The sequence below is a fragment of the Zea mays genome, chromosome 8 (assembly GCF_902167145.1).
Source record: "Zea mays cultivar B73 chromosome 8, Zm-B73-REFERENCE-NAM-5.0, whole genome shotgun sequence".
Classification (NCBI taxonomy): Eukaryota; Viridiplantae; Streptophyta; class Magnoliopsida; order Poales; family Poaceae; genus Zea; species Zea mays.
In genome coordinates this window covers 60164949-60237037 of record NC_050103.1, presented here as the reverse complement: position 1 = coordinate 60237037, position 72089 = coordinate 60164949, and the positions used below count along the sequence as shown (strand labels likewise).

Genomic DNA, 72089 nt, shown 5'->3' with positions numbered 1-72089 from the left:
ATATGTATCACTGGTTATGCATAAAACCGGGGCTTGCCTTCAATTGTTGGGGCTGCAGGGAGATCCTCGATGGCAGGCTCGGGAGCTGGCTCCTGGTCTTCCTCGTGGACAGCTCCTTGCTTAGGGACGAGCATGTACTCTCCGTCAGCGAGGTTGCAATCTAATGAATGCAATGAGTAAGATATATGTATGGCATGATATGCAATTTAGCAGTTATAATCGGATGGTGAATAATTAAATTACTAAGGTAGAGCTTAATCTTGCTACTAGAGATTTCTATGGTATAATTGGTAAATTAGGGTCAAGTTTGATTAAGCTGAATGGTCAGACTATTTTAGTGTTCCACTGATTTTCCTTTTTATGTTTTAGTGATATTTTAACACGATTCCTAGCTGAATTCATTGGGGTGAGATTCATTATTCTTTCTAATTTATCTCTTCTTTTCCTTTTCTTTTATGCCATTAAGGTGGGTTTGAACTACAAGCTAGTTTTATAATTTCCAAAAATTCTGCAAAAAGTTCAGTGGCTTCTCACTAGAGTATAACTCTCTGTCTCAAAAATTGGGGCTCAAAAAGTGAAGGGTTCTATCTGTACAAAGTTATCAAGTTTTAGGGTAGAGGGGGTGCTTTGAATTACAACTTTCCTTTAACAGCGAATTATTCCCTAAGGTTCATGTTTGCTGGTATTTAGGTGTAATATCATGACTTTGTACCAAATTTCAGACACTAATACTTATTGGTTATTTTACTATGATTTTCTAAAGTTTTTGGCCAATGGGGTGCTTTCTACTACCACTACACTTGAAAAATGTCAAACAACAGATTTCTAATTTTTTTATCTTCTTCTTTGTGCAAGAGCAGTCATTCTAGAATTTGGCAACTTTTTGCTTAAGGGAAGAGGGGGTAGAAATTCTTGGATTATATGGTCCTTTTCCTAGGGTAGGGGGTAATGGGTGTTACCTTACCTTTTTAACTAGGTTTCATATTTTTCTCTGGTGGTCTACTTCATTAATAATTTGGCAAAAATTCATTTGCCTACTGTTGCACAATTTTAGACTTTCTTATGATTTAATTAGAACATGGCTAAAAATCAAGGTTTAATTGTTCAACCCACTTGTCATGATGGGTTGGGGTGTTTATCATTTTTGTAGTGGTGTTCTAGTAGTTAGGAGTCTACTAAATTTTTCTTACCATTTTTGAAATGGTTCTTATATTTTTAATCATGGTTTTTCTTGGTTCCTTGTTGCCTAATAAATTATTTAACCCTAGATTAGTCTTGAGCTAGGGTTCCATGTATTTTTCCTAGGTTCCTCATTACTTAAGTAGACTAGGAAAAATATGTTCATCCTCTGTTCATTAATTTCTATTGCCTTTCTTAATTTCCTAAGTTTTGGGAAGATATAGTTTTTAATAGATAATCTTGAGTTAACCTTGTATACTAGGGTGCTCAGTATTTTTAAATAGTGCCTAAGTTGGGTATATATCTCCATAAATTTTCTTAAGCTTAGTACACAAGCATAACTATTTTTCGTTATTTTAATAAAGTTTGGGTAGTTTCCCTATTTAATTTCAAACTCTAAAAATCAATACAAGAACCATAGGGTTTAGTATTTTTTTCTCAATAGTTCCTATTATTTGGAATCCAGCAAAATTGGTTTGACTAAATTTGGTTAAAGATTTCTCAAGTTATGAATTTCCTAAGTTTTCTGTTCATTAAAAAGGATATTCAGAAAAGGGCTAAATGGTAACTAACTTTGCGTCAGGGTCCCTGGCGAAAGTTTCTAAGTTCCCTTACAGACTAGCCCTCGGATTACTATTCACATGAGCCACTGACAGTTCAGAAAACCCCCTGGGGTTTTGCTAAACCTAACCTGAGGTCCTTCTCCCAATTAAACAGTAACCGCAGCGGAGGAAAGGGCGGAGGGGCTTACCGGCGGCGAGATTGCTCCGGTGAAGTGGCCGAGGGTGTAGGGGAGGTCGTGACGGTCACGTCGATGTGTGGATTGTCTCCGGGGATGGTCGAAGTAGGTCGGTCCACGTGCGCAGAAGGGGGAGCTCGTCGGTGGCGAGGGCTCCGGCCTATCCAGGGTGGTAGAGTTCAATTAAACTGGTTAGTGAGCTTCACTAGGTGCTAGGGAAGGCGTAGGCACGAGGAATTGGACTACGGCTTACAGGTTAGTCGTGGCCACGCGAGCCGGCGGGGAGAACAACTCCGACGAGGGTGGAACGGCTTCTCCGGTGAAGCAGTGTCACGTTTCTTGCTTCGAGGAGCTCTACACAGGGCTCTGGGGAAGCTAGGCGAGGCACGGGATTGAGTGGAGATGGCCGGGAATGGTCTGGCCATGGTGGCCGAGTGCTCGAGCTGTTTGGCAGGCGGCGCAGAGCTCGCCGGAGCTAAGTGCTGGGCTTGGGGAGTCAGGTGAGGCGTGGAGAGAGTACGGCCGAGGCTTCCCTGTTCTTATAGACGCTGGCGCGGTGCACGGGCAAGCGTGGACCAGCGCGGGCGCGCACGATTTGGTGCGGGTGCGCGGACTGGCGTGAACCGGGCATGTCATCCGCGATCGAACATGTGGCGCCATTGTTTCTGCCCGTGTTCTAACGCCGATAGGGCGCCGATCTTTGCGAATTTGGGTAAGATCGTTGTGTAAGATTTGTTCCCCCGACTGAGCTCTATCATTTGCGTGTGGAGCCGACTGATTTCGGGTCAAGGGCAGAGAGTTGTCGCCTCGTCAATGTGCCAGTGTCATAAGGCCGAGTTCCGAGGTAAATCCCTGCCAAGATCATGTCAAACGGCGAAGTCTTGCTCCCAAATTTTTCCAGGGCATGCTCAAGGTAGTTTGGCGCCATCTTTATATTTGGACTTATTTGATTCAAGTTTTCAAAAACAAAGAACACAGTTGATCTTTGAAAAGGGGCTAAAATTCAGATTTCTGAATTTCTGAATTTTTCCATAGGGCATTACTTCATGGGCTGATTTGGGGATTTTGGAAAATTCAAATGACCAATCTTCCTTACTTCATTTTGTAGGTTATTTGGTGAACTAAAACTTTGTTAATTGGTTCATATCAAAATTTTGTATTTTTCCCAAGTCTTTTCTCCAATTCCCTTTATGTGCTTAAATGGCCCATTTGAAAGGTGTTAGGGTTTTAGATGTTTTTCTCACTTGAGGTATATGGTATGTTTAGAGTGTGGCTTTTGAGATGAAAGAGACTTAACTTAGGTTTTAGTTTCTTAAGTTTGATGTCTCTTGCTTAAATAAAGTCACATTTGATAATGGTCACAAGTTGGGGCACTGGGAAAACCCTAGGTAAGACTAGGGTGTTACAATTCTGCACTTATATATTTGCTTTGGTTTGTGTTGGCATCAATCACCAAAAAGGGGGAGATTGAAAGGGAAATAGGGTTAACCTTTTCCTTGTATCAATTTTGGTGGTTGAATGCCCAACACAAATATTGGACTAACTAGTTTGCTCTAGATTATATGTTCTACATGTGCATAAAGGTTCAACGCAAATCAATAAAAGATTGAAGTTAGTGTTCAAATACAAAGGAGCAAAGAAACCAAGTGTGCTCTAGTCTGGCGCACCGGACTGTGTCCGGTGCACCAGGTCTGTACAAAGTTCAACTAGCCACTCTCGGGTTTCTCCACGTGCGCTCCGCTATAATTCACTGGACTGTCCGGTGTGCCACCGGACTGTCCGGTGCACCAGCGGATCAACGGCTACTTCGCGCAATGGTCGACGGCAAAAGTAGAGGAATAGTGCGCAACAGGGCGCGGCAGAGTCAGAGCGCAGAGTCAGAGGCGCACCGGACAATGAACAATGCCTGTCTGGTGTGGCACCGGACTGTCCGGTGCCACATGAGGACAAAGCCTCCAACGGTCGACAGCTCCCGAACCATAATGGTTGGGTGACGTGGCTGGCGCACCGGACAGTGTCACCCCCAACGGCTTGTTGGTGGTTGAGGGCTATAAATACCCCCCAACCACCACCTCCTCAAGAATCCAAGATTTCTGAGTATCACATTCATTACAAGAGCTCTAGCATTCACTCCTAGACACAATTCAAAAGATCAAAGCCTCTCCAAGTCCCAAATTCAACTCAAGCACTTAGTGACTTGTGAGAGAGAGATTTTGTGTTCTTTTGAGCTCTAGCCTCTTGGATTGCCTTCTTCCTTTCTCATTTCTTTTCTCAAGTGATTTGTAATCGAAGCAAGAGACGCCTAAGTGTGTGGTGGTCCTTGCGGGGTCTAAGTGACCCGAGAGATTAAGGAAAAGGCTCACTCGGTCTAAGTGACCGTTTGAGAGAGGGAAAGGGTTGAAAGAGACCCGGCCTTTGTGACCACCTCAATGGGGACTAGGTTCTTTAGAACCGAACCTCGGTAAAACAAATCACCGTGTTCATCTGCTTTATTTCTTGGTTGATTTGTTTTCCCCTCTTTTTCGGACTCAGGTTCATTTCTAACGCTAACCCCGGCTTGTAGTGTGTGCTTATGTTTATAATTTTAGATTCCGCCTATTCACCCCCCCCCTCTAGGAGACTTTCAAAATGGCATAATTCTTTTTCCCATGCCACATGTTGGGGGTCTTCTTCTCTACCGAAGGTCCTCAAGACGAAGATATTGTCTGTAAGAAACAAGAACGAATGTCGAAGGTACAACGAACATGTGTAAAAGAGCCGAAGGATGACAGCTTCGGCTTAAGGTGGCGACGAAGGTCAAACATAATGCTGAGTCAAAGAGGAAAAGACTAGTTAATCCCTAATGTTTTGTATTAGGATTATGTATGTATGTCGAGGTCATAAATGTATTTTTACTTGGGCTGCGTCCCTTGCCTGTAAATAGGTGAACAGTACCCCCCATATTGTTCACGCTGGATTGTAATTATTCTCGTGTCATCACCTTCAAACAAGCCGAAGGTAACAATATAACACAAAATTTTATGATGTTTATACATTTATTATGAAATAAATATGGGATTGGGAATTACCTTTTGTATATATAAATTCTTAATTTTATGGATAATGAAGACTTGTTCTTCATGACCTTCGTCTGAAGACCATTATACCCGAAAGGAGATAATGCTTCGGAGGACAAAGGTCCTTAACGTTTAACAATTGTGTTGCCTTGTTTTTGGTTCATAACAATCAAAAACAAGTAAACAACATTGGCGCCCACCGTGGGTGAACTCACTTCCACGACCACGATAATGGCTTTGTAAGGTGATCAAGCTACGTCACCTTCGGCCACGAAGCTAGTGTTTCCAATCACAGGCAGTTCAAGCTCCGAACCAGCCAATAAGATGCAGAAGAAGGAAGCACAGAGAAGGGTGCAACATGTCGGAGTGCAAGGACCATTCATCAAGTCCAAATGGTCTCATGTACCAATCACATTTTCTCAAGAAGACCTTCACCTTAAGGATTACCCTCACAATGACGCCATGGTCATATCATGTGTTATCAAAGGGTTCTTGGTTCACAATGTCCTCGTAAATATGTGTAGTGCAGCAGACATTATCTTCGCAAAAGCCTTTAGACAAATTCAAGAGCAGGATGACAAAATACATGATGCAACACACCCCCTGTGTGGCTTTGGAGGAAAACAGATAGTGGCACTTGGAAAAATAACAATGCCAATCACCTTCGGTTATGTCCACAACACCAAAACAGAGCATGTTGTATTTGACATTGTAGACATAGATTATCCTTATAATGCAATCACTGAACGAGGGACATTGAACGCTTTCGAAGCAATACTTCATCCAGCATATCTATGTATGAAGATACCATCTGACCAAGGTTCTATTGTTGTGCATGGAAGGCAAGAGGCTGCTAGAAGGGCCAAAGGGAATTGGACAGATTCCAGGGCCATTCACAATATAGATGAAGTTAAAGCTCATCAGCAGCATAAGTACATAAGAGATAAAGCTGCTTGAGCGGATCAACCAAAGTTTACGCTTTTGTGCGAAGACATAGCTGAACAGAAGGTGTTGTTTGGGTCCCAATTATCTGAGGAATAAGAAAAAGCTCTATTAAAATTCTTGTTCAATAACAAGGATGTTTTTTCTTGGTCAGCTAATGATCTTTGTGGTGTCAATAGAGATGTTATCGAGCACTCTCTCAATGTAGACCCAACTGTTAGTCCGAGGAAGCAGAAGCTTCGAAAGATGTCAGATGGTAAAGCCAAAGGTGCAAGAAACGAAGTTAAAAGGCTCCTCAGTGCCGGAGTGATCAGAGAAGTGACATACCTAGAATGGCTAGCCAACATTATGATGGTAAAGAAGGCTAATGGAAAGTAGAGAATGTGTATTGATTTCACAGATCTCAACAAGGCATGCCCGAAGGATGAATTCCCCTGGCCAAGAATAGACTCCCTCATAGATGTGGTAGCCACTTCGGAGCTCATGAGCCTGCTGGACTGCTACTCTAGCTATCATCAGATCTGGATGAAGAAGGAAGATGAACCCAAAACAAGCTTCATAACCCCAAGTGGAACTTATTGCTATCTTCGGATGCCGAGGGGCTTAAGAATGCTGGAGGAAACTTCGGCAGGATGACTTCCAAAGTTCTCTACACTCAGATCGACAATAATGTTTTGACATGTCGATGATATCATAGTCAAGAGCATGAAGCAAGAAAACCACATTACTAATTTGCAAGAAACATTTGCCAACTTCAGAAAGGCTAGCCTCAAGTTAAATCCAAAAAAATGTGTCTTCAGAGTGAAGAAGGGAAAATTTCTTGGTTGTCTAGTATCAACAAAGGGGATTGAAGCTAACCCAAGCGAAATAGAAGCTATACTTCGGATGGAGCCACCAAAGTCAAAAAAAGGTGTTCAGAGATTAACAGGAAGGCTGGCATCATTGAATAGATTCATTTCAAGATCAACAGAAAGGAATTTACCGTTCTTCGAAGTACTAAAGTCAGTTGAAGTCTTTCAATGGGGACCAGATAAACAAAAGGCCTTTGAAGATTTGAAACAATATCTTATACAGCTAACAACCTTGACTCCACCTTCATCAGGAGCTCTGTTGCTATTGTATGTAGCTGCTTCCCACGCTACAGTCAGTGCAATGCTGGTCCAAGAAAAGCAAGATGATCAATCAAAGAAGCAAGTCCTAGTTTACTTTGTCTCTGAAGTATTAAGTCCATCGAAAAGAAATTACACAGAGTTGGAGAAGTTATTGTATGTTGTATTGATGGCTTCCAGGAAGCTTCGACATCATTTTCAGTCTTACCATATAGTAGTACCTTCGTCTCAACCCTTAAAGGACATCATAAGAAACAGAGAAGCTACAGGAAGGGTTAGCAAATTTGTTGCAGAGCTGAACGAATTCACCATTGATTTTGTTCATAGATCCTCGATCCAATCTCAAGCACCAGTAGACTTCATTGTCGATTGGACGCCAGGGGCTCATGAAGAAGGACAATATTTTGTGATGGATCATGTGGAACTTTCGGCGCAGGTGCAGCCGCTATTCTAATTTCACCATAAAAAATCAAAACCTGATATGCAACCAGATTGGAGTTCAATTGCACAAACAACATTGCAGAATACGAAGCTGTCCTTTTTGGGCTTCGAAAGCTTAGGGCCATGAGAATAAGAAGCGCAATCCTTAAATCTGATTCCCATGTCATCACAGGCCAGGTTGACAAAAGTAGCAAGGCAAGAGACCCAAAGATTGAACAATATCTTGACACAGTCCAAAGGATGGAGGCTTCCTTTGAAGGATTTTCAGTGAAAACATCCCAAGAGGGGACAATGAACATGCAGATTTATTAGCTAAGTCAGCGGCACAAGGGCTCCCGCTTCCTTCAGACGTATTCTTTGAAACTCCCAAAGCACCTTCGGTCGAGCTCATGGAAAGAGCGGTGCTCACAATTTCACCTGTGCATAGTGAGGATTGGAGAACAGAAATTGTATCTTTCCTCCAGGGAAATTATCCTTCAGATGACGAAGTTTACATAAAAAGGATGCATGATAGGACAAGGCCATATGTGGTTATAGAAGGGGAATTGTTCAAACAAGGAGTTTGCTCCCCACTATTAAAATGCCTATCTAGAGCCGAAGGCCAAGAGATGATGAAAGAAATACATTCATGAATATGCGGAGCCCACATCGGATCCAGACCACTCCTTGGAAAAGTTTTTAGGCAAGGATTCTACTGGTCAAAGGCAGCTTCGGACACAGCGGATCTGGTACAAAAATGTGAAAACTGTCATAAGTGAACCAGAGATCAGAAGCAACCTTCATCTTTAACACAACTGATTCAGCCCACTTGGCCACTACAAAGATGGGGCCTAGACTAACTGGCCCCATTTCCACCAGCACAATGGAATTTGAGATATGTCGTAGTAGCAGTGGAATATTTTTCAAAATGGATCGAAGCTAAACCTTTAGCCACGATAACTTCGGTCGTAGTTCAAAAGTTTTTCTGGCAGAATACCATTTGATGTTTCATTGTGCCGAAGGCTATGACAGTTGACAATGGAGCACAATTTGATTCCAAAACATTTAAAACCTTCTGTGATCAAATTGGTATGAAGATACACTTTGCATCAGTAAGACATCTAGAATTCAATGGGTTGGTAGAGCGGGCCAATGGAGTTATCATCACAGGAATAATGAAATCAATCTTTAATCTACCAAAGGGAAAGTGGCCACACGAAGTGGTAAAAGTAGTGTGGAATCATAACACTATTGTCTCGAGGTCAACAGGGTTCACTCCATTTAAGATTTTATTCGGAGACGAAGCAATAACACCGGAAGAAGTAAGAATAGGATCGATAAGGACTCTAGCTTCGACAGGGGACGAAGACACTTGTAAAATAATAAAAGACACCATAGAAGGAGTCAGACTTCAAGCAATAGATCACATCAATAAATACCAAGCTGAAACAGTCAAGTGGCGAGACAGGAAAGTGAGACTAAAGAATATTAAGCCAGGACATTTGGTGCTTTGAAGAATAGCTAACCCAGACACAATGGGGAAGCTGCAACTCAAGTGGGAAGTTCCCTTTTTGGTAGTATCTTCGTCAAGACCTGGATCGTACAAGTTGCAAGACATGGACGGGAATGATATTCCAAGATCCTGGAACGTAGACGAGCTTCGGAGATACTATGTGTAGCAACTATGTAATTTTCTTTCTTTTCCTACGGCACCCTTTTTCTTTCAAGAGGGGAGAAAGGTTTTTAATGGGGCCATAGGTTGTAATTTTCATTTTCCTTTCACAACCCTGATCAATACAAGGGCCAGTTTCTCCCATATTTAAACTGTAAAAATCTGATATTACACCATCGAGTGTAAAAATATGAAAAAGCTCCAAAGTCGTTCCTACGGGGATATAGAGCTAAAATGCCACCTAAATCAAAGGTGAAGAAGCTCCAAAGTCGTTCCTAAGGGGATGCAGAGCTAAAATACCACCTAAGTAAGAGGTGAAGGGACTCCAAAGTCGTTCCTAAGGGGATGCAGAGTCTGGGTGTGTATTTGTGTGGGTTTTTTTATCTTCGGCATACTCTTGCATACTTCATCACATCATCTTTTGCATTCTTACGAACATACATTAGACATCTGTAGCTTCATTGCATCATGACATATTGCACAAGACACTAACGAAAAAAGAAAGGAGGATTTTTTCCTTCAGCACGGAAATGTTTCGTTATGAATGAAAGGGCCCTTTTTGACTTTGGCTCCAAGATGCTTCGATGTGAACGAAAAGCAGGGAAGGTGTTTTTCACCTTCGGCTCAAAATAAACAAGGTGGTTTCGTCCACAATAAAGCAAACGACAGTAGACAAAGATAAGATTGCAAAGGTAATAGTATTTTACAAGCCAATCCTTCATTATTTCCATTACATTAATTTATCTACCTAAATACATTTTTTTGTACAAAAGTTACAAGAATTTTTCTAAGACTACATCAAAATTTCTCAGCTTCACTTCTTCACTCTTCGCCGACATCAGCCTGAAAAATTTATTATATAAAGTGTTTTAGCAGTTTGAAACAGAGAAAAACAGAGGTCGAAAGCTAAGGACGTTATCTCATACTTCGTTAAGAAGAGCTCGAGCTTCGTTTTCGGCCAGTTCTCGGACGCCCTTCGCCCAGATCTGGGTAATAAATCTATTCCCCATGCTTCGAGCTTCGCTTGGAATATTCTCAATGTCAGCTGGAGAGATAGCGAAGGTGGGCTTGTTAATATCTCTCAAATGTTTACACCCAGCTTTTGCAAATATGTTAGTTGTTCCTCGGGCGGCCACTAGGGCACAAAAATCTCCGTGTCCCTCCATCACTTCATCAAATTCATTGATTTCTTTTTCCACAAACTCGAGCGCCTTCAGAATATCATTGGCGGAATATTTCTCTTCTCCTGACATTGCTCCGACTGAACTAAAAATCTCGCACAGGCGAAGGGAGCATCGAGCCGCGAAGCCAAAACAGGTGTCCCGAAGCATTTTAAGGGCTTTAGATAATTTAGGGCTTTTCTCTGCTTCGGCTTTGTCTTTATCTTTTAAACCTTTAACTTCATGCTCATAACTGATTCCAGCCTCCTTTAAATTTAAATGTGCTTCTTCAAGCTGTTTGTTTTGATTAGAAATTCGAGCAGCTTGATCCTTAATCCGAAGATGAGCTTCGGCCAGGTCTACTTCGGAGTCTTAATCTTTGAATCTTTTTCTGCTAGAAGACTTTCAAGTTCTTTCACCCTCTCTTCCAAGTTACTGATAACAAGCTCATTTATCCTATCTTCATTTTCTTGTTGTAGCTTTAAAGCCTTACTCAACAGTAGGCTCTGTTAAAAAAACCGAAGTTAGCCCGAAACTCTCAAAATTTAAAAATTTATAAGTCGAAGAGGCAAACATCAAAGTTTATACCTTAAAATTCGAATAGAACAAGCTCTAGTAATATGTGTCCTCCTATAATTATTGAGATCTCGTTCGAGCTTCGGGAATCCGATGCTCCTTGATAAAGTATTGACAATTTTTGCTCCGACACAGTCAGGGATGCACCCTAGAATCTCTTCGTCGATGCCACCAAAGAGCACGGATACAGGCTTGTAGCCGCCATCAATAGAAAATTCTTTTAACTCAGATATATCTTCTTCGGAGAGTTCCTGCCCGCCCAAGTGTCGTAGGTCCAACTCTTTATCCTCCAAAGAATCCCTTCCAATTCTTTCATTTTTAACGGCGAAGCCCTATCAGTGGCCACTTCGGCCATTTCCCTCTCAGGAACCACATCAGCTATAATCCGGTCAATCTCCGACATTGTGGTTCCAAAAGGGCCTCTGCTATTTTCAGCTTCAGGGGCCGCCACTTCATCAGCTTCGGCATTAGCAGGGGTAACACTTTTTTCTGCCGAAACCGGGGGCGGGGTCTTGTGGATAGCCTTCATCATAGCCATCATGCGTCGTTTCTTCTTACCCCCCTCATTTGCCCCAGTTGCCGAAGTAGTCTTCTTCTCCCCCTCCGCGCCTTTTTCAACCCCCTTCTTCTTTGACTGCAATAAGCTAGTCAAATCCGACCCAAGGGGACTTAGCATAGCAAACGGGAAGGGTTCAGTCATTACCTTCACTATTTATATAACACCGGTAGAGGAGGAAGAAGAAGTGCCAGCAGTCTTCTCTGGTACATCTTGTACATTCGCTTCAGCAGGGGCCAAGATTGAGGACTTTCGTTTTTTGGGAGCCGAATCCTTCGGCTCCACTAAAATTTTTTGTTTTTTTAGTAGCCCTCTGATCTTTTTCAATGGACCGCATGGCTTGTCTTTTCAAAATACTTACAACCCTCGTTTTCTTTGCTCCTCTGGCTCCTTCGTCAAGCCTTTCGTAGTCTGGGTATTCGAAGTTAAGGGCGTCCATCACTCAGTTCAGTCTTCGTTTTTTTAGTGCCGAAGGCAGCTGTCATCAATTGATCTTCCTTATTTGTATAATTCACAAGGATCTCATTGCAAATTGTCTCTATCATTTCCAACCATTCGGCACAAGGGCCGCGGGAAGAATCCTGAAACTTAAACTAGTATGGCAACCGAACGAGCTCAAATTTTTTTCCTTCTTTTTTCTTCGGCATCCCCCATCCACCAGATGATGGAAAGGTTTTGTTGGCCAGGTATTATTGCACCAAATATCGAGTACTAATGTGCTCCGCCACAAGTCTGAATTCCACTTCGGCTAACTGGCAGGGGGTGCCGAGTTGCATGTTGCACAATGGTCGTGTCATGCCGAAGCTCGGTCTCAGCGGACTCATCACCATAGTCATAAGCTTCTCCCTTTTCTTCTCATCAGCTTTCACATAAAACCATTCACTTGTCCATCCAGTCGGCCACTTGTGCGATATCCAATCACAGGAACCTTAGTACCCTTTCGATATGCAAAATTGTAACACCCGAAGTTCTTATGCAGTCCATCAACCCTAGCCTTAGTCTGGTAATTGAGTTTGTGTACTCTGCAAAATCCTTCGCCATTTGTAGTTTTTCCTTGACTTTGTAAAGCCCATATATACACGTTGAGTCTGACTATAGCATTTGGGGTTAGTTGATGAAGGTAGATTTCAAACTTTTTTAAAACTTCACCGATCATCTCATATAGAGGGAACCAAAGCCCTGCTCTAAAGAAGCTCTTAAAAACTACGACTTCGTCATTTCTTAGTTCTAGAACCACTTCTTCCCTAGCAAACCGAACCAGTTCGTCATCATTCTCTCCAAAATATCTTAATTTCTTCATTAAAACCAATTCTTCCGCCTTAACTGTGGATTTTCCAAACTCAATGTGGCTAGGTTTGCTCGGACTTAAAATGTTGTCATCCTCTTCATCATCACTGTCAGCTTCGGCAACAACATCTTTTGTCAGAATAGATTCTTCTTCTCGTACAACTAACCCAGAATGTTTCATCATTTCTGAAATAGGGGCCATCTCAGTAGCTTCAGCTTCTTCTCCTTCGTTCGTTAAACTGGCAGTAGACCTGACTCTAGCCATTTTAGTTCTGTGAGACGAAGCTAGATTCAACTAATTGTACAATTGGTCAAAGCTTATGTAGCAAGTGCACGAAAAGCAGAGAGCTTCGGCTTCAGTAAAAAATTTCAGCAGCACAACAGCGCAGTAGCAATGAATGTTGTGGTAACTTCTCACCAACTGGTCTGTTTATATAGCCCCGCACGTGAAGGCGAACCGCCGAGACGCGCGTACTGACTGATCGGTGGACCGGTAAGCGTCGTAAATTTTATATTCGTTTTTTAATAACAAGCTTAGGGAAGGTGTTTTTCGGACCTGCGGCATCCAAAAGCCTTCGTGTTTTTCGCGGATGGAGCTCGTTATAAAAAACGACCTAGCACCACGAAGGGGCTACTGTTGAGGGTCTTCTTTTCTGCCGAAGGTCCTCAGGATGAAGATATTGTATGTAAGCGACAAGAACGAATGTTGAACGTACAACGAACATGTGTAAAAGAGCCGAAGGATGACAGCTTCAGCTTAAGGTGGCAATGAAGGTCAAACATAATGCTGAGTCGAAGAGGAAGTACCCCCGTATTGTTAAGCGACAAGAGGAAGTACCTTCAAACAAGCCAAAGGTAACAATATAACATAAACTTTGATGATGTTTATACATTTATTATGAAATAAATATGGGATTGGGCATCACCTTTCGTATATATAAATTCTTACTTTTATGGATGATGAAGACTTGTTCTTCATTACCTTTGTGTGAAGACCATTATACTCGAAAGTAGATAATGCTTCGAAGGACGAAGGTCCTTAACGTTTAACAATTGTTTTGCCTCGTTGGTTCATAGCAATCAAAAACAAGTGAACAACACCACCAATAATGGTAATGTTTCCCGTCGACACATACAATCGACCATAAATGAGGGCCGATAGAGTTTTTAGGAGATGCAAGTGGACACACAACCATTTCCTATCCATATAATAGAGTTAGCAAGCAAAAGGGTCTTGGTTCGACCGGAAGTGACCGATAAAGGCAAAGGAAAAAATATCATCATTGATGATCCTCGCACGTCGAATATATCACAAGGAGCGATTGCTTGAAAAGCTCCGGACAGAATACTAACAAGTTCAGAGGCGCCGGGGGCAGGCTCAGTCGAGCAGCCGAGCAAACTCTCTAACTCGAGCATCACAGACTGTCTAGCACCTGCGCGGACAGTCTACCCATACCCAGGGGTGTCAGCTTCCACACAAAGAAAAGAAAGGGGACACATGGGCAAAGCAAACATAACGCACATGGTCGGCTGGTCAAAGCTGGCCCTAATTTTGATCAATTGCTCTCCAAATATGTTAGCAAGAAGGCTGTTCTACGTGATCGGCCAACAAAGAAACCCCGGTCACCCGCTAAAACAAAACGGATGAATAAAACGGTCAGAAAGGCGATGCAGCAAGCATCACCTATTCATCCACTAATGCCAGGATACTTTGCATTCGCTTACTCATCGTCGATATATTATCCTGTTCAAATGGTGGAACGGTATGACAATGAACCCATGGTACTTGCATAGTCCCTTTGCCTATTCAGGTTGGGGGCACTTCCATTATATACCTTGTGATCTATTGATGGTCATGGCCGAGAAAGATGCAATCCAAAACAGCCTTTATGCATTGACGTTCAATTGAACGATCACCCTATTGGATTGAAAAGCCAGTGACTTGCATCGAGCTTAATTCTCACTTCGGGAACAAAGGTGACTTGTGAGAACTACTGTTTATTGAAAGGCGCTGGCAGTACATATGCTTTTGGTTCGTCAACCTCCACAAAAAGGCATGGGCATATGTTGAGCACAAAAAAATGACAGGGGCGGTCGGCCCTGAGGCCGAACGGTCCGCGCGTGTGCAAAATCAGTTAGGGATTCATATTTCTAGCGAGATTTATTAGCAAAACCTGCGGGATTAACTCAAGAACCAACTAGTAACGGGTCCAGACCTCCACCCTTTATATAGAGGAATAATTGGATCTATACCATTAAAAGATTGCAACTTTAGATATATACCATTGGCTCCACATGTCATTGACTCATGTGAACCCCACATGTAAGTGAGATAACAATGGTATACATCTAAAGTTATAATCTTTTAATGGTACAGATCCAAATTTTCCTTATATAAATAAAGAGATACAGCCAAGTGAACCCTCACAATCGATTCAAACAAATCTACTTATCAATTTTACCTTATTTATATCGTTCTTCCAATTGACAGGAACAGTAATCTAGCCTTTGATTTAGATCTAGTTTAGTCTCCAACAATAATCTCTCTTCGACTCTACGCGATTAGAGACACAACAGGCGGCCCGCCGATCAGGAGCAACGCCTTGAAACTCTCCCCCCCCCCCCCTCAATGAGATCTCTCTCAAGGGCGAGTTCTAGGATTCTTCACGAAGAAGACCTTATGCGCCACCGCGGACCATCGGGCCCCAGTCGCGGACCGTCCAAAAGCGTGTAGAGTGCGGACCATCCAAAAGAGTGTAGAGAATCCACTCCTACCCCTGTGCCGCGAACTATCCACGCCTCCGTGAAGAGCACCACCAGGTGATTCGTTCTAGGGATTGACGCTCAAATCGATGCCAACAATATCCATTCAGCTTGCATAGTTTACACACGAGAAATGTTTCAAAAGATTGAAAAAAAGAGCCGCCGCAGAGGCTGCTGTTTCTTCTATCTACAAATACAAGAATGGACGTATAGTATAGCTTCTTTTCTTCTTGAGAACCGATGTGGATCGAATACAAAAATTGCGACTTAACAGCGGAAGGCGTGCGGTATGGCCACCTGAAGTTAATGAGAATAGGTTTTGGGAGGTGACTCAGTAGATTCGCTCAGCTGTGGAGACGGGGCGAAGAAAGACAACAATGACAGTGATATTGTCTTTGCTGCCCCGCTCCGCAGCCTCCGTGGCCAACCTCTTCGAGCACATTCCAGGCTCTTTAACCGTGTCCTTGATTATTGACAGCACGTCCTGGTTGCTTACCACATCCCATAGGCCATCACTAGCCATCACCTACATGCAGGAAACTGAATGAAGTTATGTGAATCGCATAAACTTTATTTCAGTGAATTGATCCTATAATTGTTTAGCCACTCAACGTGATAAAATCAATTTTCAAAAGAGTGGTATCAAGCTGGACATCATCAGAAAGTAAGCTAGTTCCCCATATACTTCGACACTGAAGTATGTAAGGAATCAATCTGACCTTACCACTTTCATTATTGATAACATCTATTATGGAAAAATAACCTACCCATTATCTAAATACAGCATTGTGCACATCAGAAAAGAAAGGACATCTTTATTTTACAAGGGAATATCAAATCTAAAGAGGTAATTAGTCTCTCGAATCTCGATATACTATACTGTCAAGCACAAAAAATGAGTGGGTGGCAAAATACTTTCCACTCTGGAATAAGAAAAAGGTCCTGTTTCATTTCATTACAAGGTAAAAAAATAACAAAACTGCTCATTGTATCAGATTGATTAAATGATTAATATAAGAAACTGCAGAGAACAACATATATAAGAAGAAAATAGGACTTACCAGGAACTCATCATCAGCTGATAAAGCAGTTTCAATAACCTCAGGTTGTGCTGTGACAGCTGGCTTGAGGTCATCATCACCAATTGACCTTGTAACCTGTTAGAAAAGTCTCATTTCTAAACACAAATTTCAATCTTTTAAGCAAGCAGACTCCAGCACAGCCTCATTTATACCATTTACTGGCTACTGCCACAAGTCACAAAAGTGATATAAAGAAAAGGATGCAACATTTTTCTTATGACCTTAGTTCCTGTAACTAATCAATTCATCTCTAGTTTGGGGACACACAAAAAAATGAATGGAAGGACTTTATTCCAAATGATATAACATAACACAATATTAGAGTTAAGTCCAAGGCACCATTAAAATATGAGTTAAATGCATCAACGGACCATAAACTTATCAAGAGGTGCCACTTAGGTCCACGAACTTATTTATAGGTCTTTAAACTTGTTAAGTGTTACGCCACATGTCGGGGATGAATAACCCATGTACGGCACAAAACCTCAAGAACATGTCTAAATTTGTTTCCTGACCTTCGTGAATAGTCCTGCTTCGGCCGACCCCTGACCAAGGTCTTCAACTCGTTTGTCCCCTATCCGCCTAAGAGGTTGGGATACGAGGCCACCCTAGTGGGGACCGACTCGCCCAACCTGGAGGTCAGGAACTACGCTCAACCCCTCAAAGACCAAATGCTCTCGAAAGTCATACTAAAGGTCATCTCGAAGACGGTACGGAAGTACCAGACTAACACTCGAATGACAGGGCGAGAGTTAAAGACTGGGCACGCATGCTCTGACGACCGGACAACCTGAATAACTACTCCAGAGAGGGTACACATGTGCGTTGTCAGTATGAAAGCTGACCAACGCCCGATCACGCCACGACCCGTGGGACAGTCAGGTGTACGCGCCAGGATAAGATAATGTGACAACTCAGGTGTTAAGCTAAAGGGTTTAACCCAACACCACTCATAAACCCATTATCACATGTGAGTAAGTTAGAGCAAAAGTCACCACACTTAAGGATTAAGGCCCTGGTTAGATGTTAATCATTCTAGAAGGCTTACCTCAACCATCTCACACTAATCAAAGGATAAAAATTTATCAAACCCCAAGCACACCCACTTAAGAGCAAAAGGAGCATCAAAAAGGAATGAGTAAGAAAACAAATGGGATCACCTTATCATGACATGGACCATTATTAAAAGTTATGGCTCACTAAATAAATAACAAAAGTTATTAGAGGTTAGGCACTAAAAAGTTTAGCAAAACCCCTAATTATGTCAAAATGTGTGAGAAACAAAGGAAAAATCAGAAATTCCTTTAACTTGTTTTCAGCCCTCTAACTAAAGACCTCACATATTCATTAGTTTCTAAACCTCAAATCCAGAGAAAGGGCCTCTAGCTGAATTGGTTAGGTGGTCTGAGTAGCACTCCTCAGGTGTTGGGTTCGACACCCCGTGGGAGCGAATTTCAGGTTGTGGTTAAAAAATCCACTCGTCTGTCCCACGCCAAAGCACAGGTCTAAGGCTCGGCCCCAGTCGTGGCCGTTCTCACATGGGCTTTGATGCCGCTGTGTGGATGGGGCAGGGGTTCGAGGGTTTTCTCGACCTGTGTGAGAAGGCCTTCTTAATACAATACTCGGGGGGTTGTCTTACCGCCCGCAGGTCGAGTTTTTTTAAACCTAAAATCCATGAGCTCCAATTAACAAAAAGGCGCTGAATTATCCTGGGCACACCCTAGAAAAGTTTGAAAACAAAACCAAATCGTTTGACATGACAAGGCACAAGTTTTGCCTCAGGTTTGAGCTATAGGACAGACCGACTTTTCCCCTCCCATATCTCACAACCCAGTGGACCATATCTCTTAACACCCATACAAAAGAGCTAGCTTAGGGAGTGGAGAAAACGCCATGTACAGGAATCTCACCGAGATCTGGCTTGGAATTGTGACAGCATGAGCAAGAACTAAGGCACAAGTGATCGGGCCACGTGTTCGACACCGACTGGCAGGCCAGAGCGTGGCCCGCGCGCCCTCGAGTGACGGTCGACCACCGCCATGTCTGAGTCGTGCCTGCGCCTATAAGACCAGCCTCAATCCTCAGTCACACTCCCCACGTGTCCCAAAACCCTGCCCGAGCCTTGCCTCACTGGAATTTCGCCTGAGTCGTGAGCTCCGTCGTCCGCCACTCTCCCCGAAGCACGGCCACCGTGGCTAGAGCTCCATACACCACCCCAGCTCCGACCAAGGCCGCCATTACACTCCCAGCGCCTCAGTGAAACTCCCCGACTCATCCCCGAGCTCGCTACCGCACCAAAGCCATCGCCATAGCTCGCCGGAGTAGATAAGCTCCGCCGACAAACGTGGCCAGAGCCACCCGAAGTCCCACAGTCCGATTGCTCACACCCACAACCTCACCAACATCCAGTGAAGCTCCCCGAGCCATCGGATTGAGCTCTACCGTCATCAATTGGCCAGAATTAGAGCCGTCGTCGACCGCCGCCGCCTGCACACGTGGACCGGGTAGCTCCGGCCACCTCCGGCGATGAGTCGGCCATCGATGTGACCCTTGTGACGCCCTCAACCTCGCCGACCACTCCACCAGAAAGCTACCGCCGTCGGTAAGATGCTTTGCTCTATTCTTGCTCACATGCACTTTTCCGATGAACCAAGGGTTGTGGGTTAGATACCTGGATAATTCAGGGGGTTAAGTGAAGACACTGTGACTCTAGTGAATAGTGCACCGAGGACCCGTTTGTGACAGAGAGGGAAAGATTTAGCCAGGGGCCTAAGCGCAAGTTAGTTTTCCTTTCCTTTTTATTAAAAATGATTTATTGATCTTACAGAGAACTTTGGAAATTCAAAACAAATTAATTAGGAACCCAAAAACAGTGGAACCAATTTTGTAGAACTCTATAAATATATGACTTCAAACCAAAATTGGGAAACCACCCTATTTTAGTGATGATTTAAGGACTTCTGAATTAAATAATAATCTGCTCATTTTAACTTATTAAAGGGGAAAATAGTTAAACTATTTAACTAGGCCTAGGGATTTTTGGATAGATGTAACATATGTTCTGTCACTCTGTAAAAATATATAGCACCCTAGTCTAAGTTATTTAGAGGGAGTTATCCACTTAAAACCAATTGGAGCCTTATCGAAATGAAAGCAAGAAAAATAGTAAATAGGAGAAACCAGAAAGCCTATGATTTTTCCTATACTAAATGGAGAATGTAGAACCCATGAAAAATGTATGTGACCGGTCAAGTAAAAGGATATAGCATGCCATTTTAAATAAGCAAAACAAGGAAAACTTTAGAAAATCATAGAAAAAGAATTCAGAGAACCAACCCCAACTTTGAGAATGACTGCTTTTGTGCTAAAAGAAACTTAGGAAAATTCCTAAATTTGTTGTTTGACACTTTTAAGAGGGCGAATTAGTTATAAGTGTTTTCCTAGTCTTTAACTTTGAAAAGTCCCAAATAAAATACCATTAAGTGTTCCACTGTGAAAACTTGGGTAAGTCTAACACTTCACCTAGATACTAGGAAATAGGGGTGAAAACGGGCGGATACGGACGGATAGTAACTCATCCTGTATCCTACCCTAATGTATTTAAAACGGATTCGAGATCGGATACGGATAGTTAGAAACGGGACGGATACAGGGACCGGATATTTATTCGGGCGGATAAGTGACGGATACAGATATTATTTGATCGGATATCGGATACTTGTCGGATAATGCATTAATTGATTATCATAAAATATTCTTGTTCGACTACGAAATTGCAAGTAAATTAATACTAATAAACATTTAATAGAAGATAATCTCAAGTTCCCACATAAAAATGGTAAAGTGAAGTATTGATTATGTTGAAAATTGGATACTTAGAGTGATTTCACGTGTAACTCACGCAATAAGTAGAAATAAAATAGAAAAAACGTTGACATCTTGTGAATTTTATGGTCCCATTATTTTTTATGACTATATGTAGCCATATGTTGTACCTTCGTATAATTTCATAGATTTCTGAGGCTATTTGTACATTATTAATTTCTTTCTACATAAAATCATCAAAATATAATTAAAATTCATAAATACACTAGTTTTGACCCAAAATTGCAAAAAGCTTATCAAAACAAATAAACATTCTATTCAAATAAAACCTCAAGTCGCCACATGAAAATGATAAGTGAAATATTAATTATGTTGAAACGTCGATACATAAAATGATTTCACGTATAACTCACGCAATAAGTGGGAGTGGAATGGAAGAAACACCAACATCTTGTGGATTTTATAATCCAAATGTTTTTGAGAACTATATGTGAATATATGTTGTGTCCCCGTAAAAATTCATGAATTTTTAGGCTATTTGGTGTATTATTAATTTATTGTTGTAGAAAATCATCAAAATACAATTAAATTCATAAAAATATTGTAGTGTCGACCGAAAATTGCGAATAAGTTACCAATATTAATAAATAGTTTATAAAAAGATAATTCTAAGTTCCCACATGGAGATAATCTTAAGTCCCCACATGAAAATGTTAAAATCTATTATTTTGATATAAATTTAGACATTATTTCAATGATTTTGGCCTAAAGATATGTTTAAACAAAAATGTGTTGTACTACAAAGTTATAGATCTCTTCGAGCTCTACAATTTTCATATAAATTTTATCTTCATCCGATTTCATATGTAAAAGTTATGATTTTATAACTATATTATTATGCAGAAAAAGAAAAAACGGGTACCCGAATTCCGGGTACCCGTATCCGACCCGAATATCCAGGTATTTATCGGGTAGTACTCGTTCCGTATCCGACCCGAATCCGAAGTTGTACTATCCGGGTATTACCCGTATCCGTCTCGAATATAAAAATACCCGTATCCATATCCGAAAAATGGTCCCGAATCAGTACCCGTATCCGGTACCCGTTTCGGGTACCCTACCCGTTTTCACCCCTACTAGGAAAATACCCATTTAGACAGTAGCCACCATTAGAAAAGAGATGTAGTGTAATGTGCCCCCTCTGCCCTAGATTTTGTTATTTTTGTTCAGGACAGATCCTAATTGCTATTGACCCCAATTTCCTAGGACAACCTACAATAACCAGTAGGAAGCCACTATAATTTTTGCAGAATTTTTGGAATTTTCTAAATTATAGTTGTAGTCCAAATTACTCTTTTTAAACTTTAATACTAACTAATGTTTAATTAAGTGACTTAAGCACAACCTGCCTAAACTCTTAAGTAAAGAAGTTGAGTCTAAATCAAACCCCCAATAGTCAAGCCTTTACCTAGACCCCCTAAGTGCCCACTCCTGTAAGGACTTATTCTAATAAGTATAAACCCTTGTATTTTGCTAAGTAACCTAGTATTACTACACCATGCCATTTTAGCATATCATAACATACATCTCTCGTGCATTGCGTTCGTTAAACTACAACCTCGCTGACGGAGAATACGTGTTGATCCCGGAGCAAGGGGTTGATCAAGAAGAAGCCCAGGAGCCTGCTCCCGAACCTACCACCGAGGAACTCCTCGCAGCACCAACACCTGAAGGCAAGCCCAGATTTTATGCATAACCTGTTATATGCTATTTTACTACAATATTGGTTTTAGGCTTGTATTGTGCATTAACTGTAGGAGTTGTGTGAAAAAACCCTAGTTGCATGAACTTAGGTTCCTTTTTGGAATGAATACTAGAATGTTAGGTCGATTATATGCTTTGCTAAATAAGGATCTCGGTATAAGTCGAGTGATTTTTCTAGCACTCGCGCGAGGTTAGGAATTGACTGTACTTCTTAATAATGGGATTATGACTGTCTGTGGACACGGATCCCTGTAGGAATGCCCTGTCCACTGAAGGGAATTGGAATAAGGATTAATGTGTAGTACTGTGTGTCAAGCGTTTGAAAGTACTAAGCACATGCCGAGAAATATGGTAAATCGGTAAGCCTATTGCCTGATTGAACATGCCCGCGGACGACCCCTCTCAAGTGTCCTGAGAATTGGTCTCTCATTCCGATTATGGTGGGTCCAAGGGTAGTCACTGCATGGCTGGGTCCGGGGACAGTGTGGCATTGTATCCAAGGCAATGAGCGCCGATCTTTTGCTAGAGAATCGATGGGGACAGTTGATGAGCGCCGAACTGTTGCCAGAGAATCGATGGGGACGGTTGATGTGTGTGGGGACGGAGTGCCCCTGCACGTCGTGTGTTTAGGTTTAACTTGCAAGGTTAAAAACTCGATTCGAATCGTCTGCTTCTCATAGCTAATGAGACTCCTTGATCCATGTTGTTGCATCGAGTAAGAAGTGTAATGAGGTTTCATGATATAAAGTGGTGTTTGCTATAATTGTTTGAGACCATGTGTGATTAGAAGGATGCTAACCTAGTTGAAGGAATATTCTAGAACTTGAAAAGGTAAAACTTGACTTAGACTCAGCTAGTGCTTTTGGCAAACCAACCCCTCAGCCAAACAGCTTCATGGTCTAGAAGTAGATGTGTAGACTCCTCACACCCGGTAAGTCTAGTTGAATATTAGTATACTCAGCATTGCTTGTGGCACCAATTGACACAATTTTTCAGATACCTTGCAAGAGATGGTTGATTGTGTGACTTGGTCATCCACCATGCCACCGGGTTGGACTGTCGAGTGTGATGCTACCTCTGCAGGAGAGGACCAGGAGGAGTGACTTGGCCGGGCTTCGCCATGTTACTCATTTATCTTCATTAGTAACTTCTGCTGCAACAAAAACTATGCTTACTGCTTTTGAACTCCGATGTTGTAATAACACTTAAGTTCTCCTTTAAATTTGTGGTATTCTGCATTATTGTATTTCTGTGACTCACCTTCGTGTGAGCAAGTGGTATTCGATCTGGTTTGAGTGGTTTTATCGGACTAGATCCGACAGACTAACAGTTTATTTCAATTTAAGTGTGTTATTGCCTCTAAGACGAGACTTAGGCACTTAAGCTAGAATAATCTGGGTGGTACCGCCACAGACAAGACAAAGCACGCCTCGGGACAGTAACACGATAAGAAGGGACGATGCTGAGCATTGGACGATGGACACCCAAAGAGGCAATACGACAAGACCAAAGCCTCATCCGACTGGTCCGAACGACGCATCCATGTACATAGGTTCCCCCCTTTTCTTGGAGGAAGAAAGAAGCGGCGACCAAAGGGGGAGAGAAAAAGCATACACAAGAGCCGACATCTGAAGCACATCGAGCACTCCACTCTCCACATTAGAGGCCTAGACATCGAGTCCTCCCTCAACCAAGTTTGTAATCTGCCACCGTTGCAAATCTAGTGCAAGGTAGTGAGACACCCAACTGGACGTAGGGACTTTTCGCACGACCAGTATAAAATCTTGTGTAAGCTTTGCACTCCATCCGCGTTGAATGCGCAAAGCACTTGGGATTACTAGCCGGTGTTTTCAGAACACCGACACTATACATTCCTAAACTTATAAAAGCGGTGCACCGCAAATCCATTTCTGGACCATATCGACCACTGTGGTGTACCACAAGTTTAGGAACCTAAAAAATTATTTTCAAGTTTGTGAACCTAAGTTACACTCCTTGACAAGTTCATTAATGCATCTAACTCCTAAAAATGCATATAGTTGCAGAAAACATCCTCGAGTAAATCAAACTTTATAACTTTGCTAAGCATGTGATGGAATGATAGAGAAGTCTTCCTTGATCAATATAATCTTGTGTGGCCATTATTTTCCATGGCAGGTATTCCTTTTATGAGCTAAAGATTTACCATGCATGAAGTATAGTTCTATTGCTAAATGGCAAATACCAATGGCTCATGTGGCCACTAGGAGCACAGTGGCTCATTAGTTTTTTTAGCAAAAGTGTACATATAATTCAATACTTTGACCATATAATTCAATACTTTGACCAAACAAGTTGCAAGGTAATGACCAAGCCACCAAGCAGTCAAGCACCATCTCATAACTGAGAGGGACAATTAAATTTCCAAGAAAACTTAATAGAAAGCAATAATAGAAAAAGTGGTTGTTTGCGGCATGGTCAGTTGGGTCACAAATGGGCACTTGCTTCATGGATGAATTGGACAAAAAAATTATTTTGCCAGTTTGCCAACCATGGGGCAGCTGAAGTACATGCTAAAAAGGGTCAATTTGAGCACCTGAAGAGCAGCTGAACCCACTCGCCACGTATCTATTTGCCATTTTACTTCAGTCCCCGCCTTTGTTACTCGTTCTCTTTCATTTGGGCAACTAGCAACATGATCCTATAACAGCAAATGGAAAAAAAGTTATGCACGAGATGATATACTACCAAAAAAATGTAGTAACGATATAGAAAGGTTAATCACAACCTTGGTCAACAGAAATGGTTTGCCCTTACGGCTCAGGATTGCTCGGCAATCACCAGCATTTGCTACAAAAAGCTTGTTTCTCACTATCAGGGCGGTTATTGCCGTGCAACCAGGATGCCAATCTTTTTGAATTATCCTTTTTGACTTCCGGTGAAGAATTAGTTCTTCTCGAAATGCTATGTCAGTCCTTACAAACGCTTCTGAAAGAGCGTCAGTTGGGCTGCAAAATGCCAGAACTCAAATCGATACAACATGGCAAACATTTTAGATCATTTGCATTCAATACAAACGGACAAACCTTGCACCCTGACCAAATTGCTTGAGAAATCCAGGAACTGCTCGGACAGAAAATTCAGCGGCTGCTGAACCTGTGAAAAGTTTTTTTTGTTAAGAAATGCTAATGTAAAATCTAGCAAAGATCAACCAAACTATGTTTTTTGATTAGCGAACCTCTATGGCCATCAAAAATGCCAAAGGCAAAAACATCATTTTCTTCGCTCACATGGGGAAGTACAAAATGGGTGTCTTCCATGGTTTCCCTTCGACCACACGTTGCAAAAGAGCCCCAACTTAATGTTGGATGGTACTCTGAAGATTGATCAAAACAATCAGACCAAAGATTCTTAAGGTCTGATCTACTTGATCCTTTAACAAAAAGCTCCCCCTGGTTGAACCAGTTCAATGCTTCTTGATAATGGTGCACTTCTATGGTACCATTTTGAGTCTTGCTGACAGGAGATGATGGAACAGAAGCATTTGAAACTATATGCTTTTGAACTATATTTAGCTCATCAATTATATCTTCAAATGATGGTCTCTTTTCAGGATCAGGATCCCAGCAACGCTGGATAAGTGACAAAAGAGTTGGTGGGGCACCAGATTCAGGAAGGGCAAGTGCTGGACGCAATCCTTGAGAAACAATTGCTGCTGTAAGTTGTTGTTCAGTATATGTCATTTCAAGAACAGTGTGTGCCTAAACAAAATGTGGCCAATGGTCACTTCTAGAGAGAAAAAAATGGATCTGCAATGTTTGCCGCAGTGAACTCTATATGAACGTATGGATAGAACTAATAAATGAGAAAACCCAGTAAAACACACCTGAAACTAAATGTTACAAAAGTTTCATAGTAAATCAAATTTTAACATATTAGAATAGGAACTTAAAGATACCCAGCCTCTGCATATTATGCGGGTAAGGCTTGGCGCTTAAAGGTACCCTTCCCCAGACCCCGCACAGTGCGGGAAGCCTACGGCACTGGGTACGCCCCCTTAGAATAGGAACTATTCTCTGATTGTTATAACCTTAGTAACCGGGAACTAGGAACGTGGGAACAATCTCGTTCCCGTAGTGTTAAAACCTAGTTTTAATAGCGTACCGTGTACCACGTTCTAGTTCCTTGATCCCATTGATCCAGGAACCTGGTTACTAAGGTTATAACCACAATAAACAATTTCTAACTGCAGCTGAATGGCAAAGCAGTTTTTTCTCTCGAACACGCAAGATAACTGCGCATCATTCCATTAAAGAGAAAAGAGAAACAGAGATACAAGAACCAACACACACGCCCACAACACACTCACTGCCAGATCCAACCCCATCACCCACACTAGACACCAAAGGAAGCACCACAGTACCTCAACCTAGGTCATGAACAAAACCTGACATCATAGAAGGCCCTTTAGCCCCAACAATACACCACAGAGGCACAGACTATACCCATCCCCGGCTAAGGTCAAGCTCTTAGCGATACTAGGTTGCGACCCATTAAACACACACTCATTCCGGTGGCGCCAAACACTCCAAGCTCCTAAAATCACCACAGAGTTAAACCCCTTCCGGGCATCTTCGTGGATACGTTCAGCTGATCTGCTCCACCAACTGTCAAAATTAACCTCATCAAAACCCGGTGACAATCGAGTTATGGTAACCTTTTTTTGCTAGACACCACGGAATACAATATAGAATGATTGTCATGCATAATCAATCTGATGAACTTTTGCAACAATATTGCATTGAACAGGAGAACTATTATGGATCTAGGGTTACGGAGGTAGTACGAGATGTAGGTTTGGGGTCTAGGACCAGGACCTCGACGTTTGGGCGTCGTCGGGCTGTTGGCCGGGGAGGCGTGGTACAGTTCACGCGGATGAACAGTGCTACATTACCCGCGGTACCGTTCACTGGATAGTTGCGCGAGTTAGAGGGCGACGGCTAGGGTTAGGGGCGTTGGGGAGGCCGGCCGCAGGGATTTCCCCACGACCGGCAAGAGAGAAGGGATTTCCTTCTAATCTCTTGCTTACTTCAATTGGTACAATCCCTCTCCTTATATAGAGAGGGTTACTTGACTTCTAAGCACTAGATCTTATCTTATCTCTAATTCTAATCATATTCCAAACTAGCCTTATCTTTATCTAACCAACCTAAGGGTGTGCTACAGTACCGTCGTCACTGCAGCGGCACTTTAGCGGGCCCTCTTAAGCCCTGACACTACACCCCTCCTAGACAAGCAGGTCGTCCTCGAGCTGCAACCTAATGATGACGCTAACGATGACTCCGCCAGACACAAACCTAAAACCTAAAAAGAAGCCTTTTACATTTCGGCTTATTTTATTATTCTGAAGCTGAATTAGATCACGACTCTTTATTTTTTACCCTTTAAGATAAGACGGACACGCTCTGCTCATGGACCTGCACGTGTGCAGCCACCTAGATCCCATGGACGCCATCTGGATGAAAGGAGAGCACATGGATGTGTCCACCTGGAATAGGTTGCAACAATGACCAGCGGAGGCGCCCTCGTGGCGGCCGGTAGCGGAATGTGGTGGCGTTAAGCAGTGCGCCCTTGCTGATGACAAGGAGGGGAGTGCCTTCCCTACTGTCGATGTTGTAGAGTCGGAGTTCGTCGCTCGCGGGACACGCACCATGTTCGCGCTTAGAGACAGCGGGCCAGCGCGGTTGCTGATGGCCGTCCGACAGGGCAAGGTCGCACCCCCGTGTGTCGAGGTCGACCACCACCAAGGTTGCCTCGAGCATCTGCCGATGCACCTCCTGCAGCCGCCGGCGCACTAGGAGGCCACGCACCGCAGCCTACAGCCGCACCGCCGCTGACACCTTGCAGGCACTCGTCCGCGCAATCGCCTTCCGCTCCGCGAGCTGTTGCAAGGTTGCTGGATTACTGGGCGCCACCGCTTGAAGATGGGGCGCTGTCCTTGCCGGCGCGCTAGGAGGCAGTGTGTCGTCACCTGTAGCTACGTTGTCGATGCACGGATGTCAACCACACCCCCGTAGAAGACGTCATCATAGTGCTGTTGTGACAGCACAGGCATGGGGGCAGTGAACGACGGGGTCGGTGAAGGAGACGTTGCCATCGTGAATTCCGGCGCCATCATTGATGAGAGGGCGTACGATGGAATTGGCGATGGTGATGGTGGCATAGAGATGAGGTAAAGGGGCAGGCCTCCCTGAGGGGATGACTTCGCCTGATGTCACAATCTATGTTTGCAGCGAAGGCATGGTGTACTGGGGTCCCGCCATAGCCATGGCGTATGATGGAATAGGGGAAGGCGACGGCAGCATGGGCAACAAATGAATGGGCAGGCATGGTGCCGTCGGGGCACCGGGTGGGCAGATCGAGCCTGGAAGGGGGAGCGGGGCTGATGCCGGTGGCGTCGGCAATGCATGTAGCGGTGGCGGAAGGGTGGTATGGGACATGTGCCCTGGCGGTGGAAAATTGGAGGAGAGGAAGGCGGTGATGGCTGCCACGGAACGACCGAGATCGGCAACCGCCTGTGCTACGACTTCCAGGGTGAGGATCGGCGTTGTCGCCGGTGACGCGAGGGCAGGGGCTGAGGCGGCCGGTGGTGGCGCAGAGGACGCCGGAGGCGAGGTGGTGGTGGGTGGAGGGACTGACATCTCTGATACCAGATTGTTATGGATCTAGGTTATGGAGGTAGTACGAGTGGTAGGTTTGGGGTCTAGGACCAGGACCCCGACGCTTGGGCGTCGTCGAACTATTAGCCGTGGAGGCGCGGTACTGTTCATGCGGATGAACAATACCCGTAGATAAACAGTAACACGCGAATGAACAGTGTTACATTACCCCACGGTACTGTTCATTGGATGGTCACCTGGGTTAGAGGGCGACGGCTAGGGTTAGGGGCACTGGGGAGGCTGACCGCAAGGATTTCCCCACGGCCGGCGAGAGAGAAGGGATTTCCTTCTAATCTGTTGCTTACCTTCAATTGATACAATCCCTCTCCTTATATAGAGAGGGTTACTTGACCTTTAAGCACTAGATCTAATCTTATCTCTAATTCTAATCTTATCCCAAACAAGCCTTATCTTTATCTAACCAACATAAGGTCGTGCTACAGTACCGTTGTCACTGTAGCGGGCCCTCTTGGGCCCTGACAAGAACACTTTAACAAATGACAAAGAATAATTAAATACCTGTGCTTCTGCTCTCAGATCTGTATAGGGCACCACACCAGTAAGAAGCTCACTGTAAGTTATTGAAACAAAGAGGAAGTGAAAAATGTCATGACTAATGATGCTAGCAGAATACTTTGCTTTTTACTGAATAAAAATTGTCACATGTACAAAGACGCAACATAGTTGAATATTCTAGCAAAACCTCTTGCCCATGACATCATAACGAATGGCTAAAATGGATTGATTGTTTGAAGTACACAACTATGTTAGACTACCCAGAGCATAAAAAACCTCAGCCGGGGAGGGAAAGACCGCCCTCTCGGTATTATATTAAGAAGAGACCGAAACATGGTCCCGGCCAAGAAAATCCCCGAACCCTAGCTCCCCATCACTAGCGGGCTGTCACCGCCCACTCTGCAACGGCCCAGTCGGAGGGTGGCGCGCAGAACGTAACTAATAGGAAAGTAATCCTAGATTGGTGCTAGTTTACTTATTCTGTTTTAGGAAATAGCTAATATCGTAGTAGTTCAGTCCCATATGGACAGGTCTGGTCGACAGGATTAGGGCTGATAGCAGTCCGGTTTATTTCCTTGTAATGGTTAGTTTGTTTCCATGTAATGGTCTATAAATATATGGCCACGCCCGGGGACTCGCAGATTTCTCCGGTACCCTCCTCCGCCCGCACCGCCCTGCTGGACCCCCACTGGCGTGGGGCGATGGAGGAGTACGCGGCGCTCGTCGCCAACCAGACGTGGGATCTGGTGCCCCGTCTGCCCGGCGCCAACGTCGTCACCAGCAAGTGGATCTGGACGCACAAGCGGTGGGCCGATGGTACCCTGGAGTGGTACAAGGCTCGCTAGGTTCTTCGGGGCTTCACTCAGCGCCCCGGAGTCGACTACGATGAGACCTTCAGCCCGGTTGTGAAGTCGGCCACCGTCCGCACGGTGCTCTCGCTGGCCCTTGCTCGCTCCTGGCCAGTTCACCAGCTCGACGTCAAGAACGCCTTTCTGCACGGCGCCCTCACCGAGACCGTCTACTGCTGTCAGCCGGCGGGGTTCGTGGACTCCTCTCGCCCTGACATGGTCTGCCGGCTCAACAGGTCCTTCTACGGCCTCAAGCAGGCCCCCGGGCGTGGCACTCCAGACTGGCTACGTTCCTGGTGACACTGGGCTTCGTGGAGGCCAAGTCAGACACGTCTCTGTTCGTCCACCATCATGGAGCAGAGACTGTCTACTTGCTTCTCTACGTGGATGACATCGTCCTCACCGCTTCCAGTCAGTCACTTCTTCGCCGCCTCATCGACGCGCTTCAGCGGGAATTTCCGGTCAAGGATCTGGGCGTGCTTCACCATTTCCTGGGGTCACTGCTGAGCCTCGCCCCTCAGGACTCCTACTTCACCAGCGGCAGTACACTCTTGACATTCTGGAGCGAGCCAAGATGATTGACTGCAAGCCCTGCTCCACCCCAGTCGACAGCAGGCGAAGCTCTCTAAGGCCGAGGGTGACCCAGTCGAGGACCCCACCGGGTACAGGAGTCTTGCCGATGCCCTTCAGTACCTCACCTTCACCAGGCCGGACATCTCCTACGCCGTGCAGCAGGTCTGTCTCCATATGCACGAGCCCCACCTCGCGGCTCTCAAGCGCCTCCTCCGCTACCTCCGGGGCACCGTCGACTACGGGTTGCTTCTTCACCGGTCTACCTCCTCCGAGCTGGTTGTCTACACCGACGCTGACTAGGCCGGGTGCCCGGACACTCGGCGCTCCACCTCCGGCTACACCGTCTTCTTAGGCGGCAACCTGGTGTCCTGATCGTCGAAGCGCCAGCCGGTCGTCTCCCGCTCGAGCGCCGAGGCGGAGTATCGTGCCGTGGCAAACGGCATGGCGGAGGCTGCGTGGCTCCGCCAGCTCCTCGCCGAGCTCCATAGTCCCCTCTCCAGGAGCACGTTGGTCTACTGCGACAACGTCAGCGCCGTCTACCTCTCCACCAACCCGGTGCAGCACCAGCGGACCAAGCATGTGGAGATCGATCTTCACTTCATCCGAGATCACGTCGCCGTCGGCGATGTTCGGGTACTCCACGTGCCGACCACCGCCCAGTTTGCCGACATCTTCACCAAGGGTCTTCCGTCCTCGACCTTCGCCGAGTTTCGCTCCAGCCTCAACATCACTAGTGGCTAGTTGAGTCTGTGGGGGGATCCTATGGTGTGATGTACTTCTTCTCTTCGAGTCCAGTCTGTGAACTCCGCTGCGACGGAAGTTCAGACTGCGGGGGGGTGTTAGAGTGTATGGCCCATGTATGAATACTATAGCCACCCTCTAGGGTTGGCCCAATAATCTATTCACCTCTCGCCAACAGTTCAGTCCTATATGGACAGGTCTGGTCGACAGGGTCAGGGCTGATAGCAGTCCGGTTTATTTCCTTGTAATGGTTAGTTTGTTTCCATGTAATGGTCTATAAATATATGGCCTTAGAGGCTAAGAAAATGCAATCAATAGGGCGCCACCAAAACACATGTGTTCTGTCTCCGAGTTTCCTGTGTTCGCGTGTGTATGTGAGACTGACCTGGGAGGTAGGAGCTCGTCGGCAACCTGCTGAAGGTTGTCTCTCCGGCGTGGTTCCTGACAGTAACCCGGGAGCGGGAGGGGCATAGCGAGTGGATTTTTTTAACCAAGCCCAAAATTCGCCCCCAATGGGGATCGAACCCGGGACCTGGATGTGCTATTCGGAAGCCTTAACCATTAAGCTAGAGGCCCTTTCACGACTACCCAGAGCATAATCAGTGCTGAAAAAAATAACACGATACGCTACCTCATACCGATGCTAGGAACTATACAAGTCACAGTGTTCGCATCGATGCATCTAGGTACGTGGGACCCAAAATTGTCAGAACCATCCCCTTGCTTCTGGAGTCATTCACAACCTGAAAACATGCTGAAAATACTTATGTACATGTCTACCATCGAGGAAAGATGACTCGAGCCTTATGACTTTTATTCAGCATCGGAAGATGACTCGAGTCTTGGGATTTTTGGTTCAGCATTATCCTGCACAATGCGTGACCTCGATGCATCACGTTATCTCTCCTCTTTCAGCATAGTAAAAAACAAAGTGGTGGGCTTGTGGCTTCAACCAAACTCGCTAGGAGTCAAGTGGTTGGGCACCAAGTTGTGGTACCAGACATCGGTGTTCAAGTCCCAGGGAAAACAAGGGCCTTAATTGTGCCATTATTCTGGGGGCATGGTGTTTGTAGTTACAACGTAACCGGGTAGTCTTTCATGGTGATTCTGCTTCCATCAGCAAAGTGCAGAGAAGCTTCTTGGATGAGATGGTGTGTTGGGTTCTAGCTAGAGCCAAACATCTTGGAAGTTTAGGCTTAGCTAAAGCCCTTAGTGTGGTTGGATCAAGTTATGTATCTAGGTTGTTTTTAGCTATAAGTGTGTGAATTATCTCAGGGTTCCTATGTTGCAGGTTCTCCCTTCTTGTAGGATGTTCTTTTCTCTCTAATATATAAAGATGTGCAGCTCTCCTGCGCGTTTCGAGAAAAAAAGTCTCAGGGAAAACTTCCTGTGCCACCCCAAAAAATAGTGGCAAGGTGGTTTCGTTGTGGTTTCTTCCCGTACAAGCCATGAGGTGGCCTTTTCCCCACTGGTTGATTTCTTTTTATGGTGTTCAATCAGTTTCATGTCCCTTCCACTACAAATCTCATCATCGGTGGTATTACAAACTCCCTCCGTCCCAAAATAGTGTTCGTTTTAGCTCTTGGTTTTTATGTCTAGACTCAAATCAAATATATGATGATGAATCTAGACACATATATAAAACACGTACATCAAGTATTGTATGAATCCATTAATTAACTAAAACAAATATTAATTTAGGACAGAAGGAGTAGAAGAAGCATCACATCAATGCATGCAACCTGGATCAAATTATCTAACACCTGGCTGCATTCTAGGGGTGCAGGTAAACATAGACATGATGACGAAGAATTTCTGGTGAGTCACTGATATAGTAACACTGCTGGAGTAATTTATTCTGAAACACTATAGTAGCACCACTTGTCCACATAAATTGAAAAGGTAAACTTCAAAATAAAATTTGAAAATGTAGTATCATTGAATGTGTATCAACATGCTAACATCACTGTAAGCTACCCCCAAAAAAGATGTATAACATTTGTCATGTATACAACAATAGAATTTATCTTGTGTGTGTGAATATGGATTGATTACACATGCCACAGAAATGTTCTGTAAGCAATAGTGTCAAACACATGTTGCACACGGGTTATATACTCTCCATGTAATCTAACGGCGTGTTCGGAAGCAATGTACTTTAAAACCATGGTTTTAGAATACCATGGTTTTAAAATGTCATGACACAATCATTGTATTATTTGCATCACTCTAAGCAATACTTATTCGGAGACAAAGTATCTCAATCCATAATATTTAGTGTACGTGTGCTAGAAGCTAGACAAAGACAAAAAATTTGGGTTGGAGTGGAGTTTCAGATACACCAAAAATGCCATGGTAACTGCTAAACCATGGCATTTAAAACAAAGTTTTTTACAAGGTAGCCAAACACCTCTTAGCAAAAAAAAAAACTATTCTCCGATACCATGGTTTTATCTCAAAACTCCAAAAATACTTAGCTTCCAAACACGTCCTAAGCCTATATGAAATAAGCCACTTCCTCGACTACACATATGGCACCTGTGTTAGATCAACCATTTTGCTATAAGCAGGTGAAATTACTGCTGTTACATGACATTGTATCAACAACAGAAACACTGCAAAAATAACATATGTTGTACTGTTGGGTGAAGTTGCTGAATAGCATGATGTCATTTACATTCAATTCTAGAGGAGAGACGCCTTACTTGATAGATATTGCAAAGCTATACACATCAGACTTTTCTGTATGTATATCCTTTCTCAAAATTTCTGGTGCCATGTAAATTAGTGTCCCAACCATATTCTTTTTATGGAAACCACCAGTAGGCTTGCCAGATGATTTCCAGTTCTCAACTGAGACACGCTTAATATCCTTTTGAAACATGGCTAAGCCAAAATCTGCTAGATATGGATGGAGATCTTTGTCTAGCTGTACAAAGTTATAAGCTTCCATAAATGCATGGAAAAAGATGGAAATCTGTTCTGCTTAGAAGCACATGATTCTACACAGATATAAGAAAAATGTTTGCACATACCAAAATATTCGCAGGTTTTATATCTCTGTGTACTACCCCAAGGATTTGTAGGTATTGGAGAGCCTTTGCTGCAAAGATATCGTGCAAAATGGTATGAAACTAGTTTTTTTTTACCGTTCGGATAACAGATATGTAACTCAAACAATATCAAGCAGGACATTGCCATCTAACAAGGATAAATAATATTCATGCATGTGTTTTTCCAAATAAATGACAACTGATGCTTCTTCAAATTAGCACCAGTACTTGGTCCAAGAACTTTAAGCTGACGATACCTTTGTCTTTATATCCAAACTTTTAGGCAACACTTTTTGTCTTAGCAATTCATTTGTCAATACAAATATACAAGTTCAGTTTATTTTTATGCATTGCCATGACATTATTGGCTTGTTTACATTGCATGAAAACACATTGAGTTAGGCAATTATAAGACTGAATGTTTTAGTTGACTATAATGAGCGAAAGGGTCTCTAACTAAGTTGGTTAGGTGGTCTGAGTAGCACTCCCCAAGTCCTGGGTTTGACTCCCCAGGGGAGCAAATTTCAAGTAGTGGTTAAAAAATCACATCGATGCCAAAGCACAGATCTAAGGCCCGGTCGCGGTCATTGCTCACGTGAGCTACGGTGCCGTTGTGTATGAGTGGGGCAGGGGTTCAGGGGTTTCCTCAACCTGCATGAGGAGATCTTATTTTTAATGTAATGTCTGGAGATTGTCTTACCCCCCCCCCCCCCCCGCAGGCCAAGTTTTTTTAGTTGACTACAACGAAGTACAAAAACTTTTGAAATATGTAAGGGTTTGAAATAAAGAAGGTTAGATTCAGAAATCCTTGTGGATCAGAAATAACAGGTGCAACTACAACTACAATTCTCCAGTTGGGTACAACAATTTATGCGTAATCAAATGAGTAAATAAAAAATAAGCCTTTACAGAGAAGTGAGCAAGGTTGAAGCAGATCAAATTTCAAGAGCATGAAGAGAGAAACCATACTATGACAAACTATCATCGTTTTATTCTTATGTCTAAAAAAAATATAGTTTCATTCTTACAATTGATTCTTAGTTAAAGACATCTTGCTTGTAGCATGTTCGAAAGTACCATTTACGCAAGCTTGTTAAATCAAATCCTCACAAAGAACACGCTCCAGTCTCCAGTTTCAACATTATACGTCCTATAGTGACCCCTCAAGTATATATTTATTTTAATATCTAAGAGTAACACAAGATATGTAACAAATAAAGACCTAGATCACTGGCAATCATAACCACTTGTTGGATCCGAGCATGCAAGGCCCGTGTGGTGCAAAAATCCGTCGGGCCCTTGTGTTTGGTTTCATGTATGTCTTCTCCGGCCAGGCCCGACTGGTGCAAACTCCAACCCTCAGCCAAGCCCGTGGGATACGCCCTGAGGCCGCAATCCTCGCGAGCCTGGTTGTGCTCATTCACCCGAGCGAGCCTCATCGTCCCTGCTGCATCCATTCGTGCAGCGGATGACCTCCCCCCCCCCCCACGGCACGCTAGGGGTTACCGCCTCACTCCTCATTCACAGTCGCAGCCCTCGAGCTCTCTCTCTCGTCTCCAGTCGCCCTTGAGCTCTTCTCCCTCTCCCGTCTCCACTCGCCCTCGAGCTCCCGCACGCTCCACTCCCCTCTCTGTTGGGTCTTGCTTCTTGCAGGTTACGTCGAAGGTAAGGAGGTTTGACATTCTCACTTGCACTCTCCCCTTAGCTTGGAGCCCATCGACTAATTGGTTCCTCGTCTTATATAACTAGATCTGAGAATGTTGAGTACTATTGGTATTTGTGGTCGTGTGTACCCTGTTTTCCTGGTATTTATGCGGTGATTGTGCCTCGATATGCTTAGATCTAGCCCTCGCCTGGACTGCAGGAACTAATCACGATTGAGTTCTATGTTTATACTTCTAAGTTGTCGATCAATGGTATATGATGCTACAATGACTCTGGGTGGCGCATCTCTTGTATGTCGCGGCCATGGCTTGTTTATGCTTATATTTTCATCTATTTGCAACTAGCACATCACTGTTTGGCATGGTTGATCCTGTATTTTTTGATGTGCTTGTTATTCCTCTGAGCTATAGATCAATGTTCTACTAGTCGGTTACCCGTGCGTTGCGACGGCTCACAACAATACCCACATAAACTATCCACCAAAAAGATCTCAAAGATTTTTTATTGGTTGTCTCCACTCTTCGCATAATATTTTTTATGAACACACGGGTATCATAGGCAGCAAATCAGAGACCCTCATCACTCGCCTCCCCCACTTCCAAGGTTTCGTAGAGCGGGAGGGGAAGGGAAGAGGCGGGCATACATGTTCATTGCCGGAGAAGGACACGACGAAGACCTAGGCATCTGGAGCCGACATAGGTAGTATACCACTAGATATATAGAGAGAGAGCACGCAGCGGAGAAAGAAGCCCAGCCGGAGCAGCTCCAAACCAAGAGGCACACGCACCAGGTGTCAGTCCGAGAAGGGCGAGAGAATGCGAGTGTCTTCCTAGCCCTGGACCCACCGAAGCAACACACACCACCACCAACTCCATAGCATATGCCGACTGCTGCCACGCTATGGGTCTTAGTTGTCCAATATCTCAGACCTGGACTCCTCATCACTAAGTGTGTGTTTGGTTAGCGGGTTGATGCGGGTTGGAACGGGTTGAACCCGCGTCAACCCATGTTTGGTTCAAAAGGTTCACAGGTTAGGTTGGTTCCCGGTCGAAATATTCCTTTAAGATGCGGGTTCTAGGGATTCCTCAAAAACAAGTGAACCACTTCAACCCACTCCCTCTCCACCCCTCTTGTCACCCACACGGCCACACCATATCTTCACCTGAGCGCAACCTGCACAGGGGCGCAGGGCGCACCACCGCTGCCGGCCTGTTCTCCAGTAATCGGCTCCCCCGTCGGCCTGCCCTCCGATGCGCTGCACCCCCGACCACGCCCGCTGTCAGAGTCCTCTGCCGCCCTGCCCTCCGGCGCCGGCGTGTTCTCCAGCCGTCGGACTCCCCCACCGGCCTGTCCTCCAGCGCGCTACGCCCCCATCCGCGCCTCCCAACGACGTTGTTGTGCCGTGATCCAGCCCCTGCCACCAATACCACCTCCATGTTCCCTACCGACACCACTAGGTGAGAAGCAGCGGGCCCCATCTTTCGTTGTGCTTATGGATTTCTCAAATACTGAAATAGTGTTGGTTTCATTTATTTTGAATGTTGTAATCTTATTTGGAATTAAAGATATCATCCTTAGTGTGGTAATGTGACCAGGAAGGTGAGCATATTCAGTTCATCCTTCATTCATCCCTCATCACGAAACCAAACAAGAGACGGTGCAGTTTCAACCCACTTCAACCCTATAATCAAACAAGAAATTGGGTTCAACCCATCACTTCAACCAAACAAGGAACGGGTCCGATCCAACCCACAAAAATGGGTCGGTTTCAACCCAACCCACTTCGTTCCGAAACCAAACGCACTATAAGATAACCTAAGCGTGGCAGGCGCCACCATGTCCTCCTCGACGACACGCACGGAGAAAGACCAGGAGCATGACCGACTCGCCCCGTACCCGCGTCGACGAGCGTCGGTCGGCTCGCGGCTGCGACCGTGGGCAGCAGGTTGGGGAGGAAGAACAGGGCGAAGGCCGGGAAGACGAACGGGATGTCCGACAACGACGAAAACGATGGTGCGCGCATGATGTGAAACGTCCTCGTGGACGTGCAATAGCCACTGCGCGAGTCGATGTCGGGGCTGGTGTCATACAAATACGAGGAGGCACCTGCTCCTACGCCCTCTGCCGAGAATGGGTGGCGTGGAGGTGGAGGCATGAGGGGAGAGAGAAAAGAAGTATAATGACGAACGAGGTGGTGGCAACTCAGGCGAGGACCATCATTATCGTGCGGAGGTATAGATGGCCAAATAGGCCGTGTCTGGCGAGTCGGCCCGAGGCACGACCCATTTAATAGTGTTTGGGCCAACCCAGCACGAGCGTCGTGCGGTGCTTGGGTTGTAGCCTCGATCCGTAGTGTTGGCCCGGTCCAACACGATTATTTTTTTATTTTACAAAAAAATCATATATATATATACATACGTACAGTTTATATTCAATATTATAAACACTTGAGTATGATGTTCTACTTGTTAGACAACTTCGCCAAGTGTCTTCCACCCTCTTCCATCAGGTTTTGGGTTCAAACCCCACCTCCTGCACCGCTTTTTAATATTTTACACTGAGTTGATTTGGAAGAAATATAGTGATTTTTTTGTAAAAAGATAACGCGGGACGACCGTTGAAACTGGTGCTTTAAGTATAGTAGAGATGATGCTAATGTGTCTTTGAACTATAGATCAATTTTCGACATAGCATGGCACATCTAAGCCAACTTAGACCTCTAATATTTTTTTCTTGGAAACACAGGAGAACTGTGTGTCATTATATTAAGAAAAAAGAAATTAAGGTCCTAGAGTACCAGGACATAGAGCCTCCTTACGGCTTCCACCAAACAAGCATACATGAACCCATCCATGACTAAAAAACATAGAGATAAAACAACGACCAACAACAGACGAAAAAAACACTAGCTAAAGATCTTGCAAACCAGAGATATGGCAAGTCAGCAGGGACAACTTTTTTTTGCTCTAGCTACTTCCCACAACTCCCTTTCCTGATTAGCCTATCTAAGAGCATCATCAATTTTAGGCCTTTTTGTCAAAGACCATGCCCCAAGGATGATCGAGGAATTCAAGCCTTGATGCGCCACTCCATCCTTCTTCTAATTCATTACTCTCGCAATGGATCCTTCTATTGCACGTCGTCTGCTAATTGCAAAGGCGGTGGTCCTTGTAGCAGTTATGTCAACCTGATTGAGGCACTGACTGCATGCTAGGAGGTCTATCACTTATGGTCCAATGCAGCAAAGAGACCAAGAGAGACGAAACAACCTAAGATTCATTTATGAATCAACTTAGACAACAATACCTTACAATAGGCATTAGTGGACACCTACCTTACAATAGGCATTAGTGGACACCTACCTCCACACTTTTTTGGACATGTACCCATACCCGATGAATACTAATCTCATGTACTCAGGTGGTTTGATGAAGTTTGGGCATCAACTATTGTAAATCACTTATGATGTTGGTGAACATCTCTGTTACTATTCTGGACCTATTGAGCAAGGATGTTGGTAACGTGCATCAAGAGGCTAAAACCCTGAACCACCTGCTTATCCTGCGTTTTTGCAAGAAATTTCTGGTATAAGATGTTAAGAAAATTTGGGTTACACATCCTAGCTCCACAACCAAGCCTCACATCCTTCTTGGAATGGTGGAAAGTAAGGTTTTAAAGTTGGGCGGCTAGTCAAGAAGTCGGTGCAGAGGTGATAGTCGATTTGAATGACTCGACTTTCCCGACTAGTCGCTCGACTCATCGACTAGTCACGACCAGTCGCAGCAGTTGAGTCGGGCAACTTATTTGGGCCTAGGTATAAAAATGTGAGCCCACACAGCCATCTCAACCCTAGTAGGTAGGATGCTAATGGACAAGGTTTCTACCTTATTTATAGATGGATAGGGAATGATTCATGACTTGATGAGGACCAAGACAAATGGTAGAGATCTTGTGAAGCATGCAAATACTCTATTTGCAACATCCTTCCTTACATTGCCTAAAATGTGGAGACAAAGACAAGGATTGAAAGCTCTCTTTGTTAGTAATAGATGACGTAATTTCTATTATTGATAAGAGGTGGGATAGTCAGATGGATACCATATGTATAGAGCAACACTGTTTTTGAATCCAAACAAGTTCTACAATATTTAATGATATATTGTAGAAGATGGAGATGGATGAAAATATACAAGACAAGATATTTTTTAGTGTTCCAGCATATTTTTAGTTTTAGCATATATAGAAAGTTATAAAAATATAATCACCGACTTATGTTCGACTAGTCTACTAGTCAGTAGCTGCAAGACTCGACTCGACTTCTCGACTCAAAAACATTGGAGGAAGGTGGCTTCAGAGGCAGTACAGGGGATAGTTAAGAAAGGACTAAATTCTCTCATCATGATTTGGAATCATCGCAATTGATGTATGTTTGATGGAGTGACACCCAGCCTATCTCTAATTCTTAAGCAGGCTGATGATGAGAGAAGTCTTTGGGAATTAGCTGGAGCCAAGGGACTTTCCTATTTGGTTGTTCCCTTGCCTGACTCTTGATGGCTCTTTCTCCGTAAGGAGTGCTTTGTAATTTGATCTTCTATAGACCTTTGTTTTTCTCTCTTCTTAATATAATTTAAGGTGCAACTCCCCCACGCTTTCGAGAAAAAAAAAGGATGTTAGTGACTGGTTCTCCATTCCACCCTTTGCTTATTGTGAGACTTCCATAGAATGATGATGTTTCCCTGAGTTCTATAGATTAACCTATCTTTCTGATGTTACTTTCTACTTGTTGGCTGCACTATCTTCTATAATGAATTTGGGTGAGCCTGTTTACAGACCTGTTTGCTGGCCTGTTTGCAGACCTGTTTGTTGGCCTGTTTGCTGGTTAAAATCTGCTAACATGTTTGTTGTTTAAGAACTGTTGGCATGTTAGCTGTTTAAGTACAGATATGGTACACATATGTTGGCATGTTCTAGTTTGTCGATCCTATATGATGATAAGAACAGATATGTTTCCCTTGATCTAATTTGGCTATCCTATTTGAGGATTAAGAACTGATATTCTACTCTTGATCTTACAACAATTGACAAGTTTGGTATATGTCGATGATGTTAGCCTGGCATGCAAAGACAGTGGTCAATGAAGCTGAGGCTAATCTCATTTGTTGGTTCGAGGAAACAAGTGTAAGTAGAGGGACTCTAACTCTCATCAAGAGGATGACACTATGAGTTGGGGCAATTTTCTGTTTATTTCCTCAAACACTACACAATGCCATACCCTTAGAGGGGTTGGGGACACATATTTATAGCCCTAGGGGCTGCACTACCACACCTTCTCACACACACTACACAACAGGATTGTCCTCTAGATGCTAAAGAGACTACAGAGGACAGTCAAAAGCGACTGTTGTCCTCTAGATGCTAAAGCGACTACAGAGGACAGTCAAAAAGCGACTGCTGTCCTCTAGATGCTAAAGAGACTACAGAGGACAGTCAAGCTGTCCTCTAGATGCTAAAGGACTACAGAGGACAGTCAAAAGCAGGCTGTCCTCTAGATGCTCAAGACTTATTCCATCATTCTCCCCCTAAGTCTTGGGCGTCGTCTTGTGAGAAAGTTGGGCCATCCTGGACCTGGAGCAAAGCTCAACAAACTTGATCTTCCCAAGGGGCTTGGTGAGCAGGTCTGCAAGTTGATCCTTGGTGTTGATGTAGCGCGCCTTGATGCTCCCTTCTGCCAAGCAGTCTCGGATGAAGTGGTATCTCAGCCGGATGTGCTTGCTCCGTTCATGGAACACGGGGTTCTTGGCCAATGCCAGAGCGGACTGGCTGTCCACCCTGAGTTCCACCGCTCCAGTGTCTCTCCCGAGGAGATCACCGAGCAGTCGAGCCAGCCAGAGAGCCTGAGTCGAAGCAGTGGACGCCGCTATGTACTCGGCCTCGCAGCTGGACATGGCCACCACCTGCTGCTTGACCGACTGCCAGCTGATGGGGCACTTGCCGAGGAAGAAGAGGATCCCGCTTGTGCTCTTGCTGGTGTCGATGTCGCCGGCGTGGTCGCTATCGCTGTACCCGACAAGGTGTGCCTCCCCAGGGCACCTCGGGTAGTAGAGACCGTGGTCGAGAGTCCCCGCAACATAGCGGATGATCCTCTTCACAGCCTGCTCATGCTCCGTCGTCGGTCGCTGCAGAAACCGACTAACGTAGCCGACGGAGTATGCCAAGTCAGGCCGTGTGTGGACGAGGTAGCGAAGGCTCCCCACAAGACGCCGGTATTGTGTAGCGTCCACCTCCTCTGTCGTGCTGTCGCGACTCAGCTTTAGCCTCTCCTCCATCGGAGTGAGAGCTGGGTTGCAGTCGGTGAGCCCAGCCAGCTCAACAATGCGCTTGGCGTAGGCGGTCTGGCAAAGTGTGATCCCGGAGTCCCCCTGGTGCACCTCAATCCCCAGGTAGAAGGAGAGGTGCCCCAGGTCACTCATTTGGAAGGTGGCCTTCATCTCTTCCTTGAACGTTGCCACCTCTGCATCCTTGGCGCCGGTGATCACCAAGTCGTCGACGTAGACACCCACCAGCAGGGCATTTTCTCCATTGCCCCGCCGATAGATGGCCGCCTCGTGCGGGCTTGGCATGAAGCCCATCCTCTTGAGCGTGGAATCCAGCTTGGCATTCCATGCCCTTGGTGCCTGTCGCAAGCCGTAGAGAGCCTTGCGCAGGCGCAACACCTTGCCCTCCTTGCCAGGGATCGCAAAACCTGGCGGCTGGTGTACATAGACCTCCTCCTTTAAGTCGCCGTTAAGAAACGCCGACTTGACATCCATGTGATGAACATGCCAGCCCTCCAGGGCTACCAGCGCGAGGAGTCGCACGGATTCCATCCGTGCTACAGGGGCGAAGGCATTGTCGAAGTCGATCCCCTCCTGCTGCAAGAAACCGCGTGCCACCAAGCGAGCCTTATGCTTGACGATGGCGCCGGCTTCATCCCTCTTCAGTTTGAACACCCACTTAAGGGTGATCGCGCGATGACCATGAGGGAGATCAGCGAGCTCCCATGTGCGGTTCGTCTCAACCGCGTCCATCTCCGACTGCATCGCGGCACGCCAAGCCGCATGTTTCTCGGCCTCCGCGAAAGACCGAGGCTCACCATCGTCGCATGCAAGATGCAACTCTCCTGCCAGAATGCGAGACGCAGGGCCCGACACCGACGGGTCGATGAGAAGGCCCTCCACCCTTCGATACCGCAACGGCTCACCGTCGTAGCACGCGTCGACGCGCTCCTCGTCGCAGGACAGAGGGGTCACGAGCTCCACTGGGTCGTGCTCGACACGAGCTGGTGTCGGAGAGGACGTTCCCGGAGAGGGTACCGTCGGTGCTGGAGTGCGTGGTGGCGAAGAGCTCGCTGTAGCCGGAGTCGTGGCTGGAGTGCATGGTGGTGAAGAGCTCGTTGTAGCAGGAGCTGGAGAGTTTGGCGCTGGAGTCGGTGGAGACTTGGGGGCTGGGGTAGACCTGCTCAGAGAAGAGTTACCTACTCCCCCAGCTCCCTCAAAGTGGACGTACTCGATGGTGAAGTCGTACGTCGGAGTCGTGCCGTCGTCCACCGCCTTGTCCCACGCCCATCCTCGCCCTTCATCGAACACTACGTCGCGCGCCGTGCGCACACGCTGTGTACTTGGGTCAAGGATGCGGTAGGCCTTCGAGCCCTCCGCGTAGCCAATGAACACCCCCGGGGTGCTCCTATCGTCGAGCTTGCTGATGTGGCCAAGCTCCTTGGTGAATGCGAGGCAGCCGAAGACCCGTAGGTGAGAGACCGCCGGCTTGCGCCCATGCCAAGCCTCGTACGGTGTCATCCCGTTGAGAGCCTTGGTGGGCGAGCGGTTGAGGATGTAAACCGCTGTCACCACCGCCTCTCCCCAGAAGACAGCTGGCATTCCTCTCTGCTTGAGGAAAGCCCGAGCCATCCCCACAACCGTCTGGTTACGCCGCTCGACGACGTCGTTCTGCTGCGGGCTGTATGGCGTGGAGTAGTGGCGCTGAACACCCTCATCCGCGCAGTACGACGCGAACTCAGCCGCCGTGAATTCGCCGCCGTTGTCGGTGCGCAGCACGCGCAGCTTGCGGCCGCACTCCGCCTCCGCAGCGACCTGCACACGCCTGATGGCGTTCACAGCCTCTCCCTTGCTGCCAAGGATCATCACCCACATGTAGCGGGAGAGATCGTCGACAGCAGCAAGAAGTAGCGTCGTCCTCCTGGTGTGGCTGGTGTCACCGGGCCACACAAGTCCCCATGCACGAGCTCGAGCCTCTCCTTGGCTCGGAAGCTCGACTGCTGGGGAAAGGGGAGCCGTCTCTGCTTTGTCAACACGCAGACATCGCAGAATTGCTCCACATGGTCAAGGCACGGCAGGCCTCGTACCATCTCCTTGGCACTGAGCCGCTTCAGGGCCTCGAAGTTAAGGTGCCCGAAGCGCTCGTGCCACTGCCATGCCCCGTCGTCTCGACGAGCAGCAAGGCAGCAAGGTTGTGCCACCTTCACATTGAGGATGTATAGCCGATTTGGACTCCGGTGTACCTTGGCAAGAAGGCGACGAGAGAGATCCCAGATCCTCATGACTCCGTGCTCGACCTCCACGCGCGAACCGTTCTCATCCAGCTGTCCCAAGCTGATGATAGAGTTCCTCAACGCGGGGATGTAGTAGACTCCGGTGAGCAGCCTGTGCTCACCAGACGCGGCGGTGAAGACGACTGAGCCGGCGCCCTTGATCTCTACGCCGGAGGCGTCCCCAAACTTGACGGAGCCTCAGACGCTAGAGTCAAGCTCGGTGAAGAACTCCCGTCGGCCGGTCATGTGATGAGTGGCGCCGGTGTCGAGGCACCATCCTTCGATCATGTCCTTGTTGGAGCCGTCGCCGAGGAAAGCGCGTGCTTTCGACTCATCAAGGTGGAGGAGTGCCGCTGCGGCCGGTGCCGCTGGAGATGGCTCGATGCTTGCATGTGCCAGGAGCAGGGCCTCCTCCTCCGCCTCCGCCTGTGCGACGTTGGCCTGGCCACGTCGTGGCTGCCGACAATCCCTGGCCCAGTGGCCAAGCTTGCCGCAGTTGTGGCAGCCGTCGTCTCGTGCCGGCTTCTTGTTGCCGACGGCGCCGCCTTGGGCACCTCCACGTGCACCACCCTCAGCATGTCCTCGCGGCCCGGCCTGGGCGCCTCCACGCGCCTTGCGCGGCTTGTGAAAGGGAAATGTGCCTTTGGGCCATTTCTAAGTATTTTGGTGATTGAGTGCAAACACAAGTGCTTAAATGTGAATCCATGCCCATGGATGAACAAAGTGCAAATCACAAGTAAAGGTATGTTTCTAAGCCTTAGTACATTGGTTTTGTGTACTAATATATTTGTCTAAGTGTTAGAAACAGAGAGAAGAAGAAAAGGAGAATGTTGGTTGTGTACAGCCAACAGGCTGGTTCGGTCTGGGGCACCGGACTGTCCGGTGGTGCACCGGACAGTGTCCGGTGCGCCAGGCTGCCTCGACCTGAAGACACCGCTCTCGGGAATTTGCCGACGGCGTACGGCTAAAATTCACCGGACTGTCCGGTGTGCACCGGACTGTCCGGTGTGCACCGGATTGTCCGGTGAGCCAACGGTCGGCCGAGCCAACGGTCGGCCGCGGAATCTGCGCGCGACACGTGGTCTGGCCAACGGTCGGAAGGAGGCACCGGACTGTCCGGTGTGCACCGGACTGTCCGGTGCGCCAGATCTGCAACGGTCGGCAACGGTCGGCTGCGCCTGTTAAGGAAAGAAATCGGGCACCGGACAGTGTCCGGTGTGCACCGGACTGTCCGGTGCGCCCGACGACAGAAGGCAAGGATGGCCTTCCAGATTTGTTCTCAACGGCTCCTAGCTGCCTTGGGGCTATAAAAGGGACCCCTAGGCGCATGGAGGAGAACACCAAGCATTCCTACAATATTCCTAAGCACCAAGACATCGATCTCACGCATTGTGATAGCATATAGAGCTCTTGTGGAGTTGTGAACTCTTTGAGCTGTGTTGCGAGCTCTTGTTGCTGCTTGTGTGCGTGTTGTTGCTCTGATCTTTTGAAGTCTTGTGTGCGTTGCTCATTTCCACCCTTGCTCTGTGTTTCTTTGTGAACTTCAATTGTAAGGGCGAGAGGCTCCAAGTTGTGGAGATTCCTCGCAAACGGGATTGAGAAAAGAAAAGCATAACACTGTGGTATTCAAGTTGATCATTGGATCACTTGAGAGGAGTTGAGTGCAACTCTCGTCCGTTGGGACGCCACAACGTGGAGTAGGCAAGTTTTGTACTTGGCCGAACCACGGGATAACCACTGTGTCATCTCTGTGATTGATTTCTTGTGGTTATTGTGTTTTGACTCCTCTCTAGCCACTTGGCAGTTATTGTGCTAACGATTAACCAAGTTTTTGTGGCCATAAGTTTAAGTTTTACAGGATCACCTATTCACCCCCCCCCCTCTAGGTGCTCTCAATTGGTATCGGAGCCATTCTCTTCAAGAAAGGGACTAACCGCCCGAAGAGATAGATCCTAAGGGGAAGGGAATCGTGATCAACGATAAGGAGAAGGAGTCCTTCGTCAACGAGCCAAAGGATGACAAGTCCAACGACTCGGGCTCGGGTCATAGACGAAAAGATGGGAAGAAGAAGAAGACAAGGCGCATCAAGGAGATTGTCTACTACGACAGCGACGAATCTTCCTCTTCCCAAAAGGACGACGACAACGACTACAGGAAGACGGTCAATTCGAACTTTTCATTTGATTATTCTCGTATTCCACATAATTCGAATTCGCATTTGCTTTCCATTCCTCTTGGCAAACCTCCACACTTCGATGGGGAGGACTACGGATTTTGGAGTCACAAAATGCGTAGTCACTTATTCTCTCTTCATCCAAGCATATGGGAGATTGTAGAGAATGGAATGAAATTTGATAGCTCGGATAGTCCTATGCTTATAAATGAACAAATCCATAGAAATGCACAAGCTACTACTGTTCTCTTAACATCTTTGTGCAGGGAAGAATACAATAAGGTGAGCGGCTTGGACAATGCCAAGCAGATATGGGACACCCTCAAGATCTCTCACGAGGGCAACGACGTCACCATGCTCACCAAGATGGAGTTGGTGGAGGGCGAACTTGGGAGATTCGCTATGATAAGGGGGGAGGAGCCAACCCAAACATACAACCGGCTCAAAACCCTTGTCAACAAGATAAGGAGCTATGGAAGCACGCGATGGACGAACCACGACGTCGTCCGCCTAATGCTAAGGTCCTTTACCGTTCTTGATCCTCATTTGGTGAATAATATCCGTGAGAATCCCAGGTACACCAAAATGTCGCCCGAAGAAGTTCTTGAGAAGTTCGTAAGCGGGCGAATGATGATTAAGGAGGCAAGATACGTGGACGACGCGTTGAACGGTCCTATTCATGAGCCTCAACCCATTGCTCTCAAGGCAACAAGGAGCAAGGAGGCGCTACCAAGCAAGGTGGCGCAAGTTGAGGCGGCCGGGCTAAATAATGAGGAGATGGCCCTCATCATTAAGCGCTTCAAGACGGCGCTTAAAGGTCGCAAGGGACAGCCAAGCAAGACCAAGACAAAGGAGAAGCGCTCATGCTTCAAATGTGGTAAGATTGGTCATTTCATTGCTAACTGTCCCGATAATGAAAGTGATCAGGAAAAAGGGGACAAGAGGGAAAAGAAGAAGCATTACAAGAAGGCCAAGGGCGAGGCACATATCGGAAAGGAGTGGGATTCGGATTGCTCCTCCTCCGACTCCGACAATGAAGGACTCGCCGCCACTGCCTTCAACAAGTCATTCCTCTTCCCCAACGAGCGTCACACATGCCTTATGGCAAGGGAGAAGAAGGTATGTAATCAAAACAATGTCACTTATGATTCTTCCAGTGATGATGAGTCTAGTGATGATGAAATAGATTACTCTAGTTTGTTCAAGGGATTGGATAGAACTAAAGTAGATAAAATTAATGAATTGATTGATGCCTTGAATGAAAAAGATAGACTCTTAGAAAAACAAGAGGACCTTTTGTATGAAGAGCATGACAAATTTGTAGAGGCACAAAAGTCTTATGCCTTAGAAGTTAAAAGAAATGAAGTGCTTTCTAGTGAACTATCTTCTTGTCATGAAACCATTGCTACTTTAAAGAGTGTTAATGATGACTTAAATGCTAAAGTAGCTAGTAAATCTAATTCTTGTGTAGAACATGTTGAGATTTACACTAGGTGTAAAGATTTCGATGTTGATGCTTGTAGTGATCATTTAGTTTCAATTTCTAAATTAACTGAGGAATTGGCTAGTCTTAATGCCCAACTTAAGACTAGCAAGAATGACTGAGAAACTAAAATTTGCTAGGGATGCCTACACGGTTGGTAGACACCTCTCAATTAAGGATGGGCTTGACTTCAAGAGGGAAGCCAAGAACTTAACAAGCCATAAGGCTCCCATCTCCGCCAAGGAGAAAGGGAAGGCCCCTATGGCAAGTAGCACTAAAAGGAATCATGCTTTTATATATCATGATAGGAGACAAACTAGAAATGCTTATAGGAGTTATAATGCGTACGATGATTTTTCTCATGCTATGTTTGCTTCTAGTTCTTCATATGTGCACAATAGAAATGTTGGTAGAAGGGATGTTGTTCATAATATGCCTAGAAAGAATATTATTCATGCTCCTAGGAAAGTAGTGAATGAACCTTCTACAATTTATTGTGCTTTAAATGCTTCCTTTGCAATTTGTAGAAAGGATAGAAAGATAATTGCTAGGAAGTTAGGGGCAAAATGCAAGGGAGACAAAACTTGCATTTGGGTCCCTAAAGATATTTGTGCTAACCTTGTAGGACCCAACATGAGTTGGGTACCTAAGTCCCAAGCCTAAATTTGCCTTGCAGGTTTATGCATCCGGGGGTTCAAGCTGGATTATTGATAGCGGATGCACAAACCATATGACGGGGGAGAAGAAGATGTTCACCTCCTACGTCAAGAATAAGGATTCTCAAGATTCAATTGTATTCGGTGATGGGAATCAAGGCAAGGTAAAAGGGTTAGGTAAAATTGCAATTTCTAATGAGCACTCTATCTCTAATGTGTTTTTAGTAGAGTCTCTTGGTTATAATTTGCTATCTGTTAGTCAATTATGCAACATGGGGTATAACTGTCTATTCACAAATGTAGATGTGTCTGTCACTCTGTCTTTAGAAGAAGTGATGGTTCACTAGCTTTTAAGGGTGTATTAGACGGCAAACTCTATTTAGTTGATTTTGCAAAAGAAGAGGCTGGTCTAGATGCATGCTTAATAGCTAAGACTAGCATGGGCTGGCTGTGGCATCGCCGCTTAGCTCATGTGGGGATGAAGAACCTTCACAAGCTTCTAAAGGGAGAACACGTGATAGGTTTGACTAACGTTCAATTCGAAAAAGATAGACCTTGTGCAGCTTGTCAAGCAGGTAAACAGGTGGGAGGAGCTCATCACAGCAAGAATGTGATGACCACTTCAAGACCGCTAGAGCTGCTGCATATGGACCTCTTCGGACCCGTCGCCTATCTGAGCATAGGAGGGAGTAAGTATGGTCTAGTTATTGTTGATGACTTTTCCCGCTTCACTTGGGTGTTCTTTTTGCAGGATAAGTCTGAAACCCAAGGGACCCTCAAGCGCTTCCTCAGGAGAGCTCAAAATGAGTTTGAGCTCAAGGTAAAGAAGATAAGGAGCGACAACGGGTCCGAGTTCAAGAACCTTCAAGTGGAAGAGTTCCTTGAAGAAGAAGGGATCAAGCACGAGTTCTCCGCTCCCTACACACCACAGCAAAATGGTGTGGTAGAGAGGAAGAACAGGACGCTCATCGATATGGCGAGGACGATGCTAGGAGAGTTCAAGACCCCCGAGTGCTTTTGGACGGAAGCCGTGAACACGGCTTGCCACGCCATCAACAGGGTCTACCTTCATCGCCTCCTCAAGAAGACGTCGTATGAGCTACTAACCGGTAACAAACCCAATGTATCTTACTTTCGTGTATTTGGGAGCAAGTGCTACATTCTAGTGAAGAAGGGTAGAAAGTCTAAGTTTGCTCCCAAAGCTGTAGAAGGGTTTTTGTTAGGTTATGACTCAAATACAAAGGCGTATAGAGTCTTCAACAAATCATCGGGTTTGGTTGAAGTCTCTAGCGACGTTGTATTTGATGAGACTAATGGCTCTCCAAGAGAGCAAGTTTTTGATTGTGATGATGTAGATGAAGAAGATGTTCCGACGGCCGCTATACGAACCATGGCGATTGGAGAAGTACGGCCTCAGGAACAAGATGAACGAGATCAACCTTCTTCCTCAACTATGGTGCATCCACCAACTCAAGACGATGAACAGGTTCATCAACAGGAGGCGTGTGATCAAGGGGAGCACAAGATGATCATGTGATGGAGGAAGAAGCGGAACCGGAACCTCCAACCCAAGTTCGAGCGATGATTCAAAGGGATCATCCCGTCGACCAAATTCTGGGTGACATTAGCAAGGGAGTAACTACTCGGTCTCGATTAGTTAATTTTTGTGAACATTACTCCTTTGTCTCTTCTATTGAGCCTTTCAGGGTAGAAGAGGCCTTGCTAGATCCGGACTGGGTGTTGGCCATGCAAGAAGAGCTCAACAACTTCAAGAGGAATGAAGTTTGGACGCTGGTGCCTCGTCCCAAGCAAAATGTTGTGGGAACCAAGTGGGTGTTCCGCAACAAACAAGACGAGCACGGAGTGGTGACAAGGAACAAGGCTCGACTTGTGGCAAAAGGTTATGCCCAAGTCGCAGGTTTAGACTTTGAGGAGACTTTCGCTCCTGTGGCTAGGCTAGAGTCCATTCGTATCTTGCTAGCATATGCCGCTCACCATTCTTTCAAGTTGTTCCAAATGGATGTGAAGAGCGCTTTCCTCAACGGGCCAATAAAGGAGGAGGTGTACGTAGAGCAACCCCCTGGCTTCGAGGATGAACAGTACCCCGACCACGTGTGTAAGCTCTCTAAGGCGCTCTATGGACTTAAGCAAGCCCCAAGAGCATGGTATGAATGCCTTAGAGATTTCTTAATTGCTAATGCTTTCAAGGTTGGGAAAGCCGATCCAACTCTTTTCACTAAGACTTGTGACGGTGATCTTTTTGTGTGCCAAATTTATGTCGATGACATAATATTTGGTTCTACTAATAAAAAGTCTTGTGAAGAGTTTAAGCAGGATGATGACGCAGAAATTCGAGATGTCGATGATGGGCGAGTTGAACTACTTCCTTGGGTTTCAAGTGAAGCAACTCAAGGACGGCACTTTCATCTCCCAAACGAAGTACACGCAAGATCTGCTGAAGCGGTTTGGGATGAAGGTTGCCAAGCCCGCAAAGACTCCGATGGGAACCGACGGACACACCGACCTCAACAAAGGAGGTAAGTCCGTTGATCAAAAAGCATACCGGTCAATGATAGGTTCATTACTTTACTTATGTGCTAGTAGACCGGATATTATGCTTAGCGTATGCATGTGTGCTAGATTTCAATCCGATCCTAAGGAATGTCACTTAGTGGCGGTGAAGCGAATTCTTAGATATTTAGTTGCTACGCCTTGCTTCGGGCTCTGGTATCCAAAGGGGTCTACCTTTGACTTGATTGGATATTCAGACTCCGACTATGCTGGATGTAAGGTCGATAGGAAGAGTACATCAGGGACGTGCCAATTCTTAGGAAGGTCCCTGGTGTCGTGGAACTCTAAGAAACAAACCTCCGTTGCCCTATCCACCGCTGAGGCCGAGTATGTTGCCGCAGGACAGTGTTGCGCGCAACTACTTTGGATGAGGCAAACCCTCAGGGACTTTGGCTACAATCTGAGCAAAGTCCCACTCCTATGTGATAATGAGAGTGTTATCCGCATGGCGGAAAATCCTGTTGAGCACAGCCGCACAAAGCACATAGACATCCGGCATCACTTTTTGAGAGACCACCAGCAAAAGGGAGATATCGAAGTGTTTCATGTTAGCACCGAGAACCAGCTAGCCGATATCTTTACCAAGCCTCTAGATGAGAAGACCTTTTGCAGGCTGCGTAGTGAGCTAAATGTCTTAGATTCGCGGAACTTGGATTGAATTGTAGCATACATGTGTTTATGTCTTTGATCATGTTCATTCTGCATTTTGTTGCTTATTGTGGTGCTCAAGTTGTACAAACACTCCCTGGACCTCACAAGTCCGTTGCAAAGTGATGCACATGTTTAGGGGGAGATGTGTTACAACTTGACCCTTTGAGACTAACCATATGCTTGAGTTTGCTTGGTCTAGTCTCGAAGGAGAATTGAAAGGAAAAAGGTGGACTTGGACCATGAAAGACTTCCACTGCACTCCGATGAGAGGGTAACTAATTCCAAGTTCATCTCATGAACTCTTATTGTCATTTGCTCTTAATTGAAGATTTTGGTGAGGCAATGGGGTTAAAAGGGCCAAAGTTGATTCCGTTTTGGTGCTTGATGCCAAAGGGGGAGAAAATAAAGGCCAAAGTAATAAATGGATCAGCTACCACTTGAGAGATTTTGAAATAGTAGAATAGAGCTTTTGGTTTGTTCAAAACTCTTGCATTGTCTCTTTCGTCAAAAAGTTGGCTTCTTGTGGGGAGAAGTATTGATTATGGGAAATAGGGGGAGTTTTTTGAAATCTTTGATCAATCTCTTTTGGAAAGACTCTCTTTATGCTTCAACATGTATGTTTGACTTAGAGATAGAGATTTGGGTTTGATTTGCAAAAAACAAACCAAGTGGTGGCAAAGGATGATCCATATATGCCAAAAATGAATCAAAATAGATTTGAGTTCTATTTGAAGTGATTATTGCACTTGTTCTAGTTGCTTTATGTTGTGTTGGCATAAATCACCAAAAAGGGGGAGATTGAAAGGGAAATGTGTCTTTGGGCCATTTCTAAGTATTTTGGTGATTGAGTGCAAACACAAGTGCTTAAATGTGAATCCATGCCCATGGATGAACAAAGTGCAAATCACAAGTAAAGGTATGTTTCTAAGACTTAGTACATTGGTTTTGTGTACTAATATATTTGTCTAAGTGTTAGAAACAGAGAGAAGAAGAAAAGGAGAATGTTGGCTGTGTACAGCCAACAGGCTGGTTCGGTCTGGGGCACCGGACTGTCCGGTGGTGCACCGGACAGTGTCCGGTGCGCCAGGCTGCCTCGACCTGAAGACACCGCTCTCGGGAATTTGCCGACGGCGTACGGCTAAAATTCACCGGACTGTCCGGTGAGCCAACGGTCGGCCGAGCCAACGGTCGGCCGCGGAATCTGCGCGCGACACGTGGTCTGGCCAACGGTCGGAAGAAGGCACCGGACTGTCCGGTGCGCCAGATCTGCAACGGTCGGCAACGGTCGGCTGCGCCTGTTAAGGAAAGAAATCGGGCACCGGACAGTGTCCGGTGTGCACCGGACTGTCCGGTGCGCCCGACGACAGAAGGCAAGGATGGCCTTCTAGATTTGTTCTCAACGGCTCCTAGCTGCCTTGGGGCTATAAAAGGGACCCCTAGGCGCATGGAGGAGAACACCAAGCATTCCTACAATATTCCTAAGCACCAAGACATCGATCTCACGCATTGTGATAGCATATAGAGCTCTTGTGGAGTTGTGAACTCTTTGAGCTGTGTTGCGAGCTCTTGTTGCTGCTTGTGTGCGTGTTGTTGCTCTGATCTTTTGAAGTCTTGTGTGTGTTGCTCATTTCCACCCTTGCTCTGTGTTTCTTTGTGAACTTCAATTGTAAGGGCGAGAGGCTCCAAGTTGTGGAGATTCCTCGCAAACGGGATTGAGAAAAGAAAAGCATAACACTGTGGTATTCAAGTTGATCATTGGATCACTTGAGAGGAGTTGAGTGCAACTCTCGTCCGTTGGGACGTCACAACGTGGAGTAGGCAAGTTTTGTACTTGGCCGAACCACGGGATAACCACCGTGTCATCTCTGTGATTGATTTCTTGTGGTTATTGTGTTTTGACTCCTCTCTAGCCACTTGGCAGTTATTGTGCTAACGATTAACCAAGTTTTTGTGGCCATAAGTTTAAGTTTTACAGGATCACCTATTCACCCCCCCCCCCCTCTAGGTGCTCTCAGCTTGCCGCGTTTGCGGCCTCATGTCGAGGACTCCCCCTTCTTCTTGTCACCCTGGCAGGCCTCCCACTGCTCCCGAGTGAGATGTAGCTTCCCGCCGATAGTGATAGGCCCAGAGAGAGCCTGTGGTTCGTCGCCGTCGACCACCTTGAGGCGACCAATCGCCTCTTCGATCGTCATCGTGGAGAGGTCTAGCAGAGACTCGATCGAGCGAGCAATCTGCCTGTACTTCTCGGGGATGCAACGGAAGAGCTTCTCAACAGCTCTCTCCTCATCGTAGGTGTCGTCGCCGAACTGCACCATCTTCTGCAACAGAGTGTTGAGGCGGAGAGCAAAGTCATCAACATCCTCACCTGGCTTGAAGGCCAGGTTCTCCCACTCCTTGCGAAGTGCCTGCAGTGTGGTCTTACGGGCACGATCGCTGCCGATGCGGGTCGCAGCGATGGCGTCCCAGGCCTCCTTGGCAGTCCGCTTCTGGGAAAGCGAAAACTGCATCTCGGGCGGGACTGCAGCAATGAGGGCATCCAGCGCCCGCCGATCCTCGTGGTAGTCGACGTCGTCGTAACGAACTGCTTCCCACATGTGGCGAACCTGGAGCCGTACCCTCATCACCGCGGCCCACTCAACGTAGTTGGTCTTGGTGAGGGTAGGCCACCCACCGCCGGGACCGATGTCCCTGACAATGGCCTGGGCCATGCGGCGACCATGGTACCGATCCGGGGAGGGAGAACCGCGCCGCCTGTAGAGGCCGCGATCTCCGTCGACTCGGTCGCCGCCGCCGGGAGCACCGCCGGCGCGTCTATGCCCGTTTGGGCTGCCGCCGCGTGCGCCCCCGCCTGGAGCGCCGTCAGCGCGTCGGCGCCTATCCGGGCTGCCGCCACGCGCGCCCCCATGGGGATGCGCGGCTGCCCACTGTGCCGCCTGCTCTCGCGCTGCTTCCCTCGCCAGCCTGAGCTCTTCGTCGGTGTTGTCGTCGACAGAAGCAGAGCTGCCAGCTCTACTGCCGCGTAGAACCTCGAGCTCTGTTGCCGCCGCACGTGCAGCATCCGCCGCCTCCGCTGCTTCTACTTCCGCTCTCGCTGCTGCCAGTTCCGCCGCCGCCAACCGTGCTGCCCTCGCCGCTGTCGCTGCAGCCGCTACTGCTGCTCGCTCGCGTTCTTGTGCCGCGGCGACCTCGGCCTCCTGCTGGCACCGCGCACTCGAAGTGGTCGAGCGTAGGGACATGGTGGGCTAGTGAGGGGTCGCTGCGTGTGGAAGAGGCTGTCTCAAACGAAAGGTTGCTCGTCTGAGCAGGGGAGGAAGGAACAGTTGGAGCTCTTGCTGCCGACTGAGTGTGGGGAGAGGCGCGGGAAGGAGATGAGCACGAGATGTTTAGGCTGCAGGATAGTTTGGCTCTGATACCAATTATAAGTAGAGGGACTCTAACTCTCATCAAGAGGATGACACTATGAGTTGGGGCAATTTTCTGTTTATTTCCTCAAACACTACACAATGTCATACCCTTAGAGGGGTTGGGGACACATATTTATAGCCCTAGGGGCTGCACTACCACACCTTCTCACACACACTACACAACAGGATTGTCCTCTAGATGCTAAAGAGACTACAGAGGACAGTCAAAAGCGACTGTTGTCCTCTAGATGCTAAAGCGACTACAGAGGACAGTCAAAAAGCGACTGCTATCCTCTAGATGCTAAAGAGACTACAGAGGACAGTCAAGCTGTCCTCTAGATGCTAAAGGACTATAGAGGACAGTCAAAAGCAGGCTGTCCTCTAGATGCTCAAGACTTATTCCATCAACAAGTGTTTTGATCTATACTTTAAGACATGTGTAGTTAGTAGTTACATGTTTCTGTAATTAGATGTGTGTAATTTACAAGTGTTCTGATCTCTGTTTTAGACTTTGTGTCAAGGGCCTCGGTCCCTAAGCTGGGAGGTCCCTGACTACGTAGTTCGTAGTTGGGTAGATGTGGTGCCAGGGCTGTTTCCTGGTCACCGAAGCAAGGGGGATGAGATTGAAGGCTAGAACAGGTGAGAGGTTTAGATAATACTTCTTTCTTGATCCCTCCTTGCATACTGCTTACATATATATATATAGGAGATAGAGCCTGCTGGCTATTAGTCTCCAAGACTCATGTTCAGACCACATAATGGTCTAGGCTTTCAAACTTCCTGCTAAACTCATGTTCACACCCCATAATGATCTAGACTTTCACACTTATGGCCCTTCAGTCACCTCCTGTCCCTTGGCGCCCTGGCCACCTGTGCTGGCCTCTTCTTGGTGTCTTTGGCGCCGGCTGTACTGCCGGCCCCACATGACATCTCTCCCTCCCTTGACGAGCAGCTCGTCCTCGAGCTGGAATGATGGGTAGCGCTCCTGGAAATCTTCAAGATCCTCCCAAGTAGTCGAAGCTGCCGGTTCACCTTGCCACTGGATCAATACTTGACGAACGCCCCGGGATAGTCTTGTGCGGGAGGCGCGCTCTGGAGTAGGCTGAGCCGCCCCATGGTGAATGGGCGGTAGTGCCGGGGGCGTCGTGGGTGGGGTGCCCACAAACCTTTTGAGGAGGCCAACATGAAAAACATCGTGCAGGCGAGCCCGAGGTGGAAGCTCAAGGCGATAGGCAACCGTGTTGACGACGGAGATGATGCGGTAGGGCCCATAAAAGCGAGGCTGAAGCTTGCCACTGGTGACCCCCTGGAGGGAGGCTGGAGTACGATGGCGAAGGCACAGCCAGACCCAATCGCCAACGTTGAAACGAAGGTCGCGGTGGTTCTTGTCGTAGAAGCGTTTATATACAGCCTGAGCCTGTTCCAGGCGACTGCGGGCATCTGCCAGAAATTCATCGCGCTCGGTCATGCTCTTGACGACAGCAGCAACTCGTGTCTCGCCCTGTTCATAAGACCGAATGGTTGGAGGGTCTCGACCATAGATGATCCTGAACGGTGTGGTCTTGAGGGCGGTTTGATAAGCGGTGTTATAGATAAACTCCGCCCAAGGTAACCAACGAAGCCATTGACGCGGTCTGTCACCTGTGAAGCATCTTAGGTACATTATGATGACCTTGTTGGCGGCTTCCGTCTGTCCATCAGACTGTGGGTGAAATGCTGAAGACATATGCAGCTTGATGCCAGCCAATCGCATGAGCTCCTTCCAGAACAGAGATGTAAACACTGGGTCCCGATCAGAAACGATGGATTGAGGAATGCCATGCAATCTGACGATCTCAGTGTAGAAGGCTTGGGCCACAGACTCTGCGGAGTAAGGGTGGCCCAATGGTATGAAATGGCACTGCTTGCTGAAGCGATCCACGACCGTTAAGATGACAGATTTGCCGCCCACCTTTGGAAGAGCTTCCACGAAATCCATGCCTATGTCTGCCCATACAGCCGACGGCACGGGAAGAGGGAGGAGAAGCCCGGCTGGGTGGAGATGTTCGGACTTGTAGCGTTGGCAGGTAGCGCAGTTTCTTATGAAAGCCTGAACCACGGAACGGAGATTGGGGGAGTGAAAATCACGGCGAAGGCGATGGAGGGTGCGCTGGACCCCCTCATGACCATCTTCATGTATGGCAGTGATGAGTTCTTGCAGCAGGGGGGCGTCTGGCGGAATGTAGAGGCGTCCCTAGAAAGCCACCATACCGTCGATGAGAGTCCAGGGAGCCCTGCGAAGATCGCTGGCAATTTCCTCCTTGAGGGCGACCAGCGCGGGTTCCTGATCATGTGCTAGATGAAGTCGGTCGATGAACTCAAATCTGGGCCCAGAAATAGCCAAAATAGTACTGTCATCGGTGTCACGGCGTGATAGAGCGTCAGCGACTGTATTGCTGTTGCCGGTCTTGTATTCCACGGAAAAATCAAATCCCAGTAGCTTGCCCACCCAGTGATGTTGCGGTATTGTGGCTAGCCTTTGATCTAACAAGAACTTCAGGCTGAAATGATCTGTGCGCACTATAAATCGACGTCCCCACAGATATGGCCTCCAATGTCGGATGGCAAGCACCAAGCCAATGAGTTCCCTTTCATATGCCGCGAGAGATAAATGTCTGGGTGCTGCTGGCCGACTGAAAAAAGCCACGGGGTGACTGTCCTGGATCAGAACTGCGCCAAAACCGTGCGTGGAGGCATCGCACTCTACCACAAAGGGTTGGCGAAAGTTTGGCATAGCCAAAATCGGTGCTGTAGTGATGGCAGTCTTCAGTTTTTCAAAGGCAGAGCTAGTAACGTCCGTCCAGATAAATCCCTCCTTCTTGAGCAATGCGGTCAGAGGTGCAGCAATGGTGCCAAAATTCTTGATGAATTTGCGGTAATAACCCGCAAGTCCCAGAAATCCGCGGATGGCTCGAGCCGAGCGTGGTTGAGGCCAATCAGTCACGGCGCGGACCTTCTCAGGATCCATCGCCACTCCATCGGCCGAAATAATATGCCCGAGGTAGGAGATGGATGGAACACCAAAATCACATTTGGACTTCTTAACAAATAGTTGGTGTTGATGAAGAACAGTGAGCACTGTACGGAGGTGACGCAAGTGCTCAGTGATGGAGCTGCTGTAGATCAGGATATCGTCAAAGAAAACCAAGACGAAACGACGCAAAAATGGTCGTAGAATGTCATTCATTAGAGCCTGAAATGTTGCTGGGGCATTGCAGAGGCCGAAGGGCATGACGAGAAATTCGTAGAGGCCGTCATGCGTTCTGAAAGCCGTTTTCTCCACATCACCCGGACGCATGCGAACTTGATGATATCCTGAGCGCAAATCCAGCTTGGTGAAATACCGAGCACCGTGCAGTTCATCAAGAAGCTCATCAACCATTGGAATTGGATAAGCATCTTTGACGGTAATGGCATTCAGCGCCCGATAATCAATACAGAAACGCCATGATCCATCTGCCTTCTTCACAAGGAGAACTGGTGAAGAGAATGCTGAGGAGCTGTGCTGAATAATCCCTTGGCTTAACATGGTGGCACACTGACGCTCTAATTCATCTTTGTGGGCTGCTGGATAGCGGTATGGCCGCACAGCCACCGGTGCCGAACCTGGCAGAAGGTTGATGCAATGATCGCGATGGCGCGGTGGTGGCATACCTGAAGGCTCAGCGAACACCGACGTGAATTCCTCCAATAAGGCTGGAAAAAGGTCATCAGAGCTGCACACCCGAACTGATGGTGCCCGCGATCCGGCTACGCCGATCCAGCAAACACGATGGTCGTGATGCCAGAACGACATGGTGAGTGCACTGAAATCCCAGAGGATGGGTCCAAGAGAGGCCAACCATTCTGTCCCAAGGACCACATCATATCCGGCTAGAGGCAGCGCGAAAAAATTTGTGGTGGAGGATTCGCCGTCAATGGTGAAAGGGACATTTCGGTACACGCCTGGACAGGGGACCTTCTCACCATTTGCCACCGTGACCTTCATGTTGCCGCGCGGATTCAATTGGAGCGAGGTGCGGCCTGCTGCTTCCGAAGAAACGAAATTGTGGGTAGACCCAGAATCCAGCAGGGCAAGGAGGCGGTTGCCGCCCAACTGGATATGCACCTGCATCGTCTCCCGAGTCCGGACTCCTGCCATGGCGAGCAGAGAGATGAGTGGAGATTGGTGCGGCTCATCATCAGTAGCCGCCTCTTCATCATCGTCTGCCAAGTCCAGGAGAAAGATGCGTTGGCAGACACGATTGTGGCCGCGCGCAAATTTTTCGTTGCAGTTGAAGCATAGCCCCAGCCGACGACGTTCTTCCATCTCTGACTGGGACAAACGGCGAATCGGCCGGCCATCAGTTGCTGGTGGGGAAGAACGAATTGGTGGTGCGAGTAGAGCCAATGGTGGAGCGGATCCTGACAAAAGGCCACGACCGCCCAAGCGGGGGGTTCGCCGGCGGCTGCGCAGCATGCGCGATGTACTGTTCACGCAACTCTAGTTTGCGGGCCATGCTCATGGCGATGACGAGAGACTGAGGATTATGCATCTCAACGTCGAGGCTGAGCGGCGGCTGAAGCCCTGCGGTGAACGCCTGCACCTTCTGGTCCTCCGTGAGCGCGCCGACACGGGGCAGTAAGGCCTCAAAACGATCCTGGTACTCAGCGACAGTCCCGGTCCGTTTGCAGGCCATGAGCTCGCCGAGAGGGTTGGAGCGGATGGGCGGCCCAAAACGGAGGTTGAGGAGTTCTGAAAACTGGCGCCAGGACGGTGTTCCTCCCTCGTTCTGGATCTGGATGTACCACATCTGGGCGCCGCCTTCTAGATTATATGAAGCCATCCAGACTTGTTCCTCTGCGGCAATCCGCTGTTGATGAAAATAGGATTCGCATCGGTTGAGGAAGGCCAGCGGATCAGACTTGCCATCAAATTTTGGAAAATCCAACTTCTGAAAACGCGGAGGTCGTTCACCCTGATGGTCAGTGAACCTCGAGCCCGACGGAATGGTACCGCGCTCACGGCGCAGCTCCCCCACTTCGGCCTGGAGGGTGGTCAGGCTGGTGGTCAGCTGTGCGATGAGATTGGCCAGGTCGGCGTTGGTGGGATTAGCCATGGGTGTCGCTGATGATGAACTTGGAGAGGAAGGAGTGTTAGCAGTGGAGTGGTGGTCGGAGGTGGAAGAGGATCGCCGGGATCTTGATACCAAGTTGTCAAGGGCCTCGGTCCCTAAGCTGGGAGGTCCCTGACTACGTAGTTCGTAGTTGGGTAGATGTGGTGCCAGGGCTGTTTCCTGGTCACCGAAGCAAGGGGGATGAGATTGAAGGCTAGAACAGGTGAGAGGTTTAGATAATACTTCTTTCTTGATCCCTCCTTGCATACTGCTTACATATATATATAGGAGATAGAGCCTGCTGGCTGTTAGTCTCCAAGACTCATGTTCAGACCACATAATGGTCTAGGCTTTCAAACTTCCTGCTAAACTCATGTTCACACCCCATAATGATCTAGACTTTCACACTTATGGCCCTTCGGTCACCTCCTGTCCCTTGGCGCCCTGGCCACCTGTGCTGGCCTCTTCTTGGTGTCTTTGGCGCCGGCTGTACTGCCGGCCCCACATGACACTTTGTAGTTACAGACTTGTGTAATTCGGACTTGTGTAATTTCAGACTTGTGTAAATTGTGGCTTCTGTATTTTGAATAAAAATACTACTTGAACAAATATTATTTAGCCAATAAACACAAATAGAGGGTGGCAACTTCACCCTCACAAACAACAGGTGACACCACCAACAGCAAGTCCATGCAACCAAACACGAGCTGAGTTGGTGCTGCATACAAAAACAGTGAACCAAACATGTGTCCAGTCAATCCTGGCTAATTCGGTACAGGCAACCAAACACGCAAACGAACCGAGTACTTGCATCCACGTATACAAGTTCAGGTCAGCCTGCATCTGGGTCTGGACCAGTCTCTACCCATCCGTGCAACCAATCGACGGTATACGTCCTATAGTAACCCCTCAAGTATATATTTATTTTAGTATCTAAGAGTAACACAAGATATGTAACAAACACAGACCTAGATCACTGGCCATCGTAACCACTTGCTGGATAGAAGGGATCCATTCCTCGACATGTATCTTTTCTGCAAGATTTGGAGGCTCGAAGAAGTCAAAGAACATCAAGTAAGCCGGAGGGTGTGCATGTGCGGCGATCAGTTTTGCCAACCCAGGGTGATCCAGCTTGCTGCATACACAAAAAATTCCAAATTAATGAATATAAACATAGAAAGAAGCTTTTTTCATTTATGCAGGATGCAAACATCGTGGACGTGCGAAGCTTGGAGCAACCGTGGACAGAAGCGGACCCACAGGGGGGGGGCAAAGTGGGCCATGGCCCCCCCTGAAATTTTAAAAATACTTATACATGTAATATGATTTCCTGTAAGATATAAAGAATTTAAAGGACAGGATGGGCCAAAATCAACTTCATTTCGCCTTCTCTATGTCAAAGTGTGAAGCCAAGGCCCAAGAACATGTCCGGCTAAAACATTCATGAGAATCACAGGATGGAGACCCTTCCTTTCCCGATGCCTGACCCCTCCTCTCCCCTGGACCTCTACTCTACCCCCGACGCCTATTCACCTACCTCCACTAGCCCCACGCCGGTGACCATTCCGATCCCGGCGGCCAATCACCTCTCATCCTCCCCGGCGTCGGCGGGGCCCTCTGCGTGCGGTGGTCGTTCCATAGCGCAGCGGTGGTGTGAAGACGGCGCGGCGGGTGTGGGGGCTGTCCCGCTTCCAGGTCAGCTCTCCTATAAGGAAGTGTTGGTGTCTTCTCAGCCCCCTGGTGGTGGCGGCTCGTCGTGGTCGCCGCTTGGCTCGCCACCCTCCCTGGCCAGCGCCCAAACCCGTTCCAGTTGATCTGCAGGGTAGATGTTTCAACTGCTTCTCTGCTGATCACTGTTCGAACCGTGTTCGGTGCTTCTTCTGCAGGCGGTCGGGGCACCGTGTGAGCGAGTGCCCGCGCAGGCAGATGATCCTAGTCACTCCTATGCGCAAACTGGTGTGGCGGCCAATCTCCAAGGAGGCCCCAGCGGTCGCTGGTGCGGAGCACGCCATGGCGGGTGACTCGACGCTTGGTGGTCGAATGCCGCGATCAGCGGGAAGCGGCGTACTCGCCGTGGGCAGCGAAGGTGCAGGGCCGAGTCTGGTGGTGGACTTAGCGGCGCTCCTTTGCTTCTGCCTTCGGGGAACTTGTCGCCCACGGCTCTGGATGGTCCTCGTCCTGTGAGGTTTATTGGGCGTTCCAGGATGATCGACCGTGCTGAGATAGAACTTCGTCATGCTCTGATCATCAGCGTAGTTGGGCAGTATGGAACTGGTTGTGCCACGGAGGTTAGAGATGCGCTCGCCTTAAGGTTTGGCCTTGACGCTGATACGCTCCGCCTACGTCGTGCTGCTTAGGCTCCTTTCTTGTCCTCTTCCCTTCAGAGGATCTGGTTGTTCGAGTGGTTAGTGAGGGATCGTCGCTCCACGTCCCTCCACTGAGGTTGCATGTTAAGAGATGGTCTAGGCAGGCTTTTGCTTCGGGAAGCAGTGTCTTGTCTTCCCTCATTGACGTCGAGCTCCGTGGTATCCCTGCTCACCTATGGGGACTGGAGACACCGGAGGTTTTGCTTGGTCCATACTGCCTGATTTAGGGCCTGCACCCGGATTCTATCGGCGGGGAGGACTTGTCAGTCATCAGGTTGAGATCATGGTGCCGCTCTCCCGTGGGGTTGCCAGAGGTGTTGGACCTGCATGCTGTGGAGCCGGCGGTCCTCGATGAAGACGGAGTTTGGATTCCACGCTCGTTGGTGTTCCATGTGATAGTGAAGATTATTGGGTCGAAGGGTGTCATTGGGGAGGAACAGCTGCCGCCACCTCCACCGGATCTCTGATGATGAACCGGAGCAGGGTCGACGTGCACGGCGGGTGTGGAGGCTGGGCGATCAGACCTCCTTGCCTCGAGCTTCGGTGCACTCGCGGCTGGGCCCACGCATTCATTCCGTGTCGGCGCGTGATGGACCTTCTAATGATGTGGAGCTATTGGATGTGTTGATGGCTACTGGTGATTCGGGTTGCCCTTTAACTACAGTGGACGTTTTGGCGGCACCTGTCTCCTCGGATTCGTTGGCAGGACCAGTTGATGCCCCTACCCTCCCGTGTGTTGCGGTTGAGGAGCTGGCGGCGCCTGGTGTTCTGACCTTGTATGATGATGTGGTACCCGATTATCCTATTGATGGTGCCACTTCTGTTTTGGCTGCGGGTCAGAGGGAGGATTCGATTTTGGCAGGGCTTGGGACTGCGGTGAGTTGTGTTGACAGTGTTTCTTCTGCTAGATGAAATTTGAAGCCACCTGTTTTCAAGGTCTACTCCAGGAGGTTGAGATCACCTATTTTGGATGATCAGGATGGCACTTTGGTTCAGTCGGCTCTTGAGGATTCTATGGTAATCTCCTCGCCTTTGTGCGAGTTCCAGTGTTTGGTCACTAAACCAGTTGATGCCTTGCCCCAACTCCACGGTCTCCCATGAGAAGGAAGAAGCCTCTACCAAGTAATTTTATACAAAGGCGAAGCAGGAGGGTGGCCAAATTTCCTCCAGAACTCGGTTCTGAAGCAACTGCCCAGGTCTGCAGGCATCTGGGTTTCTGTGATGACAATGAAGTTATTTCTGTCCAAGATGCCGAGAAGTATGCGAAGTTATTTGTTTCTGGGCTCTCCAGCGTTCGTATTGCTGCTTTGGCAGCGCTGTTTGGTTGGACGGTGCCGCAGAACAGACATGTTTAGGTGTTGTTGGGATGGTTTGCTGGTGGTGTTTGATTGTTGTTTAGATGGATTCAAGCTGTTTTTTAATCTGGAATGTGACAGGGCTGAATGATCGTGTGAAGAGAGACTGTTAAATCTTTGGTGGTTGATACTAGACCTTCGATTGTTTGCCTGCAGGAAACCAAACTATGTTCTATTTTAGACTTTGATATTCTCTCAATTTTGGGGTCTGGATTTAGTAATTTTGTTTATAGCCCAGCGATTGGTACCAGACGAGGAGTGTTGTTATCCTGGCGTGATGGAGTTTTTTCATCTATGGCTTCAGTTATCAAGCAATTTTCGGTCTCAGTTCAATTGCAGGAGCGAAATGGTACTTGTTGGTGGTTCACTGGAGTGTATGGTCCTCGCCAGGACAATCTTAAATCCTCTTTTCTTCATGAATTAAGAGAAATCAGAGATACCTGTGTGGGACCATGGATCATTGGGGGGATTTTAATCTGATTTTTAGGGAGGAAGACAAGAACAATTCCAATATTAACAGGGCTATGTTGGGGGACTTCCGTAGGCTTATTAATTCCTTGGATCTGAAAGAGATTCATTTGAAAGGAAGGAGGTATACTTGGTCCAATCACAGGGATGCTCCAACTCTTGTTAAGCTGGACCGTGTTTTTTGCACTAGCTGTTGGGAAGATCTATTTCCGGACGCTTCTCTTCATAGTAATGCTACCACATCTTCAGATCATTGTCCTTTAACCCTCAATGTCAGAGATGGCTGCATGGGAAAAGACGGTTTCACTTCGAGAGTTTTTGGCCCAAAATTCCTGGATTTCTGGAGGTGGTGGGTGCGTCTTGGAGCATGCCAGTTAGGAGCTCCTGCTCATTGGAACAGGTGTCATTGAAGATTAAAAGGTTAGCTCGCGTGCTGCAGTCCTAGGGGCATAAAGAAGTGGGTAATGTAAGGATGCAGCTGGGGCTTGTCAGAGAAGTGTTGCATAGGTTGGAAATGGCGCAGGATATCAGAATTTTGTCCAGTGGGGAAGTTTGGTTGCTAAACATGTTGAAGCAACGCTGCCTTAGCCTTGCGTCTCTTGAAAGGACTGTTGCTCGGTTGAGATCTCGGATCCACTATCTAAAGGAGGGTGATGCCAACACTAAGTTCTTTCATTTACAGGCCTGTTATCGGAAGAAAAAGAATTTCATTTCCAAACATGAGGAAGATGGAAGAATGGCTACCAATCATGATGACATGCAGCAAATTCTTGAAGGGTATTTTTGCAATCTACTGGGTGCTGATTTGCAGAGACATTTTACTATTGATTTGAGTAATTGCCACAGGGCTGCAATGGATCTCCGTGCAATGGATCTCAGTAACTCCCAGAAGAAGAGTGCATCCATACCATATTTGAATGATACGCCAAGCGCGCAAACAAGAATTTCAAAAGAATCAAATGTTGGAAGGCCATTTAATCCAGATGAAATAGTTGTAGATCCAGCATTAAGAAGACAAATTGGAGAGTATAATATAAATGTCCAAGATGAAGTAAGAAGGGCATATATTTTGAAAGGTCCATGCCAACCAAGAGGTTTAGATTTTCCTCGCAGACAATATGGCCAGAGATCAAGACATTTTCAAGAACAATGGTATGAAAATTATGACTGGTTGGAGTACAATGAGTCAAAGGATGCATCCTATTGTTTTTATTGCTTTCTTTTTAAGCAACTAGGAAAGGGTGAAAAGTATGAAGCTTTCACCAAAGTTGGGTACAATAATTGGAAGATGCGGTTGATAAGTTTAGATCCCATGTTGGTGGTGTTAATAGCATCCACAACATGCTAGATTGCATTTTGATGATTTTAATAATCAAAGACAAAGCATACATTATGTCTTGTCTAGTGCTACTCGTGAGCCTGAAGAGCTCTATAAAATCCGATTGACTTGTTCATTACATTGTACAAGATTTCTTTTGATGCAAGGCTTAGCTTTTCGTGGTCATGATGAGTCAGCTAGTTTCTTAAAAAGAGGGAATTTTCAAGAGTTGATTTATTGGGTGAAGGATAAAATTAAAGAAGTGATGAATGCTTTTGATCGTGCTCCAAGAAATTGCATTATGATATCTCCACATATTCAAAAAGATATTTTTTGTTATTCTTGATAAAATCAATGCAGAGTTGTGTCATCGGTTCAGTGAAGTTTCAAGTGAGTTGCTGGTTGGTTTTGCTTGCCTTGATCCAAAGAAGTCCTTTTCTATGTTCAATTTAGAGAAGCTTGCTAAGCTTGGTGATTTATATAATCAGGATTTCACAGTTGTTGATCGTGCAATGTTAAGAGATTAACTCGAGACATATATTGTTCATGTGAGAAGGCATGCTGCTTTTAGTACTTGTGAGTTGTGAACCCTATTCTTAAGGCGTCGCCTAGGCGTCCAGGCGGAGGTCCAATGCCTAGGCGCCTTGCCCGCCTACCTCGCCTAGGCGTCGCCTAGGCATCCAGGCGGTGGTCCAATGCCTTGGCTCGCCTTACCGCTTTAAAAACCATGCTTGTGAAGATATTGCATCTCTTTCTATTAAGATGGTTCAGACTGAAAAGCATGGTGTGTTTCCTTTAGTCTACAAGCTAATTGAATTGGCCCTATTATTACCTGTGCCAACGGCAAGTGTTGAGAGAACATTTTCAGCTATGAATATAATTAAGAGAGAATTACGTAACAAGATTGAAGATGATCGGTTGAATGATTTAATGGTTTGCTATACTCAGAAAGAGATGTTCAAATCCATTGATGATGAGCTCATTATTTGATGATTTCAATGTCTCAAAACTAGAAGGATGCAATTGCCTCGGTCAACAAGAACTTAACGGTATGTTTGCTTTTTTATTTATATGATTTACTTTTTTGAACTTGTATCATGTATTGATATAAAACTTGAACTCTATGCGACAATAGTTGTTCGCAGTGTTGGTTGATTTTGTCATATGGTTTCTCCCCCCCCCCCCCCCCCCCCCTCAATTCTTGTCCTGCGTCGTCCGCCACTGACCGTGGAGAAGGTTCACGCGGAACAGGAAGCCAAGGCCATCGTACACAATGGCGCGGCCATGGGCAGCCAGGAGAAAGCGGCAGAGGCTGCTGCCTGCGAGGCCAGAGAGCAGAATTTGAGCGAGGCTGGGCAATTGGGTGGGGGAGCACGAGATGGAGGAAGGTGAGCCAGACAGAGAGCCCCCAAGAAGATTCATTGTTCTGCTATCTCCTGGCCTGGGTGGAGTAGGGTGGGACTGATCAACCTAAGCTGTCAAACAATGTCGATACTTATGCACAACATCCCTCGTTCTACGGTAATATTTGTATCCCGCTGGTTTATTTTTGAACTAAACCGCGATAAATAAAAAAGATTGGAGGCCAACTAGCAGTAACAATAGCAGAAATGGAAATCCAAGAAGCAATTAAACATGTGCGGACGGGGAGAATGAAACCGACCAGAGAAGCTGAAGCTGGTAGTGGAACTTGTCCAAATCCTCGGCGGTGGACAGCACAGGCTTCTTGGCCGCAGCGCGCTCGCCGCCCAGCAATGCCTCGTACACAGTGCTCTCCGAGCCTGCACAGCATTCCACCGTTACCAGTACCACTACGCCGTTCCTCCTCTAGAGCGCTACAACCAGAGCCGAGAAGTGAGAGCTTAGCGTGTGGGGATACCTCGCGCGATGGGGGCGAGGAGGGAGAAGGAGGCGGACCGAAGGTCGAGCGGGATGGTGGCGCTACGGCAGCACCCGCGCACGCACCGGTTGGACTCCTCCGGCAGCACCTCCAGCGCCATGTTTGCTGCCGCCGGGGGAAGGGAACAATTGGTGCGGCCTGCGGCTTTGCTATCGCTTCGGTGGAGAGGAGGGGCCAAGGAATGAGTTGGGGAGACGGGGGAAGTGCGGCGCCGGTGGCGAGTGGCGACGAGGAGGCCACCGGTGGATGGATCGATTCACACGGAACGGTGCGTTGACTAGTTCCTCACCCTTTTTCTATTATACTAGCTATATACACGTCCGTTGCAACGGGGACACTTGTATACACATAAGTCATTATTTAGTGATGCTATCAAGAATCAACTCAACAGTCATAACGAATGTCGAAATCTGTCATTTTGACGACCAAAATTTGGTTCAATGTAACTATTAATCGAAATAGGTAAACCCTAAGTTGAATACATAATATGATTATATATCATGACTTCCGTAGAACAATTTTGTATTGTAACGTCAAAATTATAAAAAGGGGATCCTAAGGCTATCGAAAGGAGATGGTGAGTTGTGACTATCAAAATTATTTTAGCTCACAAATATGCTCCTCTTATCTTTTATATATTGTGGGGAAATGTGTTTTGGCATGATTTCTTGAAAGGGAATTAGGCTTACACCTAGTCCCTAATTAATTTTGGGGGTTGAATTGTCCAACACAAATAATTGGACTAACTAGTTTGCCCAAATGTTTAGATTATACAGGTGTAAAAGGTTCACACTCAGCCAATAAAAAGACCAAAAGTTGGGTTCACCAAAAGAGCAAAGGGTCAACCGAAGGCACCTCTGGTCTGGCGCACCGGACATGTCCGGTGTGCCACCGGAGTGCACCAGAGGACTCCAACTCAAACTCGCCACCTTCGGCAATTTCCAGAGGCACTCGCGCTATAATTCACCGGACTGTCCGGTGCACACCGGACAGTGTCCGGTGCTCCAAGGAAGCGCGGCCTTCGGAACTCGCCAGCCTCGGGAACGCACCGCAGCCGCTCCGCTATAATTCACCGGACATGTCCGGTGTGCACCGGACTGTCCGGTGAACCAGCAGAGCAACGGCTAATCGGCGCCAACGGCTACCTGCGTCGCAATAATTGCGCGCTCTGCGCGCGCAAAAGTCAGGCGCGCCCATACTGGTGCACCGGACAAGGAACAGTAGATGTCCGGTGTGCACCGGACATCCCGGCGGGCCCAGAAGTCAGAAGCTCCAACGGTCAGAATCCAACGGCAGTGATGACGTGGCGGGGGCACCGGACATGTCCGGTGTGCACCGGACTGTCCGGTGCGCCATCGAACAGACAGCCTCCCAACGGCCACTTTTGGTGGTTGGGGCTATAAATACCCCAACCACCCCACCATTCATTGCATCCAAGTTTTCCACTTTCCAACTACTAAAAGAGTTAGGCATTCAATTCTAGACACATACAAAGAGATCAAATCCTCTCCAAATTCCATACAACGCCATAGTGACTAGAGAGAGTGATTTGCTTGTGTTCTTTCGAGCTCTTGCGCTTGGATTGCTTTCTTCTTTCTTGATTCTTTCATTGCGATCAAGCTCACTTGTAATTGAGGCAAGAGACACCAAACTTGTGGTGGTCCTTGTGGGAACTTTGTGTTCCAAGTGATTGAGAAGAGAAAGCTCACTCGGTCCGTGGGATCGTTTGAGAGAGGGAAGGGTTGAAAGAGACCCGGCCTTTGTGGCCTCCTCAACGGGGAGTAGGTTTGCAAGAACCGAACCTCGGTAAAACAAATCCGCGTGTCACTCACTTCATTTGCTTGTGATTTGTTTTGCGCCCTCTCTCGCGGACTCGATTTTATTTCTAACGCTAACCCGGCTTGTAGTTGTGTTTATATTTGTAAATTTCAGTTTCGCCCTATTCACCCCCCCTCTAGGCGACTATCAATTGGTATCAAAGCCCGGTGCTTCATTAGAGCCTAACCGCTCGAAGTGATGTCGGGAGATCACGCCAAGAATGAGATGGAGACCGGCGAAAAGCCCACTACAAGCCACGGGAGCACTTCATCGGAAGAGTCCCGCACCAAGAGGAGGGAGAAGAAGAAGAGCTCCTCCAACAAAGGGAAGGAGAAGAAATCTTCTTCTCACCACAAAGAGAAGAAGGAAAAATCTTCTTCCCACAAGCCGCATCGGAGTGAGGACAAGCCAAAGAGGATGAGGAAAGTGGTCTACTACGTGACCGACACTTCATCAACATCGACCTCCGGCTCCGATGCGCCCTCCGTAACTTCTAAACGCCAAGGGCGTAAGAAGTTTAGTAAGATCCCTCTACATTACCCTCGCATTTCTAAACATGCACCTTTACTTTCCGTCCCATTAGGCAAACCACCAACTTTTGATGGTGAAGATTATGCTAGGTGGAGTGATTTAATGCGATTTCATCTAACCTCACTCCACAAAAGTATATGGGATGTTGTTGAGTTTGGTGCACAGGTACCATCCGTAGGGGATAAAGACTATGATGAGGATGAGGTGGCCCAAATCGAGCACTTCAACTCTCAAGCAACAACAATACTCCTTGCCTCTCTAAGTAGAGAGGAGTATAACAAAGTGTAAGGGTTGAAAAGCGCCAAGGAGGTTTGGGATGTACTCAAAACCGCGCACGAGGGAGATGAGCTCACAAAGATCACCAAGCGGGAAACGATCGAGGGGGAGCTCGGTCGGTTCCGGCTTCGCAAAGGGGAAGAGCCACAACACATGTACAACCGGCTCAAGACCTTGGTGAACCAAGTGTGCAACCTCGGGAGCAAGAAGTGGGACGACCACGAAATGGTTAAGGTTATTCTAAGATCTCTCATTTTCCTTAACCTCACTCAAGTTCAATTAATTCGTGGTAATCCTAGATATACTAAAATGACCCCCGAGGAAGTTATCGGGAATTTTGTAAGTTTTGAGTGCATGATCGAAGGCTCGAGGAAGATCAACGAGCTTGATGATCCCTCCACATCCGAAGCTCAACCCGTCGCATTCAAGGCGACGGAGGAAAAGAAGGAGGAATCTACACCAAGTCGACAACCAATAGACGCCTCCAAGCTCGACAATGAGGAAATGGCGCTCGTCATCAAGAGCTTCTGCCAAATCCTCAAGCAAAGGAGAGGGAAAGACTACAAGTCCCGCTCCAAAAAGGTTTGCTACAAGTGTGGTAAGCCCGGTCACTTTATAGCTAAATGTCCATTATCAAGTGATAGTGACAGGGGCGACGACAAGAAGGGGAGAAGAAAGGAGAAAAAGAGGTACTACAAGAAGAAAGGCGGTGATGCCCATGTTTGTCGGGAGTGGGACTCCGACGAAAGCTCAAGCGACTCCTCCGACGACGAGGACGCCGCCAACATCGCCATCACCAAGGGACTCCTCTTCCCCAACGTCGGCCACAAGTGCCTCATGGCAAAGGACGGCAAAAAGAAGGTTAAATCTAAATCCTCCACTAGATATGAATCCTCTAGTGATGATAATGCTAGTGATGAGGAAGATAATTTGCGCACTCTTTTTGCCAACCTCAACATGCAACAAAAAGAGAAACTTAATGAATTGATTAGTGCCATTCATGAAAATGATGATCTCTTGGACACCCAAGAGGACTTCCTTATTAAAGAAAATAAGAAGCATGTTAAGGTTAAAAATGCTTATGCTCTAGAAGTCGAAAAATGTCAAAAACTATCTAGTGAGCTAAGCACTTGCCGTGAGATGATTGACAACCTTAGAAATGAAAATGCTAGT

General features: G+C 46.8%; 1 protein-coding gene across 3 annotated transcripts; it reads right to left on the bottom strand.

The window, feature by feature from the left end:
* Positions 1-15533: 15533 nt before the first annotated feature.
* LOC100384837 (uncharacterized) lies at positions 15534-68571 on the bottom strand. Of its 3 annotated transcripts, none has more exons than XM_020542281.2 (12): positions 68271-68571; positions 68055-68172; positions 61853-62019; positions 34542-34609; positions 34212-34435; positions 29348-29399; positions 25348-25870; positions 25196-25265; positions 24898-25117; positions 24706-24810; positions 16521-16616; positions 15534-15999 (listed from the first exon to the last, which is right to left on the bottom strand). In XM_020542281.2, the coding sequence occupies exons 1-12, from the start codon at positions 68389-68391 to the stop codon at positions 15982-15984; spliced, it is 1782 nt and encodes a 593-aa protein (XP_020397870.1). In that variant the 5' UTR covers positions 68392-68571; the 3' UTR covers positions 15534-15981. The 3 variants fall into 3 exon arrangements, with proteins under 3 accessions (XP_020397870.1, XP_020397869.1, NP_001170745.1); NM_001177274.1 differs by having other exon boundaries at positions 15551-15985; positions 68271-68544; XM_020542280.1 differs by lacking the exons at positions 61853-62019; positions 68055-68172; positions 68271-68571 and adding an exon at positions 35782-36031 and having other exon boundaries at positions 15534-15985.
* Between the last annotated feature and the right edge of the window lie 3518 nt (positions 68572-72089).

Bases quoted from the DNA above. Each gene is read 5' to 3' on its own strand.
- LOC100384837 (NM_001177274.1), bottom strand. From the start codon at position 68,391: ATGGCGCTGGAGGTGCTGCCGGAGGAGTCCAACCGGTGCGTGCGCGGG. The intron at 34,436-34,541 runs GTATGTGCAAAC...AACTTTGTACAG, and splicing joins TAAAACCTGCGAATATTTTG to CTAGACAAAGATCTCCATCC. The intron at 25,266-25,347 runs GTTCGCTAATCA...AACTTTTCACAG, and splicing joins CATTTTTGATGGCCATAGAG to GTTCAGCAGCCGCTGAATTT.